Source organism: Opisthocomus hoazin, chromosome 18, assembly GCF_030867145.1.
Source record: "Opisthocomus hoazin isolate bOpiHoa1 chromosome 18, bOpiHoa1.hap1, whole genome shotgun sequence".
NCBI lineage: Eukaryota > Metazoa > Chordata > Aves > Opisthocomiformes > Opisthocomidae > Opisthocomus > Opisthocomus hoazin.
In genome coordinates, this window is record NC_134431.1 from 6,900,295 (window position 1) to 6,972,383 (window position 72,089).

The following is a 72,089-nucleotide window of genomic DNA, read 5'->3' on the forward strand; positions in this document are numbered from 1 at the left end:
TACACAAGACTGCAAAATCTTTCTGTTATGTCTGGTGTGAAGTACCCATCATAAACTGGAGTGTATTCTCACTTTCAGAGGTGGCACGAGGATCTGTCTCCTTGCTGTGAGAATTTTGTGGCTCAGTCCTCCTTCATGTTGTGTTACTCTATTTTATAAATACGGAAATTTCTGTCTCCCTTGTACCTGGATATCTTCATCATATACTTGTCTGTGTAAAGCTTGGAAGGTCAGATTTCATTGATCATTAAACATATTCACGATGGCTTAAAGTAAAAACAAATTGTGCTGTCTTTTTGGCTGAAGTTTCCAAAGTTCCCACGAAGCTTTAGATTAGATCCACCTATTACAACAGGGTACCAAAACTGTCGGTTTGGAATCTCTGCTCTTAGGTTAATCCTGTGTTTCATACTTCAGTGATATTTGTGTAATACTAATCTAGATTACTAGTAATTGCTGACAGAGCTTTCTTAGATGGTAAGAGTGAGAGAGAGATCTGGCTTTTTCCTTTTCTGCTCTTGATTTTACTTATTCCTGCCTTTATTTTTTTCGTGCGTGCTTGCAATTTGCCTTGAACAGAATTCCGAGTAGGTTTTCTACAGGTGTACGTGGTCATTTACATCTGTGATTGTGGAAGTCCACATATGGGCTTTTGTGCAGGAATGATTTTCTTTGAGGAAACGGAGGAAGGAGAACGCTCGGTTGTTAATTGGTACTTGGCTACTTGCTTTTCTCATTCTCAGAGACGCGCAGTATTGTGCACCTGAAGTGCAGAAAGTCCTCTCCAGAACAAGGAACTGATCTTGGAGAGGGGAGATGGAGGGAACTGGGAAAAAGAAGTAGAAAGTTTTAGGAGAAAAACTGAACTTTTTTCAAATACTCTGGAGGACTCCAGAAATCGTGTTAGCTATGTAGACTAACATGCTTCTCCTGGAAAAGGTTTACCCTGAGGAAGATAGCCTGAGAAAGACTGAACTGGAGAACCTGCACATCTGGATGTACAGAGAAGAAATGCTTCACTTCACATGTGGAAATGTAGTAGTTATTGCCGTTTTTTTTTCCTTTCAAAGACACATCTTTGGATGTGGCAAATAAATATTTGTAAACAGTACATGTATTTATCCTAATTTGGCTTTAGTTCAGGATGTTTTCAAGATGGAGTAAACAGCAAACGATTTCTCCCTCAAAGGAAAGGCAAATCTGTAAAATGGGATGTTGGGACCCTGGAACAAGTGCTCCAGCTGGCTGGATTTGCTTAAAAAATATCCCGGGAGGATAAGGATGTGCCTTTATAGCAAGAACACACACTGGTTTGAGTGCTCATGGTTTCAGGAGTCGGAAAAGGAACAAAGTTTTCTCTAGGGCAGGTGACAATTGAATCTCTTCCATATGGTGCACACCAGGACCTGTAGGTCTCAGGAGAGCTGTCGCACACAGCTGTCAGAAATCTGGGCTGCAACCCTGAAAAGGATTTTCAACCTGTGGTCTTGTGAGATTTTTTTTCACTCTGACAGAAGATAAGAGAGTGCAGCAAATAGATGGACTAAAAGGATGCCCTGAGAACTTCTCATCATGAAGCCCAAATTAGTAGGACTTTAGAACTAATGAATTGCAGCTCTGTTGCATGGGCTTCAGGTGGCTGTATGTTAATGAATTAACAGGTGATCCCTGTGACATCCATTGAAATGTTTGAGCTAGTGGAAAGCTTCAGAAGCTAATATTTGAATCCCCTGAATAATATAGACCAAAGAGAATGGATCCTCTTGGCCATACTACTTCTTGTTAGACTCAGCAGTTCATATTCTTACATTTATAAACACTTGCTCTCTGTGTCTCAGTTCTCTGAGCTTATAACCACAAGTACGCAGGGAGCAGCAACAGGACAGTGAAGAGCAATTAGCCACAAAGCAGAATCACAGGGCAGCCATTCAGAAACATCAGATGCTACAGTGGCATTAGAGATGTAGTTTTGAAAACCACTGTTGGAGCATCAAATGTTACTTGTTTTTGTAATAATTTTAATGAGGTGTTAGGTTGCTATTTTTAGGTATGTAGAACTCCTCCTTGTAAATGCTAGCTTAGTTTTTTCATAATCTGAAAGAAGAAATAGATGACGACAGAGAAAAAGGGGATTGAGTGTAAACTTAGGGTCACTAATAACAATTTTCTTGTTGTAGAACTACTTTTGGAAACCCGTTTAAAGGTTGCCTTGAAAACTTCCATTTTCTTCTAAGAATTTAATTAAGATGGTTTTAATTTTGTCCATAATTAAGGCTGATGACAAAATAGGCTTCACCAGATCTGTCTGTACATGTTTTGTTATCTCCCTCTGATGTGTTACAAAAGATCTTGCAAATGATTTGTTGAAAAATGCATACTTTGATCTTGCCTTGCAGTGTGCTCTGATGAGGCTTGCTCTTCATGTGCCGTCTTTATAGAAAGCTGTCCCTCGGTGGCTCTAAGTTGGTAACAGCAGTAACCATCGTTTGGTGCTGGGTTGCTGCTTGCTGACTTTCCTTAGTGCTAGTCACTTTGGTTCGCATATTCCATGCAGGCAGATGGGAAACTGGAAATACCTGTTCGTCAGAGGGCTGTTTGTTGATAGTAAGTGGATTTTGAATGGCTTACAAATATTGTTATCATTCTTGTGCTTCTCTTATGTTTAGCCACTAGAATGCTGCAGTCTTTTCCTCCTCTCTATTCCCAAGCAGGTGTGAAAGATCAGCAGTCAGTTGGTTTTGTTAGTGCGTAAGTGGAAGTTTAAAAACCAAAAAAAGGGGGTGGGTGGGGAATCCTGGATTTACAACTTTAGCAGTTGGAAATTCTATTAGTGTTGTAAACACTGAAGTCATTTGGTGGTGATGATGGAGGCTCTACTGCGTTTAGCTGAACGCAAAACAGTTTCATATTGGAAAAACGTTTTACCACAGGGGAACAAAAACCCCGCAACAACAATTTTTTTTTTAGAGGCTAATGGTGTTACTAGTACAGTCTGACTCAGTCCATTACTCCTTAAGGCTGCCACCTGTAACCACTGATTGCAAGAAAAAGAGGCTTTGTCTACTCTGATCTTCTCTGTAAGATGTTTTCTGATTGCAGCTCCCAGGTTGGTAGCTTGGGAAGAGCGGATACCTGTGGTGGTGTCATTGTGAGGACTGTACAGATTGACTTTTATATGGATCTTTTATCAGATGGTACAGATTTTTCTTAGCTTTAATACTTTTACTTGAGAGCTAAGATTGCTGCAGAGATAGATGTTTGCTTGCTTGTTTAGCTGGCCCTGTAAATGGTGGGGGTACAGAAAACACAGGTGCAGCCTGGAGCTGCAATGGGGCAGACAGTAAACAAGTGGCCCTTTTTAATGGTAGCATCATTGGTGCTCAGCGCGGCTTCCAGCTTCTGATATCCCGTGGTGCATGGATTAAGTCCCTTAATTTCCTAACTTTAAACTTCATCAAAGATTGATTCCAGGTTTGGTTTCAGCTGTGGGTGAAAGTTCAGGTTTGCTGTTTTCATCCAAAAATATGTTATGGTCTATGTTTCAGACTAAAAATTTCCTGTTAAATCTGAACTCCAATTCAGCTCTTGACCTGAAGGAAATCCTTTGGGATCCACCACTTCTTCCTTGCTGTTGTTCTCCACTTGTAAAGCTCTTCCTCACTTTTTGCATAGATTTCAGTCTGGGAGGGTAGGAACAGGCTGTGCTCTTTCTGAACAGCACATGCTTCGAATGCCAAGAAGGTGTGTGAGTTGTTCTCTTGTAGCAGCATGCTTACCTGAAACATTTCTCCACATTTCTCCTGTTGTTGATCTAGAATCTTTCCATGCTCAATGTCTCTAGCAGTTTGCATCTGTGAATTTTACAAACTTACGGGCATAACAGCACTAGCCTGTGCATTCAAATATGGAATTATTCATATGTGATTTGGTATTGCAGCAAGTATTGTTTTATAGATATTCAAGGCTTTTATAGACATCTAAGAGGGAATCTAAGCCTTGAAACTTACCTTGTCTCTGCGTCATAATTCCGTCAGTGATGAGGTGTAATTCTGGAGTACCTGTTGAACTGAGCGGCGGGTCCGTGTAGCATTCAGAATTGCTTTACTGCACTGCTGTTTGGACACAACTTCATGTTCTACTAGATGAAAATGTTGTGGCAAGGCGGTTAAGACATACCTTTATTGATCTGTTTTTGCAAGTTTAAAGCTTGATCTGGACTTTGGTTAAAGGCTATGTCCAGCTGCCCCCAGTTATGGTGGCTTAGAAATGCCGTCCATACCACTCTTTATTTGGGCTGCAGAAGCTGCTGTGGCATTCGGGGCTGATCCCCCCCTTGATGTTGCTTGCCAATATGCAGTACTTGGCGGTCTTGCAGGAAGACATCTTGCACCAACTTTTACAAGAGTAGTAGGATGAAATCCAGTTATCTGGCAAAGTTCTGACTAGGGTACGTGTTCTATTTAAACTCTCTATAAAATATCACATGAAGATTCTTATTTTAAAAAAAAATTATCCCTATCCCTAAGTGTTTGCCTTCCAAATGGTTGCCTTGTTTTATCCTGATAATCATCATGTTTTACTGTTGTTTGAAGTTCTCCCTTTGTCATATTTATTTATCAGTTTTTCAGCTACCTCTAGGATAAGGTACCTTATGAATAAGATCATTTGCATTCTTATTTATATTATATGTAAATGCATGGCTTGTGTATTTTGACGGGTTGGTGGGATACTAAAAATGTCAAGGTTGTTGATTTTGCACCAATCTGCTCGTGTACCAACCACATTCTTAGCACCCAGATTGCCTTATGACAAGCCTTTAGCAGGCAGTGACTGCAGCCATACTCGCCTGCCTTCGTACCCAATGCGTGTATGGTTTGACCCAAAATGTTCTCCAGGTCCCGGTGATGCACAGGGGCATTAGCTACTGCTTTACAAGTTTTGTGTCTTTTACTAGGACATGAAGCTGAATTCCTAGCCTCTTAGCTGGCAAATAAAAGCACAAACAAAATAATCCCTTCCCACACTTTTACGATGAATGAAAGTCTGCTGTGGATATGCCTTTAAGAGGAGCTATGAAAACAGGCTCCTGATCCGAGTGTTAAAAAGGGCTTTATGCCTGAAGTGGCAAATGCCACTCTGACAAAGGTTTAGTCAATCTTTGAAGGTCGAAGTGGGGTTCGGGGAGAACTGTCTGAAGCTTCTTTTTCCATCTGAAAAAGGGACCTTCAAAGGCAAATTTCAATACTTGACATGCAGCTTTTCCCCCCTCTGTTCCAGCCTTGCAAGCAGTGACACAACCAATGACGACAGAGTGAAGGAAGGCAAGAAAAGCATGTAAACCAGCTTACAATCGCTGCCATTCAGTGCTGAGCTGCTCCTCAGGGGTGGGGGCTTTCTGCTGTTTTATTATTATTTTATTTCTTTTGCATATTTTTTGCTTTCTGCCAGTTAAATACTCTAGTTTTCTACAGAGAGCAGCTTGAAAGTAGGATATCTGATACAGGAGCCCCTGCAAACCTGTATATGTTAACAACTGAGAGCCAGGTTTTCAGAAGTGCTCTGTATTCAACAGGCTGAATTTTCTCCTCTACCCGTGCAGCTGCCGCACAAAAATAGCTGAACCAGTCTGGTGTAGTTTCTCTTTGCGTAAGAGGAACATGAGAAGGAACCAGTAACAGGCGGAGTGAAATTGCCAAATTATTTAGAAATCTTTTCTGGCTCTGATCTCTTTGCAGGTTGAAGATTTCTAGACACGCGGCCAATGCTGCTACGCTGCTGGCCAAGAACATGTCAGATTTCACTAGCTAAGCAATGCGGGGTATGGTCAGTACTTGGTTGGGAGACCTCCAAGGCAAACTCAGGTGCTGTAGGATGTGGTAATTACTAATTCAGTAAATAGACTTCTCAGAGTCAGTGCAGCATCTGTGTCCGATCTAGGAGGATGTTGGAGCACTGCTAGCAAAAAGCACTGGGTAAAGGTTGGCAGGATACGTTATGACTCCATAAAACATTTTGAATTATAAAGAAATATGTATTGTGTATCATAATGGCATCAAGACCTTTTTAAAGCTTGTTACCCACTCTCAACCCCTCAAAAAAATTCCTCTGTAATCTGAGGTTGCATAGGCTACGGTACTTTCCTTGCCTTTGAGAGATCCAAGTTCAAATCCCCCCCCTGGCATAATTCCATGTCCAGATACATGTTCTGCCTGCCAAAGTGCATGCCACTGTGGCATGGGTCTATTTCTCTCTCACTCTGACCAGGGATTTTTATCTGGAGACAAGAATTAGCATATAGGAATGGAAAAACCTTTTCAGGCATAGCTGGAGCTGCAGGGCGTAAGTTCATTTCAGATGAAGAGAAAATGAGGTTGGTGTTCAGAACCCAGTATGACTTGATTCTGGGACCTTATTTTGGTTTCAATTTTTGAACTTCCTTGGCTTTCAGTATGAAAAACCTTAACTTCTGATAAAGTAATACTTTCTGCCCAGCTTTTACTGCAGTGTTTCTCTGCGTAGTATCTGACTTTTGTCTGGCTCGGGCCTTCCCAGCTCCTACAAATAGCTGTACAGATAGCTGGTGAAGTAGATTAGACTTCCCGAGGATGAAAGTTCTGTCTGGTGAAATAAGAAGTAGTATTTTTCTATGCACTGGTAAAAATTATTTATCTCCTTACCTGAGGGAAATTGTTACTGATGTGTCTGAACACCCGCTTAAACAGCTGTGTAATGGGGAGGACATTAATAAGTGATATATGAAACATCTTTTAAACTTTGGAATAATCAACTTTACACAGGTATTATGATGTAAAATCTAACGGTTTCAACATGAGAGGGTTTTATTTGAATTAAACTGCAGGGAGACCAAGACTTAATGTTCACCTTGTGTAGCTAAACCAGGATAAAACTTTTTTTTATAAAGACTTTTTTTTCCCTGAGCCATCTTATACATTTGAAAAATGTATCTTTTTTTCCAATGAAGATAGAAAGTGATGATATGTCATGAAAAACACTGAGAGGTTAACATTTCTGCATCAATTTAATCCATTTGTGGCGCTTTCTTACACTACTGGTACTGCAGCTTGGTGAGAAAAACAAGCCCCAAACCAACAAAACACAGTTTCCCAATAGATAATCTTTGCTTGATGTGCGGTTTGAAATCGCTCCCTGGATCGAAGTGATAGGCTGAAGTAGCCCCCTCTTCTGACGAGCCTTTAACAGGTTTTCAGCTGCTTTATGTCTGAAATCAGCAGAGCTTTCCTCATCATGAATGGGCAAAATGTGTTAATTGATTATAGAAGTTGAAGTCCTGACCTGGTCTGCGCAGGGAGAAGGGGAAATACTAAAGAAAAATGTAAATTCTCCTGCTGATTTCCAAAATCACATAGTATCTCTACAATCCAATTGAGGCTAAGTAGATATGAATTACCTTTCTTGTTACTATCTTTTTTTTGCATCGAAGATGCTCAGGAAGTTACGCAAATCGGAAATGGACTCCTGGGATATGCTGAAGTGAATTTTTGGCCATGACCATTTACATGTTTCAGCCTTGAACTGTGTGCATCCAAGGTTGGTTGTTTTTATTTTAAACTAAAAATGTGTAAAGAACACAGTTTCTGTGGGTACGAAAGTTCATATTGAGAATGAAGAAAAAGCAAGTTCTTCCTTGCTGAAATTTATTTATTGCCAAGTAGGCTGAGAGAACATCTGCGTTTCTGCTGTGTAAGATGGTCTTATGTAGATTCTTGTTCTATCCACAACAGTAGTTGCCTCATACAGCTGCATCAGAATGAAACTCTATCTCTAAAGCTCTTAAACATGGAATTTCTTCAGTGTTCCTCCAGACAGTTATCTTCTGGAGCTGCGTAACTTTGGACTTGCTTAACTTCTTGTCTGCTGCTCTTGCCTCTCTTCTGGAGTAAGAAACCCTCCCGTGCACACATACCTGTACAGACTGCACTGGTTCGGAGGTGTACATCGTGGTGCTTATTCTGTGCTGTCTTGCTTTTTTGCACTTACATTCTTACTACCAGGGCTAGTTCTTAAAGAAGAAAATAAATCGGAAAAGCGATGCTTGTGGAGTTGAAAATCCGTATTTATGATTTCAGAGTTCCCTCTACTAAACTTCTCCCTCAGAGAACAGCAAAATGCTATGTGTGTAATTTCTAAAATGGGCCTTTCTAAAGAGCTTTCAGTCTGATACAAAACCTATAAATGGAAGATGGAAAGAGGCTTAAGCATCTGGGAAGAAACCTTCCAGGCTGAACTGCTGCACTCTGGCTGGAGCAGCGTGTTCTGTCCAGGGTATGTGGAAGAGCATGGAAGGGCTCAATCCATGTTCCCTTTGCAACCCAGCACTGCTCTTTCAGATAGCTTTTGGGAAAAGTCTTTGCTAATTGTCTCCCCATCTGTGTATTTAGGCAAAGTCCCCATCCCCTACCTTTGTGTAACATCTATCTGAGGAAGACTGACAGAGGGAGATGGGTGGGAGTAAGGTGAGGAACAGAGATGAGGCTCAAGAAGCAAGGGGGAGTACAAGTGTTGGAGGCTTATTGAGAATCTGAGTAATTTGGGGGGACTGTGTGCCTGCATGAATTGCTTGACGAGGGATGAGTGAATGAGAGGAAGAGGTTTTTTTCAGGCTACTACAAGTAGTGCCTGGGTCCAACCCAAAGCTGGGGTGAGCAACTATAGGGAGTGACTGATCTGATGCCGCTCATGTCTGTTTTCATGTTCATAAACACTGCTGATTTTAATGAAAATTCTTTGTTTAGAGTTTTTTTGACTTTCTGCTTTTCCACCCAGTGTCTCCTCCCCCCCCCAAATTCCATTCTGCTGTTTGGCTTTTCATTATATGTGGTATAGCAGTGGCTGCATAAGTTGCACGTTATTGTTTTTGCTCTGCAATAAGGTGTTTGAAATGTGTATTTTCCTTCCTGTCTTGAGCTTCCCCTTCTCTTTTATATAAATATATGTTAGTTTGGCTTCTGGGGACATTCTGTAGGTGTTGGAGGCTCTGTGCTTTGCATGGCTGACACAAAGAAGCGTAAGTATTATGAATGCTAGTGGAATATTTTTGGTAAGTAGCTGCAATGAAGTTATGTTTGTAGATAAAAGCCACTTTTTTTTCTTCCAAGGCCTGTTCTCGGAGATCCCTAGCACTAAGGTGTAAGGATTTTAGTAGTGGAACTGATTTGCACAAGGAAGTTTAGAACTGATTTATATATTTTGTGTATTCTACCGGTGAAATGGGCAAAGAGCCTCAGTCCCTAAAGCCCTCCGTGGTATTCCAGCATGCTGTGCCTCCAAGATGTGTTTCTGCAGTCTTCCCCTAGCCCCCTGTATCCTATGTGCATGAATAAAATAAATCCCTGATGGTATGGGTTGCCTTCTTGGCTCAGTTCTTTAGGTGCTTTGAGGGCGCTTTCAGCCCCTGTAGTCTCTTTATTGAAACACAGCAGGACCCTTCTGGGATGGCCTCCAAGATGATCCTTTGAAAGATGAAATGTAGCCACTAATAAGCCATTCCATTTCTTTCTCCCCCCTCTCCGCCTCCCAGCTTGGGCAGGAAGCTATTTGGATTCATATTTGCGCTCCTGTAAAAAGTTGGAGATGTACTGTCTCTTTTATTAGAAATAATAAAAAAACCCAGGTAGTGGAAGGGACTTGACCTGTGAGGATCCTTCCTTCCTTCCCTTTTCCCTTGTCTGTGCTGGGACATGGTCATATAACTTCAGGCTCTAAAAATGGTTACCAAAAAGGGGGCGGAAAAGAAGTTTTGTGGTGGTGTTTCCACCCCCCCCCCCCCCCCCCCCCCCCCCCCCCGCCTGACACCTGGACCTCCCCAGAGGGACTTCCCGTCAGCTGCAGCCTTTGAGGTTGACCTTGGTTGGTTGGTTGGTTGGTTTGTTTTATTTTGTTTTGCTTTGAATCAGAGCTGCACCATTTGGACATGTATTTTGCATGTCCCAGGAGCTCTTTACCTACACCCCTCCCTCTCCCCAGTGTCCTGATGTCTATTAAAACAAATTTCCATGCAGCTGAGTTTGGGAGACGTTTGAGGTGGGGAGCCGTAAGTCATCTTGCGTGAAGGGGTGGGAATGCCAGGCATTCCTGTCTGGGCTTCCATGTGAGCTCCAGGATGGCCCTGAGCGAAGCCCAGAGAGACTCCGTGCAGACATCTCCGTCTCTAGTTCGGTCTTGCCCTTGCGTCGCTCCCATCTCTGCGCTCCCATCACTGAGTGCGTCTGCTGCCTCTGCTGGGAGTGCAACAACAAAGCTCTCAAGAATACCCAGCCAGCCAAAAATAACAGCAATAAAAATAAAGACATTATTAAAGCCAGATACGACTGATCTGAAGTCACAGCGAGTGTAACATGACTCAGTCAAATCCCCAGGACAGTTGGAGACAGAAAGGGAAGGAGAGAGGAAAATCTCTATCTGTTTAAAGTTTTGGGCCCCAAACTCCTTACAAGTCGGCTTTGATAATTCATCAGACGACCACAAAAAAGAATGCCTCCCCCGCTCCAGATGCAACCGTGTCTTGTCCCAGCCTCTTTTTCCATAGCCTGTGAATCTCACCACATCAAGGGGGAGAGAAAATACATTTAAAAATTCTCCTTGTTTAGGTTGGGTAGGTTTGAAATATTCTCTGAAGGCAAACGTGTGTGTGTGTGACTGAAGGCATGCATGCGTGAGTATACACACATGTAGAATTGTACTTGGGAAAAGGGGAAAAATAGTGGAAAAAGCAGCATTTGCAGTTGACACCCAATGCAACTGGAGAACAAGGCGGCTGTAAACCTCTGTGTTGTAGCATGGTTACGCTAATCAGAGAAAAAAAACCCAAAAGCCTACACCAAAGGATAGAGAGCGGCCCAATGCCTGCCTGTCGTATGGGATGGGTAACTGCATCCTCACCCCGTTGGCTGTATCGGCTGCAATAGGGGAATAACTCAGAGTATGGGCAGTGCTTCACAAAAAAGCAAACTCTCCTCGATGCATTCGTTTGGCTGTTGGTGGGACGCTTGCTGGAAAAGCAGATTGATGTACCAGGATGCAATAGGAGTGGAAGAGAAACGTAGGATCGAGCCCTGCTTGCTGTTCTCTGCTATCAAGATGAGAGACTGATTTTTCAGGCCTGTTGATGTATGCAGGGTCTCAAGGGGGTGTCAGGAAAGAGGTGCTCCCCCACCTCATTTGGGAGAGCGGCTTTGGCTAACGGGCTCGAAGCGAATGGTAGAAGAGGAGCCAACCGACAACACTTGGATCCGTTTTCAGTATCACACAGTGTGTGTGTTTTGTTCTCAGATTTTAGCTGAGGCCAACTCTGATACAAACAGATGGACTTCAAAGTAGTTGGTCTGAATAAAAGCTTACATGATATTTTAATGATTTAAGTCTTTGGGGAATGTAAAACTAGATTGAAAATCTCAGAAGGTATTTATTTTTGCTTTTTGGGCCAGGCAGAGAGACAAGAAATAGATCTAGTTCAATTTTTTTGGTTGATGCTTTGTTTATTTTTCAGCATCCTGTGACTCTGAGATGCTTTTGTGCTTCTTATAAGGGAAAATAATCTGCTTTTGAAACTGGAATTGTTACCTAAAGTTTTTTCAAAATTTGTAAGTTTTCAGTCTTCCAGGGCTTGATACCCCTTTCTCTTCTCTCTCTCTGTCATTTGATGCAAAGGAATCGTGTCTTGCTGCTGAGTTTTATTCTTGACAGGTTTTGTTACCATCTTTTTTGACTTCATTTTATGAGTTTGGAAAATATTGGTCTTTAGAAAGGTCAAGTGGCAAAAATGAAATGTAAAGAAAAGAATCTGTAAATTCAGAGGAAAATTTCAGTGTCTGCAGTGTTTCAGGTGGGGAAGGTTTCTCTCCCTTTCCCCCTGCTAGCTCTTTGTTTCTATGAAGTGTCTCCTTTTGCAGTTTTTAAGGAAAGGTTAATGAGAATTACTGTAGGCCAGTTATGAGTGCAAGATGGTAACTTGTGGTAACCCTGCAGCTCTGCTCCTGCCTGGAATCGGGCAGTGCCAAATGTGAATAAGGCATGGAGATTTCGTTGCTCTTTTTCAAGCCTGAAAAGCCTTGAATAATCTTTTGAGGGATGAGTGGATCTGGTACTGAATATTTAGACCTCAATTTTGGGTATTTCATGTCATCTTAGTCCTCTGGCTTTGCAGAAAACCCGTTCCTAATGTGCAAATCCGAAGGGATTTCAGTGCCAGCACAGACCGACCAGTTGAACATTGTCCTGGGTTTTCAAGAGCCACAGAGCCAGTATTTACAATCCTTGTTCTGATAAACAACAAATTGTGTGATTTGCCCAAGCTCTGTCCTCAAGACAGAAGTTGGGCCACAGTCTGAAGGATTTCCTCTGTTTGCGAATGTAACCCAGCAGGACTTGACCGCAAGATGCGATAGGGTTTGAGTGCTTTATTTGCTCGTGCTTGTTACACAAGTTCCAGACAGGCAGTATGTTACTTGACTAATACCACAGACAGTATAACCACAGTCTTTCAAAACGCATTTGATGTCCCAGGCAGAGCCTTATAAGCTCTGTACTGTATGCTCAGGCTATATACAGAAGTTTTAATTTAGAAAGGCTACTGCTTGCAGTTGTGTCAATATTACTTTAAAAAGTGTCTGGGTGGAGGCAGGGGGAGATGGGAGAGCAATTTTGGACCAGATTCCTAGGAACCAGTATGTCAATATATAAAGGCAGATCTTATATCAAGGATTATGTACAAAATGGAAAGTGAACGGTCTGAGGAATTTTTCGTGAAACGTTAGCTAGCACAGACAAACCCCACATCTAGTTTTTTGATGCCGTCATTGCTGTCAAATGTGAACACTTTCTGATAACTGACAGGACTTACATCTGTCACACATTTCATTTTCTGTTTCCCCAGTGGAGCAATATGTTTTACTTATTTTTATATGTATACATTGCTGGTGCCTATGCTAGAAAAAGTTAGGCTGTGTTAGCCTGCTCTTGGTGTGGAAAGCAGTAAGGCTGCCATGGTCCCTAGCTGTTGCATTTATTTCCTGGATGCTGGGAAAGCTGAGCCCAGCACGAAACAAGATGTGTCCTCTGACTTCAGAGGGGAATAGTCTCCAGCAACTATCCCTATTTTCTAGGCAATCTGGATTCAGATGGCTGTCTGTAGAAGATGAATGCTCTTAAATGCTTTCAGAATACACGTTTAAATAAGGCTTTTTTTTTTTTTTTACGTTAGAGCTAGGATTTTCATAGGGAGTGAAAGAAGTTACGTGCCCAGTTTTTGTTACATAGATGTACATCGATGTGCAACTGCCTTAGGTTACTGTGACGGTTCCTACCTATCTGTTAATCATTACTGAAAAAAATGTGTTGATTAAAACACTTAAAGCATTTCCAAAACGTGCTAACTTGTTCCAGTGCAGCTAAGCCCAGTGAGCTATTGAAATATTGTGGACTTCGAATTTGCAGAGGGTCAGGTAGGCACATGTGCATGCCTTGTCCTTGCTTGTGTCTTCAGTTGGGATAAACTGATATGCAGTCTCAGATGAGCCTGGAACTTGGGATTCATTTGTACGAGATGTCTCACTTTGTATAAACAGTTTCTAGCTCTAGATTTAACATTGAACTGTACTGTCTCATTTCTAAAATATGTTAATGAATCTGGTAATAATGAATGTCTAGTCCATGTGCTCTGAAATTTAAATACCTATTTGGAACTGTATCCAAACACAGAGCCATACTTCTGACCTTGGAGCTACTTTTTGTGCCAAGATCATTCTTTCCCAAAGGTCATTATCAGCTGTGATCTGTTAGGTACAACCAGCTGCGGTGCCTACACACGAGAGTTCACAGAATGAGTGACTCACAGGATGTGTTTCAGTGGCTTTCCTAGACACCTGAATTACTCCGAGAGATGTTTGACATTCTGTATTTTTCATAAGCAAAATTCTGGCTGTGTCCTCCCCATCCCTTGAATGGCAATAGAGACTAGAGGTGAATTTTGATTTGGTCCCGGTGCACCCAGGGTGTTTTCAGGGCACCAAGTTTGAGTGTGAGCCTTTAACCAAACAAGAGACAGGTATGAGGGCAAAGAGGTGGTGTTTGACTGAACTTACCAAAGTTTAACATCTGAATTGAAAGGATATTGTTGGATTGTTGCAACATATTGCTTTTCCATATTTCCATATGTGATCCTAGCTTGGGGTCATTTGAGAGCAGTCCAAGTGATGACTTCAGCAAGTATCTTAAATAAATTAAGATCAGGCAGTGATGGAAGATTTCTGGTTGTGGTTGGTCTGTCCTTTGGAAACTAGAGCATATTAGCAGAAACCAACAACAAATTTAGTCTCATGAATCTACTGGGAAAGGAGAAAAACCTCCACGTTGCAGCATCTCCTACCTCAAAGTCAAGGATGTGAAATATCTCAGTTGGCCACCACATCATGAATGACGATTTACTGCATCTGTTTAAAAGCAGTTCTGTATTCTCTGGGGACTCTGTCCTTCACTAGCAGAGTTTCGGACTCAATGATCTAATAGGTCATTTTCCATCTCTAACTTTTGTGGCTTGCCATATGTAGAGATAAACATCTTTCTTTCCGATCAGCATTGACGGACAGACTTTCAGGCATGGAAACGTTATTGTGTGTGTGGCATAGGGGGAGGGGAGGTAAGGCCGTTTGCTGAGTGTTACTGTCTCCAGGGCACAGGATTATTGGAAAATGATAAATAGCTGGGCAGGCAAAGGAAATATGAAAACCCTGTCGCGGAACAGAGCTGCCCAAGATTTCTGTTCATATTGCAGTGACCAAAAGAAATTTACATTGGAAAAACCCTCTTGCCTTCAGGGCTGAATGTTATGAACCTTCAAAGTGATTCTTGAGAAGAAAAGGGGTTGGGAATGAAAGGAGTGGGAGGGGTTGCCATGCTGTTTCTACGGAGCAGGGGTCACTGCGGAATAACATTCATCATCTTGTTGGTGCCATTCTGAGAATGGGAACAAGGTGGGAGAGATAAAAGCAATGTTGAGCTGCAATCTGGCATTTGCTGCTTGTTCTCCAGTCCCATGGGAGCTGCGAATGGACTAAGTCCAAACTTTTTTCTTCTGGATTTCATTTAAGGATTGTTCAGCTGGCCTGCGGACTGGGTGTCTTTACTGTAATAACTTGTTTTTCCCTCAGCTTGCTTGGACTTCAGCGTTCCATTCAAATGTGTTAGTCACAGACGTATGTATAATGGAGAAGTCTTCTGCCTGTGTAAGTCAGCATGGATCTATGAGTTTATAGCACTTGAAGTTTGGGTCTAAGAACTAAAATAGTGGCCATAATTTCTGCCTCAAGAAATTAAAGACAGAGATCAGTCCATCATTGACATGTAATTGTTTCCATTTGGGGTTGTATCCCATTCTAAAAATGTCACCAGATTTGTTCTTATTTCAATTCCTGCCCCCATCTCACGCCGCCCCCCTCCCCCCCCCAGCCCCCCTGAAAAACAAAGCAACACCTATGACTAGGTAGGCTGAAATGTGTATGAGGGCAAATTGAAACAGTCTCTGCTTCTCTTGAAACCAAGGAAGTAGACAAACTGGCCGTGGTGGATGATGACGAACATCAGAGGAACTTCAGTATGGTATTTTTCAATAACATTTGATGTAAAATCAAAAATAACTTTTTTGATTGACAGGCTTACTTTGCAGTTGGACAACAGGAAGCTGCATCTTTGATTCAGTTATTGGACAAAGTAATTGAATTCAAACGGGGGGCCTAATTTTCAGAGTAACTGAGCACCCTCTCGTTCCATGTTATGTTTCCACATGGGGAAAAAAAGGCATTACATTTCATCCTCCCCTCTTACCGCCACTGTATTTAAAGCTGCCGTGAATTACGCTGCATTTTGCACAGGGGGTGATGGAAGCAGTGCATTGGGCCCAGCAGCACAGATTCAGCTGCTGTATTTGGGTGCTGTGTTTGCGTTTGAATGTATATTTAGACACGCTAGCCATCTGAGGCATTGATTCAGCATTCCTGTGGCTCTCTGTCTGGGCTGGCAGGCCATCACTGCTTTGCAGCACTCGCCAGCTTTTTGTTCCTGGCAAAGCTCTCATTTAAATTATCTTATTTGACAGAACTGTCAAGGAGAGATGAACACTCTCTTGTTATGTCTTCTAATCCCTGTTTAGCTGTTTGATGTTGCTTTCCACCCGAGTGATGTGATACTTTGGTATTACAGGCTGAATGACAGCTGTAATGAGGTTGAGATTGTCACATGAGAAGCGTTCAGCACTTTGCTTCTAGGCTTGTTTGCCAGTTCCCATTGGAATGGTGGAGGAGAGGGATTATCACTTGAGAGGCTGAGGCTCGGTGGCTGTACTTGGTTGTGCTGGGTGATCTCAGGTTTGAACTTCAGTGTGCTCCTAAGGCCCTGCATGTTGCATTCCCATTTTCTTTCTAGAGATTCAGCCTGGCTTCTGACTGTCTTTAAATCGCATTCAGTGCTCGTACTGTCTTAGGAAAGTCCCTGACCACGTTACCCACCCGGTGATGGTTTTGCAACAGTGCCTCAAAGGCTGAGGAGAGACATTTTGCTGCACCAGGCACATACCTCCATGGCTGTCCCACGGGGAGGGGCTGGTGTGCATCTGAGTGTGCCGAAAGCACATGCAAAGTTTGGCTGTTGGACGAGCTGTGTAGGTTGTCCCAGAACTGGCACACGGGTAATCTACCGAGCCACGGTGTGTAGCTGGGCAGTGAACTGGATTTGAAGCCTGGCCCTGAGGCAGGTCAGGCACAACAGTGTTGACCCATCCGCTACATCAACAAAACCTTGTTCCAGAAGATGCTGAAGCATTTTATAAGCTGTGGACAGGGCATTGATGTCTCTAAAGTAAATATTAGATACAATTCAAAATGGGAAAAAGAAGCAAGCCTGACAGCCGTTGCTGTGTGTACTTGAAAGCCAGACTATTATCCTAAAAACGCAGTGGCATGCCGCATGATTTTCTGCAGTTGATTTTTCATTCCCAACATATGGCTTGCACTTGAATAGGGAAATGCCTTCCTCCAGGTCATATCTCCGCTGGGCGCTCATCAGAGCCATAGAAATTAGTGTTACCAGACCAGGCCGTGGGTTCGTTCAGCCCAGTGTCTCGTTCCAGCCAGTGGCCAGAACCAGCTGCTGCTTCAGCAGGAAGCTTACATGTTCTTGGAAAGGACAGCTATCAGATAACTTGGTGTTAAGGGAGAGTTCTTTCTTTCCAATGCAAACTGGCTTATGCCTTGCAGCTCTACAGCCTAATGCTGGGATTTGGATGTAATACAAAGCAGTTTTTCTAGGATCTGTAGGGAATCTGGTTTAAACCTGCTCAGATAGAGCCTTAAAGGAGATTGGGGACCTGTGGATTTTGTATTGTGGCACAGAGGACTCTTCTCTGGGGACTACTTTCTTTCTTCAGTGCTTCTCAACCAATGTTTTCTATGTGACAACTGATCTTTGTGCTGGTCGCATATTTAAACCAAATAAACAAACAAAACCCACAGTTTCTTCTTTCCCTATAATTTCTGACCTGAGATGACACGGAGTTTGACTGGATCAGGTTACACTGCGTACTGCGGCGCATAACGCCATGGTTTTCCCGAAGACGCTGTCTGACTGCCAGCAGGCTGAGCGCCTGTCGTCGTGCTTGCTGCGGGCTTGGCAGCCTGGCAGCCCGCGGGATGCATCGCCCGGCCGGCGGCAGCGGGTACCTCTGCAGCGCTGAGCGCGGCGAGCGTCCTGCTGCTCCCGCCCTAGCAGGACAGCCTCCCTTTGCTTTTTGCCTGGTGCACCCTGCTTATTCTTTCATGATAGCCCTCCCAGTAATTCCTATCTCCAGACAATGTGCTTGAACTTGAAAAGTGTGTTTCTGATCTCGTGCTAGCGAAAACTCACAAAAGGTCTGCTGAAAACAGTAGGGCTTGTGGAAACGATAGAGCTGGACCAGTCAGGTCACAGTCTAACTGGTGCCAGCTCATCTGCTTCTGATGTTGCAAAAAGACATGCTTCATTTTGCATATGTCTAGAATAATTTACAGTGTTTTGCTTACCTTTGTTTTTCCCTCTTGTCTGTAATCCTTTAATACGTTTACCCCCAGTTGAACTGTCTCTTGGACCCTGAGTCCTGGTTGTCCCAGGTCATGGAGGCACGCAAGCATTTTCATATCAGATTAAAAACTCACTGACTGCAAAAACTTGGAAACTTTACACCCTGGTTCTCTCTTCTTTTTTAGACTATGCAGAAACTTTATCAGTGTTTAAATTTATTAATAGATTGTTTTGCTTTTCTCAATATTTAAGGCCTTGCATGACCCTACGAATAATTTACAAGAATTTTTGTATGTCTGTGTTTTAATTCCACTGGCTTCTGTGTCAGCTGATGAGCTTTGATTGGTGAGGTTTACCTAATACATAACCAAACAGAGACAGTAACTGCATGTGGTTTACTCAGATATGTAGTTTCTTTCTAGGCATATGATTCATCGTCTGTGAGAGAGACTGCAGCTGGACAGCAGAAGCATTGCAGGAATGGAGATGAAGCTCTCTCTCTTTTCTTGTAGTCTCCTTGATACCTCTGCCTGTCTACCAGCCTTTTCAAAAATCTTCACAAAATTAATAATAGCAAGCTTGACAGGATCACAAAAGAAAAACTGTAAAAACTCTAGGACCTTCAGAAAAAGAAAAAAAATTCATGTTGATCGTAAGCTGGCTGAAGACTCATTTCTCAATACGTCTTACAGCCCGTGTGTAAACTTGTATACAAGCATACATTTAATGACTATAATCACTGGCCATGCTTTTAATAGTTATAGTGTAAAATATGCAGCAATAACTGATGAAATACGCGTGTGTATTTAATTCTGTGCCTTTAAATGTAAGAGAAAATATTCACCTTTTGCAACTCCTAATTTTCTAAGGGAAATCCATGTGTTGGCTGTCAGTTTGCTTTTGTTTAGATTTCCCCAGCCTGACTTTGGGTACTGAACTGGAATCTTTTGCCATGTGACTAGACAGCAGTCCAGCAGCATTTCTGAACTAAAATCCAAGTTCTTAGATGCAGCGATGATACAACATTGCACGTGGAAAAAGAGTCCTTCTTTAGAAATTAAAGTGGGATTATTTTAAACAAATATGTATATGGGTGTGCACACACAAAAACACATGCATATAGACACACATTGTAGAAAAAATATTATGAGGCCTCCAGCAAATTTTTTTAAACTGGAAATGAGACGTGACTTAAATAGTAGGGATAATTAACCATAGGAGCAGTTTACCAAGGGAAGTGATAAATCCATCATCACTTGGATTCTGACTTGAGATTGGGTCTTTTTAGAAAAAGGCTGTAGGTCAGCCTCAAGGTACTGTGCAAAATCATATTTAGTTATGTAGAAAGGAAGCACAACCTTCCTCCAGTGGAGGTGGGATTCTGTAACCTATTTTATGTGGGTGGTTGTGTAGATGTTCATAGTGCTGTCTTGGTCTTGCAACTGATTTTTCCTTCACTGGCAATTTTAAAGAGCTTGCTTTGTTAGCAAAATGCAAAAAAAGAAGGAAATATTCTGTCTGTGAAGACTGATTTATGTGTACGTACTGTGCTGGGCACCTTCATGTTTTTGCCTTTGGACTCACCACTCCAGTCAGTTTTGCACACCAATATTAGCATTGACAAATACCTGATGTTTTAGAGGAAAGTGAAAGCCTGCTGCAGAGGGAATTACTTCAAGTTGATTACCCATAACAGTAAATGTGGAAGGAGAGGGTCCTTCCAGTGATTACTCCATGTATGGTGAAATCCAGTCACCGTTAGCTTCTATAGATATACGCCTTATTACTGGTCACAGCACTGGCTAGCTTTTCTGGCAGTCCAGCTATAGTATTGAACTCTAAATTTGTATATCTGTGGATGTAAGAGCTTGGCTACGCATGGGGTGAAGATAGTTTTTCCTCGTGTTTTATTTTCTTACAGTGACTTTTTAGTCTGGGCCATTGTGTGCTATTTCTGACACCATCTTATAAGTTTTAGTCAATATTCTGCATGATCTTCTCTGTCCCAGTTGACATAAACATGGACTTTGATGTTTCCTGTCAAATTTCAACCATTGTTGCAAAAATCCTTTGCTACTGCTGACCTTCCATATTGGGCTGCAAAACTAAATACCTATTAAGTCTATTTGGTACCAGTGGAGTGATGGTGAGGGACCATCTTAAAGACATGTTTGAGATTCCTTAGGCCACGTTGGGAGCTGAAATCAATTCCATGTTTGTGGTTTTGGCAAAAATGCTTAAGCCAGGTGGCATCCGAGTACCTCCCTCTGTGAGGCTGAGTTTGGTGGTCTTTGAAATGGACCTTGGGTGGGTTGTTTGTGCTGAGGACAGCCCGGGATGTGGCCCTCCCTTGGCTTGGAGGGGGTGGAAAGGTGCTTCGCTTCCCTCCCCAACCTCCCTTTGCTTTAACCGTACCCTACCGCAGGCTCAGGCTCTTATTTGGTGGTTTCAAAGGATGGGTCAGGAATATGAGTGTCATGTAGAAGGTAGGATTGTATTGTTTTCTTTCTGGATTTCTCAGAAAGTGCTCTCTCACCCTTCTGAACAATCTAAAGACAGTCTTTTTCATCATTTTGCTGAAGATTCCCCCCTCCCCGCCTCCTTGTTTTGGTAAGAATAGAGCTTAGCTTTGTTTCTTACACCCCTTTTAAGGTAAAATAACGTTAATAACTAATTGTGCCAAGTAAAGCCTTCTGGAGTGTTTTTGCTGACAAGTGCTATTGTATCGCAACTGAATCATTTTTGAGAAATCTGTTTCTGTAAATCTCTAATTTTGTGAGATGATTTTACAACAAAGCATTTGTCTCTAGACGTATAAGACATATGACTTGCTGCAGTCAAACCCGGCCTGAAAGATGAACAACTTTTATCTTTTTTCAGTGAGGGACATACATAGAGAAGGAAGAAGAGAAGTTTTCCCACCTGGGAAGCGGTAGCCAGCTTTTACTGTGTCTCCACTCTTTAGGTCAATTGATTATAATTGCATATGTCTGGTCTGTGGAAAAAGTGTGCATTTGTTTCAAAGCAAAGTTCTGTGCTTTTTGTAAAGATAATAATTTTAGAACTGGATTTTTCAGCCCTTGAAGATGTGCAAAAAAAATACATTTTGCATATATCATCACATGTATGTTCACTTTCATATTCACTGATCATTTGTGAGTAATGTAATAGTTTTGCATAAGAAGAGATGAGCTCTGAGAAAAGAATGATTACGCAGAATAGTTAAAGTGAGCACATATTTTAGAACATTAACAAGGCTAATAACGTACATGTCCCAACTGTGTCTTCCCAGTAGTCTGGAAGAGTTCTTGAAAAAGTACAAGAGATAATAGTAAATAGAAATAGAATCTTCCTATAGACACAAAAGTAAAGAGTGTTTTGGAAAAATCAGATGTTCTGTATTTAAAAATTAACATTGCTTCCCAACATGGGCTACTCCTTTCCTTGAGCCTGGCTGGGCCCTAAGAGCAATTTCAGGAGTCCTGAGAACTTCAGTTTGAGCTAGAGTTTTTAGAGTTTTTTTGTATTTGCTGTTCTGTTTCTGTTGGGATGCACTCAACAGCCATATTTCATGAAAACATTCAGGTTTTTCAAAATAAGAAAAGAAACCGACAAAACCCAAACCAAAACCTCTCACACTTGATCAGGAGATTCCTTTCTAGCTCTCCCCGTGTGTGTAGCACATTGCTGGCCTGTTTTGCCTTCAGTCCTGTGAGCTAACTTTTTCTGTCCAGTTCCTTGTTTTGGGGAGAGATGAGTTTTCTACAAATATTTTTCTTCTAACTGGTCCTCTTTAGGAGACAATAGAGGAAAATTACCAGTCGTATCAGTGCACACGTTATGCATGCTGACATAACGTAGAAGTTAAGAGCTTTCTTCAGCATGGAAGAGTAGCGATATGGCTTACTTGTCTGGCCTGAGCCCTTCAGAAAACATTCAGAAAAGTTGCATGCTTAAGCACCTTGGTCTTCAGGTGTTTGTATTAGTGCTTTGAAGTAATCTGAGCAGAAGCATGTGATTTCTGAGACTAGAGTTCCTTCAAGATGTCTCAAGTCAGGCTCCCCAAATGACTTAGTCTTGAGAAAGAGAGCCCTGTTTGTTTGATGGTGACATGTCTCTGTATCCAGTTTTACTTAAGGGAAAAGCATTTACTTTGTGAGGAAGACAGAGAAAGCTGTTGGCATGGGAAGGAGCAAGCAAGTGCAATACTTGTGCTGGCTGTTAAGTATTTCTTATTTATATTGAGGAACTTGGTCTTTTTTGTTGTTTTCTTTTGCTGTGCTTTCATCTTTGCAAGTATATAAGGGAAGGCCAGTTTTTTGGCTCCCGAGGAGGATGATTTCATAGAATCTTGGAATGTGGGAAGGCATTGCCCCTCTTAGAAGGCAACAGCAGAAATGTTGGTGTGTTGGAGTCAACCTCTTTCCTGGGTTCAGTGTCCCCTCCAGTACCGTGACCCTTCTGCTTAGTACAGTTCGGCTTCTGCGCTTGGATTGCTCCTCCGTTCGGGCTGAGAGCATGCTTTAAGCCTGATCATTTACTACAAGTCTGTAATTAAGGTCTTGTATATGTTCAAATAGATCACAGACAGCAGGGGCAAGAGATGTCATCGGTCATAATTTCCATAACCTAAAGATATTTATTTTTTTGGTTATACCATATATTCTTATTATTTTGTGACTTGGCAGAAATATCCTTTTAAAAGTAGGCCACCACGTCCTTTCCTGCGCTCATTAGAAGTGGGCTGCTAGGAAAGTCCCAGACTGCCAAGGCCTCTATTTTTGGTTTCCTTTTGCAATGTGAGGACAAAGTTTCCTTCAGATACAGCTCTAGCCAGGGAACCCATCTGATGGACTACAGCATATAATTTTAGTTAAAAACGGAGGAAAAAAAGATCAACTGTAATCTGTAGTGCCTCTTCACTATATGTATCTCTGAAGGTCCGGGTAATAGAGCAGGCGCCAGGAGCAACCGCTCTGCAGTTAAGGTTGCAACACATCTTCCATTATGACACTGTTTTCAGTGCTTAGGGCCTTTGGAAAAAATTACCTATTAGGCTGAAATTTTTGTTTCTTGGTGACTGTCAAAAATTACGGTTGCTCCAAAATATTGAGCAGTCAATCCAGTGATTTCTTTTGCATTATGTGAGAGTAAAAAAACCTCCGAAACCCCAAGCTGTAGGATGAAAAACACACAGACACACAATCCAATCTTTCCAAGTGGCAAGAATAAACTTCTCGAACAACTACAAAGTGTTTCAAACCGGCACTCTGGAATTCTGCACAACTGAGCGCTGCAACTTTGGCATGTGAAAAAAAGGCTGAGTATTTTTTCCTAATTTCTTTTAAGAAATGAATATATTGATGGTACTTGAGCTGGGATCTGTATTGAAGTTATGCCCCATTTATGCCCTTAATGATATCTCATTGTACAGTTTGTGCCACTTAGGGGATTGCTTCTTCCAAGCTGATGCTGGAAGATATTTCAAAAGGAGTCGCTTATCGCAGACCTGCATTTCCCCTGTTAACTTTGCTACATTTTGCATTATGTTCTAAGTATGAAGCTTTACTTTTGAGTGGGAAAAAGTATTTCTTTTGTGAAGATAGTTATCAAAATAGAAGCAGATGTGCTTTTGCACTGTCAATCCAGTTTTGCAAGATGCTGTCTTCAAGCTCACAACTGCATCAGCAAAGTGTGAATTTTATGGCCTGTGACAATGGAAAGGCTGTAAGAGTAAGTGCAGAAGTCTTCCAGAGCTGCTTCTGCTCCATAAGGACTCAATAAACCTTAGAAGTTCTTTCGTGGTGCACATTCTGAAGAAGCTGCTAGTAGCAAGTAGGAATAAACAGGTGAATGGCAAAAATAAACCGTGCATTTTGTAAGTGCAAATGCCCAGACCCTGGATTGCTGCTGTAGAGTTTCATGAACTTCACCCTAGTGCATCAGTACGTGCAGCTTGGGCGAAGCATTGCAACATCTGGAGTCAGGCTGCTTTCCCTGTCTTTCTGGAGCAAGTGGCATTGCTGAACTGTATGGCAGAAGTAGCTACTTTGCATGCAGTTTTTTTATATGGTATTAAAAATAGGTTTATTTCTGAAGTCAGGTTGGAAGAAAGGTAGCTAACTAAATATTGTCTAATATAATATATATTATTTTAATATATGTTTTAGTGTCATTTTGGAAGCCCTGCTGTAGCGTAACATTCATATGAGTATGGCAGGCATGACCCAGCTTAGAGGAGACCAAGCACCTTTTAGAGGGGAGCTCTATGGCATATAAAATTCACACTGGAAATTCAGAGAGAACAATACCTGAACATCAGGGACCTCAAACTTTTCTCAGTTGCAGGGACCCCAGAAGATTGTTCATCCCCAGCTTTTTATTCAGGTTTGACAAGCCTAAAATAGAAACACCTCTTTGTGCTGGCAAAGGGGTTAAATTTGTGAGCAAGATTCTGGAAACATGCTTACCAAAGACAAAAGTCCCATAAAATTCTGCGAAGAGCAGATTGAAAATACCTGTCTTAGCTCTGATGCCTGTTGATGCTTCGGGAATCCCTGAGATGTTCTCTGAGCTGCTTCAGCAGATGGGCGGTTTGAGAGCCGTGCCTCAGACAAGCAGATGCCCAGCGTGTACCCAGATATGATCTCCTCTCATGCTAATTAGACTCATGGCTCCAGTGGGTGCTAATCAGTCTTCAAAACAACATGGTGGCTTTCCTTTTTTCCCCCCCTCTTTTGCTAATTATTTTTTTTGTGGAACTTAGGTCTAAGCAGAACTGCTAATGTACCAGTTGGTTGCAGCCCTGGCTAGGTGTGCCTGGGGCGGCAATGCACCTGGACTTCACACCCTGACTCCTTGCGTTAGGCTCACTGTGTTTGCTGGAAGGTCGCTGAATGACTGTCTTTGCCTTCTTCCCAGGCAGTATGGCTGACGTTGAGGCTTTTTCATGGCTTTGTTACAATGCAAACGTTTTTATACAAGCAAAAGGTATTATTATATAGCATCTTTGATACCATCCAAAATAGTGGTAATAGCTGGGTTTCCATAAAGACCACACGTGATGCAGTAATCTGGAAGCCTGATTTGGCTCTTGAAGGACATAGGTTTCCTCACTTTGTCAGTATAGTAACTGGAGCCCCAGATGCAGGAGATTCTGCTGCCTACACTGTAGTGAAGAGTTCTCTCCTGATTGTAAGAAATGAATCGCTTCCTACTTCCAAATATTTTTACCAGTTTGATTCTTGTTAGTGTCCTGACTGGTACATGATGAAGCAGCAAAGCTCATTATGATATTGATTTGTTCATTTTTTTTCTGTAACTGTAGGTGATTCAGCGGCATCTTGTTGAGCTGCCATCATTTGTTTTTGGTTGCACAATTTAATGTATTTATCTAGTTAACAACAGGACACTTGAAATTATACGTTAGACTTACATTTGGTGATTCCACTATGAAATTTGAATGCTGTGTATAATTGCCTGTGTTCTTCTGAATTCACCAAGAAGACTACTGATGTGCTTTATTTTTTTAACATGCTGTTCAGTCACTTAAAATGTTGGTCCCACACCAAGAAGAGAACAGGAATGCTTCTGAACAAGTGAAATGTCCAGTTGAAATTGCATGTCTCAATTTTGGGCCCTTGGTCCCACTAATGTTACATTAACAGAGCCAATTAAGTAATTTACTGTTTGCTAGTCCATCCTTACTCTGGCATCTGTTGTTGCCTAATGTTTAATGACTCTCTTGCATTCGCACTGAACTGTTGATGTTTTTAGATATGGATTTACACTGACTGTAAGGAAGGCAGAACAATACAAAGGGAATGCAGAAAGAAGCAGCAGTTTGGACAGCAAATAAGAAAACTGAACTGATTTTGGGTAAACCCAGCTGAATGCTTTTAGAGAGAAGCAGTCTGAACCTCGCAGGTGCACGTTAGTAGGAGTAAGCAGGAAAAAATCAAAGCAGAAAGTTAGCAGTGCTAAAGAAAAATGAACCTGTGTTCTGAAAAAAATGGTGCTTTGTAATGTGTAGCCTCAAAGGCATCAGTGGGTGTGATGTTGTGATTCCAATGAGCAGAGTGGGAAGGGAAGTGGCTGGTCACCTGTTTGGTGATTTTAAAGCAAGTGGCTTGATCATTTTACGTCTTTGCACAGGCTGGGAAGTGCTCAATGACTTTCAGCTTGTCTGGATAATCAGTCTTGTGTAGCACCCTAGGATGTTGTACATACATGATAGTCTTGTAATTCACACAAGTCAAGCGCCCACACCTGGTACCAAGTCTATGACGTGTGTAAATTTGCTTACAATTACCTGCTAAAATAGTAATTTCTTTTGCGCTCATTTGAGAGAGAGAAGGCTCTCGGGCGCAGAGCTCAGTCGCTGAAGGCAATCCACCAGGCAGTCACTGCGCTCTGTCACGTAATTCGAACAGTGGTGGCCGCAGTGTGCCACGTGATAAAGATTATCTTTCTCTACCATAATGAATAAACAGTGTTGGGGGCTAATTAGAATCACACTGCGTTCATTCTGAGCGAGGATGTGTGTTTGAGAAATGACTTTTAACCAGTTTACAACTGAAGACTGTGTGTGGGGAGCAGAGAGCGATCCTTTGCACGTTTCTCCCCCCGTGTCTCACTGCTGGCTCAGGACGCACGGAGGAGCTGGCCATGACAGCGGGCTCCCTCCGCACGTCGGGGACATTCCGTGGTGGTGAGCCTGGATGCCTCTGGGGTTACTCAGCCGGGGTTGTCCCAGGCAGGACGGCCGCACCGCTTTCTGCTGGAGAACGGGCAGCGAGGAGGGAGAGAGGTGTCCTGAGTAGCTGAAAGGAGATCATTGACAAGTGGCCGACCAGCAATTTTCTCAAAATGATCTGCCTCTTAAACGCTTGGCAAACAGCAGGGCAGGGAGTTGTATGGGTTCTGGCACTGCTGGTGGCTGTATAAATTAATACAGGTTATAAGCGGGGCCAAGTTGTTTGTAGAGGAGCAGGAGCCAACCCACAGAAGAGCTGCTTTTGGATTTTGGACACTGAACAAAGTTTTAATTTCCAGTAGGGCCCGTATTTTTTCTTTTCCCAGCCCTGCTCTAAACACCTTCCTTTATTTATTTATTTTTTTTTTCTTTTCATTTGCTTCTGTCTCCCTTTGCATTCTTAGATCTCTAATAGCTCAAACATGACTGGGCTTCGGTCCAGGCTCCTGGCACGCGATGCCAGCCTTCGCTGGCCTTGATCTGACTGCAGCAGGCCACGGCTGTTTTTCTGAGCCACCAGTAGCAAGGAGAATCAAGTCTTTTTCCAAATCAGAGGGCGATGTGTCCCGATACAGAAGCTGCACAGAAGAGGCCAGTTTGGGTTTAAAAAAATGACAAAAAAAGAGAAAGTGCTTTTTTCACTACGTAGTCATCTGAAAAGTTACTCAGTATCAATAAGTATGTGAATAAAACAACATTTAGTAACAAATAATAATAACAAATGGAGAAATTGAGTTGTGATTGATACTGATTTCTAAGCATGTGTGCTGAAAAAAGCATAATCAAAAATATTTGCATTTCAGGGATGTTTTGTCTGAAGGTGTGTTGTCTGTGACCTACAGTGTGGCGGTCCTAGAGAGCTGACAGTCCAATCCGTAAGGAAATAAGAGAAAAAGGAGATTTTGGAGAGGGAGATGCAGGGATGGGGAAAGAAAACCTATTGCCATTATGCTGCTTAAAAATGTGGTGGGTAAATTAATTAATTAACTGATCTGGTATCATCCAGGAGGTCTATAGCAAATTTAAAAGAGAAGACAAACATTCTGATTCCCAGTGAAGTCCTTCAGCCGTTAAACCATCCTTCTTTTCTGTCCTGTTCCTCATATATCCCTCATTAGTGTACTGCCAGGCGTCTCACTGTAGTGCCTTCAGAGATATGACTAATGTGTCATGGGTTTGTTAATCTTACCATTTGTTCGGATGGGCCTTGCATCTGGCTGCATTCTCTACTGCTCGGGAAGCCTGTTTGGAGGCTTTTTGGTTTTGTTTGCTTGATTTTCAATGTTTGTGCCAATCTGTGATGATATTTGAGAAGGAAGGTGGAGTAGTGCTACAAATGCGGTACTGAAGGTGGTAGGGATTGTGGTGGTTCTCAATTCCTGGTGGTAATTGTTATCCATTGCAGCCTTCATTTCAAATATTTAGATTTTTTTCAGAGTCCGGGCATAGAGCATGTATAAGATGAGGACAGAGATGTAGATTGATTAGATCTTTTACTGAAAGTCACTGAAGATACAGGGGACACATTTCACATGCTTGCAACAGTCTGTGTTACTGATGAGGGACCCTGTAAAATTCTGCTGTGGATTTGAGGAAAGAGACTTTACTACAAAAATCCTGCCAGTATCGGTGTTGTAGCTCAGGTTTGGAAACTCACTTTCTAATCTACTACACTGCTGATTTAACAAAGCTTTGAGGTTCAAAGATCTGCTCTTTTTTTTTGTTTGTTTGTTTTTGCCGGTGCTGATCCTGCCTGAGCTTCGTGTGATATGGTTGTGCACCCACAAAAAGTTTATTTCCATTTTTGCCTTTGTGGTCTGTTTTCAGAAATAACAGTATAAGGCTTGTGACTATGAGGAGTGGGTATATAGGGTAAGACAAGGAGTTTCGTGTCTTAGTGAGGAAACTGAAGATGTGAAATAGCATCCACAAAAATGTTGGCTACGTATGAAAATAAGGTTGAATGGTTCAGTGGGTATGTGTCACCTTAAAGCTGGTGTGCATTTGTCTGTTAAAAAAGGAACACTGTGACGGCCCTCTCGTCTGTTTTAATTCACCCTCATTAATGATGATAAAAGTTCATCTTTGCTTCAGTTGCCTCAGGTGATGCCTGGGGGTCCTTTCTGTTTATTAAACAAACAGCACAAGCACCTTAGTACCTCTGTGAATCGGATCCAAGGCCTCTCTCTCCCTTCTTCAAAGACATGGCTTTAGGTCATGCTAAACGTTAAGCATGAGCTCAGTTCCTGGTGACTTCAGGGTACCATTCGTAGCAGCAAATGGATTAGACTCAGAAGGGACCTGGATGCTTAAACGTAGAGGTGAGATACCCAGACCTGTTGTTACTGTGGCTGCACAGTGTTGTAAGATGGCTGTGAAACGTAAAGCCAGTCTATAGTCAGTGAGTGTCTAGGGTGGTGTCTTTTCCGAGGGTGCTGGAGCATGGCTGTTGGGTGCCTCCTTGTTGCAGGCTCCTGCAATCTGATGTAGCCTGGGGCAGGTGCTGCTCTGGGTGTTACCAGTGTGCTCATACGCTGCTTTGCCCTGTACAGGCACTGTGGTGGTAAGGGCCACCCTAAATTTCACATCAGCCTTAGTTCTGAATGCTTCTGCCCTAACGACAACGCCTTCTGGCACCACCGGCTCCGTGACTTGCTGCTTCACATGTCGTCTGCTGCGTTTACTCTCCCATCTTCCCATCTTCTCTCCTCCCCAGCAGCTGTGCAGGAAGATGCGAGGCTTCAGGGAGAAGGCATGGGGGGGTTGTGCGTGTGTGTTACCTATTGAAATGCAGGAGGGAGCCTGGCGTGGTTTGATGTCGGGAGGGGAGCCAGCTGGCCTCTTTAAAATACTGGGTTAGATGCAACAGGGAGATGATAGGCTGTTCAACAAACTTCCACTGCACAGTGAAACTTTATGAGGCTTGTGAAGGCAGCATGAATTCACGAGTAAGTGCTGGATGGGGAGCAAGGAACTCCGTAGTTGTAATCTTGCTCCTGTCAAAAAAAATTTAGCAGAGGGCTTTGAATACAAAGATTTATCCTCTGTGTTGCTCTCCTCATGAACAAAATGGAGACATTGCATTTTCTTTAGCTCAAGTTTGTAGCTAATTAAATTTTATAGAATGTTTGTTCTGTGCTCCAAAGGTGTGTTTTATAAACCAAACATTACTTTTTTGGTTTAAAAAAACCACCCCTTAGTTATAAAAAAATAGCATGGATTTGTGTTAATAAGAAATTAATAATTATAATAATAATTATTATTTTGTAATAGCAAGTAACATTTGTTGGCAATTAAATACTTTTAAAAAAATCAGTATGTTCAAATCAGGAGTTCCTAAGTCCCTTTTCATAAATAGCTCCTTCTTTAGACACTCAGCACAGAGAGCTGATTTGAAACAGATCAATGGTGGAGCTGTAGTCCATCCGTGGAGACTTTTAAGTCCATATGGCGAGACTGCCTAAGGAGTCAAATACTTTCTGGAAGGATCATGCAATTAATCAAAAAAAGTAGTAGTGTTTTCAGCTGATTTAAATCTATTTAGTATTGTTTTAGGTGAAAAAAAAGTGTCTCCACTTCAAAGCACAGGAAAAAATCTTCATGATTTCCTGTTTACTCATTTTTTGGTGGCTGTCACAATCCATATATTCTTAACTATTTAGTTCAATAAAATATGTTCCTTCTTAGTGACAAAGAAAATTGCATGACTTAAAAATAATGTGCTGTATCTTTAATATGGTTTTCCTTTATCAGATATACAGCATCCAATAAAGAGACACTGAGCAATTCAACTTTCATTATCCGTACTAAATGGAGAGAAGTTAATTTATTTTTACTGTAAGACTTTTTAAAATTATTGTTCTGGGTGGCTGGATTAAAATCTGTAGTTCTGTAGACGTCCTGGTGTTAGTGTGCTTTGAATTTATTAAATGTTATATATTATCCAGTCTACATTTGAGGCTTATTTGAAATGTGAAAGTTTTGTTGGCATAATTGGTTAAGAAGGTGGAAGAAGTGGGAGTTGGATTTCAAGTCAACACACGCTACTAGAAGTGTTCCTGTAGATGCAATTACAGAGTCGGAGTCCTTTTGGGCAGAATTTGGGGGAAGGGAGAAGAAATGACAATTACGAACCATCCTGGCTTAACCCTTTGGTGCGAGCCGCGGCGCTGGCTGCTACGAAGCCTTGCTGTGTGAGGCAGGGCTGTGCCCCTGCGGCAACGACAGCACAGGGGATGTCAGGAGGGCCTCTGAAAAACGCAGTCTAATTAGTAAAAAGCAAGCAAAAACTGTTACAAAATCTTCCCCTGGAAGGAGGAGGGTTGCTGTGCAATGGGAGTGAAGATCTGGGAGCTGTTTCTCTGCCGTGCTGCTGAGGATGCCTGTGGCATGACCCAGAGGGCCGGCAGAGAATGCTCGTTGACTTGCCACCCGTGTAATGCTGAAGTGTGTTCCAGTAAATAACCAGAGAAGTATTTTGGCTTGCTTTTTCGTGGGTTTTCCAGTAGAAAAATTGTTTGCTTAGCTTTCAAACTTTTTCTTTTTTTGATGTTTCTATGCATTGGAAAAATGTATTTATGTTTGCAAAACACTGGGCGTATCGACCTTTTACTAAACTTCCTCTTCCTTAAATGAAAAATAGATTTGAGAATGATGATGATGATCACTTTTTTCTGTTACTGTAGTGTTTAGAAATCCAAATGAAATAAAAATACTTGATGTCAAGAAACTGCAACTCGGAGATATGAGGCCACTTCCTAGCTCTTCTCTCCTGACCTTGCTTAATTAAATTGCTCACTCTGTCCCAGGCTGGGTTCCCTGCCTTTACTGAAGGCAGGCTTCCTTTTCCATGCCTGCAAGATTATCGGGGAGAAAGTGTCTTGTTGTGTTTATATAGATCTCTTGAAGCCTTTAGCTGCTATTGTGATATGAATACAAAGAGCTGACGCTGGAAGTGCTGTAGGGCGGCTGAGATTAGATTTTGGATCACTGCCTGTGATCCTGTTAAGGCTAAGTAGGCGTTAGTGCTGTCCCTGCAAGTGAGCAGGCAGGGTTAACACACCAGGCAGGCAGACTGTCTACCGAGAGAGCTTTGTGGGCTTTCTGTAACATGGCACCCTCCGCTGTAGCCAGTTCACCTTTTGTACGACATCTTACACAATCAGGACTTAGGCAGGGCAATTAAATGGGATTTCTTAAGTGGCAGCAAAAGAATGTTAATTGATGTGTGAAATATAATTATCCTCCTGGGCTCCTTGGCTTTCTTTTCTTCGTGACTGGTTTTGATTAAACAGCTCTACTTTCTGGGCCTATTGTATCCATTCACCCACTCTTTTCTTCCTAGAAGCAGGCAATGTCTAAAAAAGGCTGTCAACTTGTGCATCCCAATATTTCCCAAGGCAGGAAAAAAAGGGGAGGGGAAGTGCAGGCAAAAATCAGTCATCCTGCCTGGTATGTGGGTCCTTTGCTGAATGCTGTTTTTGGGTTGGAGCCCTGCATCTGGACTCCAGCTCATGCCAGCTGAAAAGGAAACTTCTATTTTGTTTGCTTAAAAGGCAACAAGTCAATGTTTTAAAAGGCAACCTGAGGGGATTTTTCAGGGACTTGACCTGATTGATCTGGAAAATAAGTTAAATGAGGTGTGGCCAAGAACTTCTTAAAGCAATCAAGCAAATACTTTTTGACCAAGATGGTCAGGAAGCAAGAGGGTGGGATACTGTGTGTTCTGCTAAGCATTGCCTCTAAATCATTTTCCTTATTTTTGTCCTGGTGGGCTATCATAATGCCCTCCATATGGGTGATTATAGCCATCGGGATATGCAAGAAGTTGGATATTTGTAGAGAATGTTTGTTCTGTATGAACAAATGGCATTGGTTGAGAGTGGGAAGAAACCAGAACTAAACTTGTGTGATGGTTTTCTCCATCCTGGGTCTTTGGATTATTGGGTTTTTGGTTTTTTTTTTAAACCCTTTACATGGTGTTAGGGTAACAGAGGAATACATTTCCTGTTTATTTCAAGGCACCAACAAAACTGGGTTCATGTCAGAGTCAGGGTAGGCATCTTAAAGTTTTATACTATTTTTTGATTCCTGAAATGGTGAATTTCTGGTGTCTATAAACTTCTATTAAAAGTCTGCTATAGTAGTGGAGTTAATAGTTTGGCTTTCTAGATACCATGTCATACGTGTCCAGCAAACACAGAGCTCCAGAAGGTCTTTGTGCTGAGCAAAGGAAGGCCCTGGTGTTCTGAGATGAAGGGGGAAGCGCAGGAGGTGACAGACTGAAACCTCCGATGCTCAGCTGAAACTCAGGTGTCCTGCAGTTGGCTTGCTGTCCCCTGCCCATCTGAGGGTGCCTGGCTGCATTTAGGTGGGCAGACAGGTCGTGGGTGGTATGTTGGGTTACTTTGGCCGTGCAGTTACTCCAAGCTTTGCTGCAAAAGCATGTGACCTGTCTTGGATAGGTGCTCCCATTCCTGCAACGAGACCATGATTGCGTGTCCTGATGTATCCCAGGCTCCCAGCAAATACTTGTAATTGTCCACGTGGGCCAACCTGTCCTCATGAAACTAATTCCTTTTTATTTTTTTTAAAGTGCTAATTTTTTTTGGACCTCAGAACATCGCTTAGCAACAATTGCCAGTTTAAATCCGTTTAGGATGAAAAGATCCTTTCCTCTGTAGCTTGAAGACTTCTGTCCCTTTCACTGGGTAATCCCTGGCTCTTGCTTGATTAGAACCAGTGAATAGCCATTGCCTAACAACTGTCCTCATATGGTTGATCATCCTGTAGTTGTTACTGATCTTTGTTTTTGCAGACCTCTATTGTAAATCCCTCCTTCGTCATCCCTCTTTTTGAGAAATCTGTTTAGTCTGTCTCGTCCTTCCTGTAGATCTCTGTCTAACCCTGTTGCTTTTTCTGTTGCACTTTTTGTAATTCTGCTGTTACATTTCTCTGAGGCAACTAGAACTCCATGTGATATTGGAGATCTCGGAGTCAATGGTGGTAAAATGATTTTTACTTTTTGGCTTTCTCAATGGTGAACTTCCAATTTGCTTTTCATCTGTAGCTAAGCATTGGTTAGATTTTTATAAAAACACAACAAATTCTCCAAGATGTGGTAGCTGATACTAAGCTGATCATCCTGTAGGTCTAGTTCAGATTGTGTTTTCTTATTGTGTGTGGTTTCGTCAGTGCAGATGTCTGTTCCCTAATGCAGACAACAGTGCGATTGTTAAAGTGACGTTTTCATAATATTGGTCCGAATTCAGCAGCTGTTGGACAGATTAGAGTCCCATAATGGAGTGCTCTGAAAACCAAAGGTTGAAGCTGCATCTCTAGTTTCCAGAAGGAACTCGAATCCACATTCAGTACATGAAAAATGTACAGACTGCTGGTTTACTCTAACATTCCATCTCATTGCTTTTTTTCTGTTAAAACGTTTTGATTTTCTGCTCCAATGTGACAAGAAAACATGTTTTGAAACGTTATGAATGTCTGGCCAATGATTTGGTTTTGGGTTTTTGCCCACCTGTATTCCTGCATGGCCTGTGCACTTGTGCAAAACTTGCTCTTGATCTTTTACGGCATGAAAATAATACAGCAGTGGCCTGAACTGTGGCTGTTAGTTAAAGGTAATACAAAATGAAAATTAACTGTTTTAAAATACTGAAAGGTCAAGAGGCAAATGAAGGATAGTGAGAGAGAGATAGGGTGAAAGCTGGTTCCAGGAGGGGCTGAGAATGCCGGAGGGCAGCAGCAGCTCCGAGTGCTACACTCCCACCCATGGCTTGAAGGTATGCTTGCACAGATACCGGCTTTTCCAAAGAATGCTGCCATGTGCCCTGTCCATCCCCAAATGCCAGTGATTTGGCAGGGAGTTGCAGATGGTCTGCCTCTCTGCAAAGCAGAGGCTAACAAAGTAAGAAGGCAGTCACAGAACTGCATTTTAGTGACAGCTGAGATAAACGACACCTTTCCCAGAGCCTGGAATGCAGAATATAGAGCCAGAAACTTGGGGTGTGCCTAAATCACTTGCGGGGGTGAATGTTTGACTCCTTTCCTGGCACAATCCTAAGCAAGGAAGAGGGAAATGGAGAAATCCTCACTTAGTGGAGCTGCGTGTCGGAGACAGTCACTAGATCCCCTGATACTGCAGCTCTTGTTCTAGCTCATTTAGCACCACAACCCTCCATAAACCAAAGGGAGTACAACATGCCTAATGTAGCGTGAGGAGCGAGGCGGGGTGCGCCCGACGCTGGAGATTTACTGCTACCTGATGGGCCTCGGTGAACAGCCGCCTGCTCCCCCTCGAGACCCATCACCGCCTTCTCTCCCGCTCACACACACACGTTGACATGCACACACATACACGCGCACGCAGGAGCTCTTGAGGATGCACTTTGAGTCTTTTGTTTTCCCTCATTAAAAGTGCCAAGATGCATGTCAAATGCCTGGAGCAGTCTCTTGTTTTATAGTTTTATTATAGTACTATTATGACTTATCTAATTTATTTTTTCCTCTTTGTATGTGTGTCTTACTACTTACACTGCAAGTGGTTATGTCAAGCGGAGATAATCTCTTTGTGTGTGTTTCTGTCTACATACGTATCTTTATTTTTGGAGGGGCTCTTAAAGGGGCATGAATATTTGTCTTTCCCCTCTTTTTCAGGTATGCAAAAGAATTAGTAAAAGCGCAGAAGCAGACCCATTCTGAATACCATGCTGCTATCTTAATGATTACAGTTCTGTAGGATCGCAGCAGCAGCTCTGTTTGCTCTCAAATTTACACAGCTGTGTACTGCGGGTATAAATTAGTTTAATATATACTGAGGTGTGTATAATGTCAGTGAAGCTGGCACCATTCTTTAGAAAGGAATATTTATTGACTTACGTCTTTAAGGTAGTAGAGATGATCAATTTTTTTAATCATGTCCATTAATTTTTTTCTTACATAATTGGACTAGAATTAAAAATCCTCTATACCAGTGTGTATATAGACTAGATTGAAGTTGGTGGAGTATTGAATCAGCTTGAAGTATTTTAGGAAATTCTGCTGTATGATGTCAGCAAAGATCCACTGGACATGAACTCAGCCAGTTTGAATGCCGTATTCATGTCACCTACGTTTCAGGCTGGAACACCAAATGTGAGCACAGACATGGGAGCAAACAGGCTAATTTTACTCTGAGCCCGCCTCGTCCTTCACTGTGTGTGAGACCAAGCCGTTGTGAAACTTCAGCCTTCCTTGGAAACCCCACCTGCGTGTCCCTCCGCTGACAGCTCATGCTGGCTCCCACTGTGCACCCGGTCAGATCCGATCGCTGTCAGTGTGAGCCATCTCCTCGGCAGCTTGGCCAGGCAGCATCCCCTTAGCTTCCTGCATTGTAAATTTTTCCGATCGATCTCTGCACATGCAGAGATTACTTATGTCCCATAAGAATCCTTACCTCTGGTAACTCTTCTCTCACCACGCTAACATTTTGTATTTCACTCTGAACGTCAGCTTGGACTACTGTTTGCAAGAGAATTGCTCTGCATAGTAAGCTATAATGCATTGCGCTGTGTTTCCTCCTGTACAGCAAAGCCAGACTGGTCTCGTAGCTTGCATTTCCTTTCAGGGAGCCCTCGCTGCTTTGGCACCGATTGTCAGTGCCAGACTGAAAACTGTAGCAAGGAAGTCTAGAGTGAACTTTGCTGTGGGGCCAGGACCTTGGTTTCGTGACTCATCCATTTGGAGAAACACCCGCCTAAAAAGTGTAATTCTGAGATGGCCCCGTGTAAATGACACGATAGAGACTCTCAGCCAAAGTACAAATCCTGTTTCCACTTGTTGTAGGAACAGGGGAAGTGGATCTGCCCCCAAACAGACTGTGAAACTGGGGCAGGACGTTGCAGTATCCTTTTTCCTCTACGTTTGCCTTTGCTCCTACGCTTGCCCTTCCTTTAGGACCCTTCTAACCTTTCAAATGGGAAAGCCAAGTGGCTTCCTGTCCTGCCTGTTTATGGAGTGAACTGGTGCAGGCTGGGTTTGAGGGAGGCTATAGATTTCCTGGCACTTGTTCAGCCCTCGGCGTCCCGGCCTTCTGTGCAGACAGTTCTCCCGGCCCCACCTCTCCGGGCGCTTGCTGTTGCTGTGTCTTACAAGAGGCACTCGGGAAGTCTTTTACAACCCGCTGAATGGTGTCCATTTGCCATATGAGGAGTTCATATATTTTCTTCAAAACTTAGAGAACTGAATTCCTCTCTATCTTTTTAACAGGTGATGTCTTAGATGCCGAAACATAAAGTAAGCTATGCCTGACCAGAGGGTATTTGCTGTCACAAAGGGTAAATTGGGACCCTCTTACCATCTCGGCTGCTGTGATGGTAAGTTAATGGCCTAATTTTGCTTGCTCCAGAGAAGTCTGAATACTTTACAGTGGAAATGGGGGGACTGAGACATGCCTTTCTAACACCGTTATTAACCTGACAATCTGTTGGTTCGTTATGGGTTTGAAATCTCGTGGGAACAACTCTCTGTCTCACAGCAGAACTGACACACAATCCGCTGCAGCTGATTTGCCATGGACAGCCTTCAAATGTTGAAATCTCGGACTTTCTAAGCACGGGGCTGCTATGCATGGGCACACCTCCTGCTAATCTTGAGGCATAAACACTCAGCGGCTCCAGACGCTTGAAGAAATAAACACACTGACTCGGTATTAATATTTCATCACAACACACTAAAGTTAAACCTCACTGATCCAGAGTGACCTGCAACCACTCAAGAAAATGTTTCTTTTCTCTCTTTTTTTTTTTTTTTAATAATTTAACTTTTTATGGGAGGAAAACAAGAGGAAATGGGTCTCCTGCATGGCGGGCTTAACATGGCTAAGCAATGGGTCTCCTGCATGGCGGGCTTAATGTGACTAAGCAGAGCCATTTCAGCTGGAGCAAAGCTGCTCATGTACGGAGATGTTGCTTTGGAGAGGTTTGTAAGTTCAAGGAGGACAGTTTAACAGCTTTTCTTGTCTCTGCCAGGTAAGGTGAACCAGACATGGCTAATGCTATGGAGTAACAGAGTACGCAACCAGTGCATGCTTAAAACAGCAGCTCCTTTAAATATGTAGAGTTGCAGCTGGAATACAACGTAGCCTTGAGAAGGCACATGCTTCACATCACTGCCATCAGAAAACCCTGCAGTCTAGTCCATGGCAGATGACCTGATCGCTGAAACCTGCGCTGAGCTAAGGGGTTACAACCATGAGCAGGTTTTCAACAACTGATGCCCAGGGAGGTTCCAAGCAGCAATATTTGAACTGGATGTTAGTGATCTGATCTTAAACACGCTGCACTCGATGTGTATCTTGATCACAGATGGCAATCAAGTCAGAACTTAGCACAAGGCCGGGAGGAGATCTCTCCTGTGGTGGTTCGGCAGAAGTGGGTGGCTCACAGCCCGTGTGGGTGGCTGGGTGATGGAAGTACAGTGAGCTGGGTCTGTAGGCAGCTGGGCAGGGTTGGGAGGTTGGTTGTTGATCTCAGACGCTCACTTCAGAGCTTCTAGGCAGTTGTTAACATGGTTCCTAAAGTTTAGAGGTAAAAATTGTCATCTTTTCCATGAATTAAGTGGCCATATGTGACCTGAAACTCAATGTGAGTCAGTGTATTGCCTTATATGCCACATAGCTAGCAAGGTCTTCACCCCCAATTTTTTTTGTTACTCTGTTAGGGTAAAACCCTGCCCACAACACCCACCCCCCGTGGTGGTGTTCCGAGTTAAGCGTGTTTAAATCAAGTCTTAAAGAGTTATTTAATTTGCCTTGCTTTGCAATGTATGTTCCTGTGTCTCATTTGATTTTAATGACTGCTGAGCACTTTGGGATATACACATGAAGGGTGTTACACGTGTCCATCTCTGATCCGCTGAAACAGGGAAAGAACGAGATAGAGGATTCCTTCCGAGCCGAGTTAGAGGCAGACAACTCCAGTCACCACACGGGGCAGCGGAGAGCATCAGAAAAAATGGTGACGGGAAACAGCAATACTTCGTAGCTCTAGCTGCTCCAGCATTTTATCAGATTTACAAGAGCTCCAGTAAAACATACTAGGGGAAAATGTGAAAACTCAAGTGCAATTTAAACAGTAGCATTCTGATAAACTCAGGATCAGCTGGTTTTGATCGCAGTGCAGTTTGATGCAGGAGCACCACTTATGTGTTATGAGTGAGGATCGGAGGAAGCTTAAAGCAGCTGTGCTTCTATATTTGCTCCCTCTCTGTATTCAGGCCTTGGCTTGAGAGCTCAGAGGAAATGAGATGTGTTTTGCACAACCCAGTTGCAATCAGTGGAAGCACCTACTAGTCTGCTGGTACCGCTTCTGACCTTTTCAGAATCTGATTCCTTATCAGAAAATGAAAACATTTTTAAAAGAGGAATGGACTTGTTTATTGTGAGGTTTTGTGAAAAATCAAAAGGCAATAGTGAAAAGGCACACTTACACAACGATTCGTATGGGAGTTTTATTCTCCTGGCTAGAAGAACCTGGAAGTATCTTTTTACAAAGTGATCTCTGAGATTATTTTGTGGATTTCTTCACTTTCACTGTTTTTGGGAATGCCTGTAACAGTGCATATCCTGATGGCATTAAAAATAAAAGGCATTTGGTTATATCGGTAGTGATAGATTTGTTAAAGTATGGTTCTTCCTCTAAGAGTTGAAATGCAAAGTGAGGCCAACATTCCTGAAAAACAGAGGACTGGGAAGACCCTGAAATGTGAGGCTTTAGTGTCCAGAATTTGGAAGAAATCGTTCACGGAAATCATTACTAAATCCCAGACTACGCTGCCTCTTCTGATCCAAACGTTTGTTTGGTAAGGCTGCAGTACCAGAAATAAACCCTGAATTAGAGTGACTTAGTCTGTGTCCCCCCACCTCCCTCCTAGTTTCAGCATCCATCTGGGAATCAGATCTTGATTTTCTCTCTTATTTTCTGCCTTCTTATTTCAGGGCTTAAATAATCAGGCAGATCTGCAGAAACCAAAGAATTCAGTATATGCAGATTAATAATTGGATGTGAAAAATGGATATCAAATGTTGAGCAGAGGATCTGCAGGGGATTTGGAAGCCTGTTCTGTGTTAGCGAAGCAGGTGCGGAATGCTTCCCACGTTACTCTGGAAGAGCCTGGTCCTTTCAACACGGTCGGAGAGCACAGACGCGTTTCGGCTTCTTTCATCTACCGGAATGGGGAGCATTGCTCTCTGCTGTTTGGCTGAATGCATGCACAAAAGCAATGAAATTAGTCCAGTTAATTACCTATCAAGACTACTGTGCAGGTCTGGGTTCTAGCTGTAGTTTCCAGCAAAAAAAATGTTCTAAGTATTTGCAAGAGTTGCAAAGATGCTGGTCCATACAGGATTGTGAAGGTGACCCCGCAGGGGCATGGTGGCCAGCTTTTATGTGGAGGGGACGCTTAAAGTTCAAGTGGTAGTGAGGAGAGCCTTTCTCTCCTCATTTGGAGCCACTTTCACCCTCCTTCAGTCAGGACTAAATAGCAGGTTTGCTCACATATGCTCCCCTCTCCTTTGTAAACACAAAATCCCTTAAACAAATAGTGGACAGATCTTTTTTTCACTCTTCTGTTTATTAGAAGGACTTAGCTAATCCTTGTGTTTACAAATGGTAGGGTGTGTCAACCTACAAGCCAAGGCAGTTAATGAAATTCATCTGTTCTCTATTTTCCAACAGAATTGAAGGGGGGGGAAGGCTCAACCAGCCTTCAGTGTAACACAGAAAGATGACTAACGGTGGTGTTTGCAGGCAGAGGCTCAAAAGGGAGTAGAGGGTGGGAGGAGGTGAGGCAGCTGAATGCGAGAAAGGAAGGGAAATATTCCCCCTTCAATTAAGGTAATTAAAAAGTAGTAAAAATAAACCACCCGAAGGAGAGTCTGGCCAAAACAAAGTCTTAAAGTACACTTATGGTTTAAAGAGTCTGCCGGAGGCCACCACCGTGTGCTGCCACAACCCTCGTGTCTCTGCCTCTGCCACGGAGAAGCACCAGGCGGGAGTGGGCATGGGCAGTGCTCGGAGCTGACTCCAGCTGCCAGCATGCCGAGCGGCCAGGGCACCGTGTTTGGTGGAGCGGGACGGCCAAATGCTGCTCACTGTGGCTTTCATGGGCGCAGCCCTCAGCACGCAGCTGAAGTTCAGCACATCAAGTATTAGGAGAAGCTGCTGTAATGTTGAGTTGATCCATGGAGGGAATTAAAACCCCTCTGAGAAAGTGGTAAAGTCCTGTGGGCTTCTCTGTGAAGGCTGCTGCCACTGTCCGTTTTTACTGCCGCATGGCTTGTTTTCTCCGGTCTCGTTATCTGTACTGTTCTTGTTTGGGTTTTTCCAAATTAGTTTTTTCTGTTTACTTTCATGGTCTTTAATTCCCTGGAAGAATTGGCAGGGTGAAATGACTTTCATTGGTGATTTCTCCTTAGTAATTTGTTTGTCAGTATAGATGTATTTTGCCACATGAGCTGCAGTGAAGCTGGTAGGAGCCAGCTGCGTTGAGCTCCTGATTGTGGTACATTTCCTAGAAGCCTCAGTCCTGACTCCAAATGCATCTTCATTAAATCTGGACAAGTACTTCTGTCAAACTGCGTTGTTTTTTTATGACGTGGAAAGAGAAAGTGGCTGAAGAATGAGTTAGATTCTTCAAATCTGTAACTGGAGATGTAAAATTATGTGGAAAAATATGCTCATTTGAGCTTCTGGGAGATGCACCAATCATTGTCCGCAGTCCAGAGACCCTGTGACTAACAGGCTCAGTGACAGGAGTTTTTGGCATTCCCACTGCTAGTGTCAGTAGATGATAGGTCTTGGTTGTAATCCCCAAAACACTGCACATAATAATAAGCATGTCCTTTTTAAGGCTGCTGTACAAAAGAGGACAAAACTGTGACATTTGAGCTTTGCAATTCTAAGGTACTGAGATCTGTAATTCTAGAGACATTAAATTTTTTTTGCAGTATAAACCATTATAAACTCCAATGAGACAAATTGTCCAAATCTTCAGGGCACCGAGCACTTGGGGCAGTGGTTGATTTCAGTGTGTGGAGGGGTGTAGTGCTGATTTTGCATCTAATAAGATCTCTTTACTTTGATTTGTGGTGTTTATCTCTAAATTTTTAGTAATCTGTAATAGGAAAACTTGGATGTTGGGGGAAGAACTGTCTTGAGGATTACACAGTTTGCAGTAGGTCTGTTACCTGCAGTGAATGTTGGACAGGTGTTTAGAGTTTGGTTTCAGTGTGTCTGAGAGGTAGAGTTGTTCTGCACATGCAGGGAAGATAACTCCAAGAAAGCCTAGTTTGGAATTGATTACTAATAGGAAAAAAAAAATCAGCTTAAGGGTTAAATAAACTCCCAAGTATTGTCAGATTACTATATCCTTGGTTTTTCTTCTTTTTTTTTTTTTCACCTGTTGTCTGTCCATCGTCCTGCTTAGTCTGTGAATTCATGGGGCAGGAGCTGCTTGTATGTAACCCACTGTACACAATGAATTTTTAATGTGGCCGCATCTGCAACCACACAGATTCATGACAGCTGCAGTTTGATAGCTAAACCAAAATACAACTGAGTAATGAGAAATAAATTTATTGTACGCAGGCCATGTTTGAGAATCGCTGCTTTAGACGTGTGTGTTTTACAAATAATTAAAAAGATAGAGCATGCACACGCTCCCCTCCAGGCCAAGTACTCTTTCCTATCAAGTGTCTGTAGTGAGGGGGCAGGAACGTGCCAGGAAACAAAACATCTACATATGCAACTGTTTTCAGAAAGGTCATCAAATGTGGACCTTGAGTCTGTCTTCTCCTGGCTGGGGTTAGATAACAAGTGTGAAAAGTCCGAATCTTCACCAAGCTTCTGTATCAGCCCTTCCTGAGCTGCGCCGGTGGGGAGCTGCAGTGTCAGGTTTTGTTTGTGTCAGGCTGTGAAGATGGAAACCTAAAAATCAGCCCCAGTTTCTGTTCCTGTTGCTGGATGAACTCGTGTTGTCTTTTGCTGTAACCAGAGCTTGAAAGAAGCAGCTTTGATTTCCATGATGTGTGTAAACACAAATAGAAGAAATTTTTGTAGGACTTTACAGAAGCACCCGAGTATTCTGCAATACAACTAATCCGTCTGGTTCTTGTTGCTTTAGCTGATAGCCGTTTCAGCAGGAAAGGCCAGCACTGTATCAGGCAGAGCTAGGTGCTTGCATAGCCATTGGGAGTGGGCTGAAGCCCTTTTGTTTATATCCTGAGAAAAGAGGTCACATTTAGCATGGTGGGATGGACTGAGAAGGCAATGCCATGGCAGAGTCCATGATGTTGTGTGCTGAGTTCCTTGCAAAAGATAAAATACGAGAATGAGAGCCATCTTAATTCTGAAAAATGCAGATTGAGGCTCTCTAGGAAAAGTTTTCTGAAGCTTGTCAGTTTAATACAGCAGCAGTGTTACCTTAATTGCTGGTCACTAAAGTAGTAATACAGGTTACTGCAAGATACATTATTAGTGTGGTGACTGTCGGTAAACTGATGAAATCCACAAAATAAATAAACTTTTGTTAGTTTTTGCTCTTTATACAGAGATGACATCTTGCAGCACTCATGAGGTGGTGTTCAGCTTTAGTTTTTGAGCCAGCTTTCAAGCCTGTGAGTAGTCTGGTAGGTTCCCTGGCATAGAACAGAGGCAAGGATTAGTTACTGGGAGGGAAGAATGGTACTAGTGCAGATGATAAGGAATCTAAATTAAACTAGAAGAGAAGAGGAAGACGCTGTAATATTTAAAAATGGCAAACTAAATAATATATAATTTACAGAAAATGACAGGGTAATGCTGGGACTATTTTTAAATCAACAGTAAATTAGAATTCAGACCTCTGATAGGTTTAACAGATGGTCTGGATCCTAGAATCCAAAACCCACACAATTTATTTCCCAGTATGTTAAGAACAAAATAATACTCTGCAGTCTTTGCGGAATGTTTCTTGCTATTAAGCTATGTTGAAGATAACTTTTGACCAAGGAGGACTGAATTGAGAGTGGAAAAATAGAATAAGCTGGTTTGGTAAGAAAAAACCACAACTCTGTACAGGGCGACTGTGGAAATGTTACAGGTTCTAGGGAAAGGAGACAAGAATTTGGGACGTTGAAGGAATAGAATTTCTGACTGGCCCCATGTAGTCTAATTCACTGTTGAGTAGAGAAAACAAGTGGATAGATTTCCCTCGACCTTTACAGATTTTAGACAATGCTCTATCACATCGACAGTAAAGGGAAGTGTATGGACGCGAATGCATTCATCCTGGAAACGTTCATGAAGACATCCTCAGAACTTTTTGTAGAGATGGGGAGAAGAAAGGTTGGGAACATGTCTAATTAAGAAACAGTAAGCCCATGTACACTCACTTGAAAAACCGGTATTTTTTATCTTGTGTTAGTACAACTACACCATTGCTTCAGCTCATGGAGCTGGTGCACCTTGTGTCTTGGCTACCAAAAAAATCTTGTGTGCTAAGAAATGATTGGGATGTAGGCAAAAATAATGTATTTTTTTCTGGCTTTGTTTTTGCATTCAAAACAATACTGTTTTGATAAGACAAAATACTTGCGTAATTCTTGGGAGAGATTTGTGGTGAGAGAGGCTTTCTGAACAGTAGATGCATGAGACCCATGTTTGAGTTCTTCCTCTGCTTCAGGGAAAGTGATGTTACCTCCTGGGAGAGTACTTTAACCATGGCTTGGTGGAAAGCACTGTGCCTCTCCCCTACTGGCACTGGCTTTTTGTTTTTAGGGGTACAAAACTCATTCTCTAACATAAGTTTAGGATGTTCATCTAGCACGTGGAACACCTGGGCTGCAATTCTTGGTACGCAGCATATTTGTTAAGGCAAGGAGGCAAAATCCTACAAGAAAGACTGAGAAATTACCATACTAACCACCCAGTAACACAGGAGATGGGGTACCATCTTGGGTGGCGAGAGCTGACAGTTCATGTTCCTTTTAGGTAGACAAGCCACATGTCTCCCATGTTCCTGATGAGCACCTTAATCTAGCAGCGGCTTCTCGAATAGAAATTAGTGTCACCATCTACTGTTCTTCCTCTGCATTTAGGAATGTAGCCCTAAAAATTACTCCAGGCCAATTTGTCATAAATTTATAAGTAGATTTGGATCTTTTTTATTTCACTGGATGTGCTTAATTTTTAAAAAACTTGACTTGTAGGCTTGACTGTAATATAACTAGGAGCCTCTCTGAAAAAGAAGAACTTTCCTATTACGCACTTACTAGCAGTAGAAGTGGCACTAATGGGAAGAGCTGGTGTGTGTGCACTTCGACACTGTCTCTTCAGCTGGGATATTCTGTGCCACAAAAAGACATGCCTCAGAACTGCTGATAAAAATGAGAGAGTGCTGTTTACACCAAGATTTACGTTATTGTCTGCGACTAGATGATAGCAGCATTGCTGAGCAAAATCTAGCGTTAAGGATTGCCCTCAGTGGCTGAACACACAATATTAATGTTTAGAGCAAAAGTTACCGTGAACTATTTTCATCCAGACCGAGGTCGTTTATTTGAACCATTCAGTGAAGAACATCTTGTAATGAGACTCTGCGATTGCTTAAGGAAGGCTCAACAATTGAGCTGGTATCTAGTCAAAGTTGATCAACGAGATGATTCTGATACACTAAGTTGCTTTTACCCTGCGCTGTGAGGTGCCTCCAAAACTAGAAAAATAAAAAGGGCTCGTGTCATTTCATAAATACACATCTCGGTATGAGTTCTCAGACAACTTTTTGGTGGTGCTTTCACTGGCTCGGTTAGTTTTGCTGTTGTTGTTGATCATGTCCTATAGCCCATAGTAATTTGAAGAGAACGCCGGTGACGATGAGCAAGCTTTTAAGCTGAATGAAAGTTGTTGCACTGAATGGCTAGGATGTTCTGGTGTGTCTAGATTTGATGCGGAAAGAAGAGCAAAACATGTAGTGGTGTTTCAGCGCTTTTGTCCTGTTTAAAGCTAGTTGCAGTCTGCTTGAAGGAAAGCCTTGGTTTTGAAATAGAAGTCTTTATTGAGTTTCAAATGTTTTCCAAGGGCTTGACAGTTCTGATGACATTTTTCTCAAAAAAGATATGATGGGAAAGGTGACATATTTTAACTAAAGTGAGAGCCTGGTTGATCAGATATTGAATTGGGTAGAACGAAGAAGTTTCTGTATCTGTGGAAGATGTTCTGACCACCAGGTTGTGCACTGTTCTTGTCTGTAATTCCTGAGGAAAAAATGCAGAATGTCTTTTTCTGCACTGCACAACTAGCTTGATATATATATGTTTTTTTTCTTTGAATCTCGATTCTATGCAGGACAGGGAAATTTCACAGCCCATCTTTAGTTTTTCCTTCTTTTGGAAGCTTGAAACCATTTTTCTGGAAATGAAATTGAGAACCAGATATGTATTTTTTGCTATGGAGGAAAAGCGGGGGGTGGGTATGTGTATTTTTGTAGGCTTTATGCGCTAGCTAGTTGAACAAGTGCAAATTCTTACTTAACTTTAGTATACACAAAAGGTGCCAAGAGCCAAATATCTTGTGTTTGTCTGTGTGCTGGACACAGTTTGAGCAGCAGCAGAGCACATGCATTCCTCAGCTTCCTCCATTACATGACTTTTTTTTTTTTTTTAAATCAGAAAAGAATGTTTTATTTTCAGGTATCTAATCCTTATTCACTGACGTCTTTGCTCAGAATGCTCTTAGTACCTATTCCAGTGACTCCCTGACACCACACTACTTCACCCTTTGCCCTCTGAATCGCTAAGTAAGAAATTATGAATTGCCTCGGCAAATGGGATCCATAAGCCCTCTCGTCCAATATCCTGCCTCCGTCTGTAGCCAGCCAAGACACTTCAGAAGAAAACCTGCATGATACCCTACAACTGTGGAATTGCATTTTGCACGTGAGGTATTTTTATCTCAGGCAGTTAATACTTGACACGTGCCCAACTATATATTTATCTTTTTGTTGTAACTTATTGTCTTGATTATCAGTGCCAAAGACTAATCCTTTTTGGAGCTTTATGAATACTTAAATCAGTATTATTTTATATAAGGCAGTTGGCTCCATAACTTGGTTGTGGGCTGCATGGAAAACAGAATTTTTTTTTATTGGTTTTGAATTTGTTTTCATTCATCTTTACCTGATGTTCCTTTGTTTCTGTGTTTTAAGGGTAAATAAGAACACATGCGCTATGCTCTCTGCTACTCACTCTTCCTGATCTGCTCACTAGATCAAGCTCACTAAATCAAGCCTTTTCACCAGTATCATACAGAAGCCTTTCCCTGAATCTAAAACTTTTCCTTGTCCATGCCTGGGCTGCTTATTTCTGCTACATCTGCTTTTGAAATGGAGCGAGGAGTGAACATAGCCATCCAAGGAAGGGCGTGCCATCAATTTACTAAATGTTATTAATAGTGTTATTTGCAGATTGTTCCAAAAATTGACTTATTTTCAAAATTCTGCTGAAGTGGGTGTGTGGGGAGCAGAATGTCAATTTCAAATATTATGGTATTAATTAGAGATATTTTTGTAGCATTATATTAATAACCTCTGTTTTGATTGGCACCTTAGCTTGATATCACCAGAGAAATCATCTATTTTTCCCCAGGGGTGTACTGGATGCAAAGAGGTATAATGGCAGAAATTAGAAATAATTGTAGAGACAAAATAATTCCGTTTCTGCCTATTAAGATGCAAAAAAACGTGGACTGGATCCTTAGCTGGTATGTCATGACTGGCGTGATGCCACTTCACGCCAGTGGGGGAACTGGCTCCCTACCTCAATAATCCTCGTTCAGAAGATGGCCAGTCGCACAAGCGTTGGTGGCTTCGGTTAGTGACAGAAACCTGGCTGCTCTTTCAGCTGGAGGAAATGTGGGATTCGTGAAACTTGAGGAGGGTTGTGGCAAGAGTTGCCCTGAGATCGCTGATTCCATTCCTGCTTTTTGTTTTGTTTTAGTTGGCTTGCTCGGATTGTTTTCACTCTTTGCCAGGTGCAGAGTTGAATGGCAGGCCACACTCAAAAGCTCTTCTTTCACAAATCCACCCACGCTACAGATTTCTGTGTTCGTCACGTTCTGTGACATGTAGCTCTTGGAAATATGCAACTTGGAAATAATATCTTTGAATCTGAGTGTGCTTGGACTAGTAAAAGATGGATTTTTAACTGCCCAGAGAGGGCAGGAAGAGAAAACTACAGGAAAATAAATGGGAACCTTAGATTCCCTTAGAGTAGGACTGAACTGGAGCATTTGATCCAAACCCTATGAATTGTGAAGTTTCAGACCCAAATCAGCGAGACCATGCTCATGTTTAAAATAAAGATGAGCTATGGTGCCAAATAAAGGTATCTTCTGGGATTTCAATCAGTTTTTGAATTCCCCACAACTATGTGTCTTGGTCCTAGCATCCAGTTGTGTGTGCTTGCTCTTGTCTAGCTGCCTGACCCTCCAACCGTAAAGATTTGTTATATATCTGCTTCCAGTGATGCCTTTTTGTCTGCAGCCAGAAATCAAACCCAGTCCATTATATCCAGTGTAGGCTGAAGTTCCCATCCGAGGTCATCAAAAATGTACACGGTGAGCTGAAGCATGAACAGTCGATTTTCTACCAAGAAATACTTTGGGGATAGAGGAAACAAAAGAAGAGCTGAATGTGTTCTATTTGGATTAATACAAATCTTGAAAAAGACTTGACTATCCCAATGTGGAATAGTTCTCTGGTCGCCTGCAGGACCTGATCTTCTCTTTTGTACTTACTTTACACCAGGTTGAGTTCATTAGCTTTGCCCTAATGTGCCTAGAGTTTGCATTGAAAGTATGTTAGAGAAGAAAAGGAGCAATAATTTTGAAGCTAATGTGAAGAAAATAAGAATTTAAAGACAAAATCCACTAAATTATGGAGGTAAAAGGAAGATTGATAGTTTGGGGGATTTCATAACGTTTGGAACAAGATTCAGGACTGCAATGATCGTAAATTGCTACCACTTAGTTGCTACTACCATTACGGCTCAAGGGGAGGAAAATCAGCAGACACGTATTGGAAACTGGATCAAGTCCAGTAGGTCCTTATCAAAAAAATAACATGAAATGCAGAAACCACAATTTAAGTGAGGCTTGATCCTCCATAGGTTGATATTTTGGCACAGATACTGATGCTGCTTTTACTTCTGTTTTATCTTCATGGTGACTGTCTCCAAATAACAGAAGAAGGGAGACAGACTAGGGAGGCTATACTTTATTCAGCAGCATTTATTTATAGCATTAACTATATATCTTGCACTGTTTGAGATTGTCCAGTTTCAGCCTATTTTCTTATAATTTACTAAAAAATAGTCTAGTGGGAGTCTTTTAATATTACCCTTTTGCCTGTAGCACTCTGATTTTGATTATACATTGCATCATGGGTGAAATTTGGGTTAAAGATAATTGTAAATATGGTATTGATATTAAATGATGTTTTCCCAACATTGCAATAATGCTTGTTTTGTTTGCTGGAGAGTTTATTACTTTTTGATCAATAACATGTGAGATTTGTGAGGGAAATTAGCATAGTGAATAACAATTAGGAGAAAAATCAATGGCATTCAGACAAATAAGTGACTTGAAAAAGTCCCACAGGCACACATACACTCACACAGATTCTTTAAAGTGTAATACATCTCATTTTGAATTCTAGAAGAGGAGAGAGCTATTTGGACCAGAACTGAAACTGATGGCAGTATAATTGAACTACTGTGGGGCTACTCGTCGCTATTTAGTGTTTCTAATAGCTTGAATGTATGACTGCTTCATTCACTCTGTCTACAAACTTCCTTTGACTTCTGTCATGTTTTTTTCTGTAGTCCATACCAGTCTACTTTCCTGAGGTCACCCACACCATGTATTTTTTGTGTCACTTAATATACTTGTCTTTCCCCTCCACATACTAAGTTCCAGCTGCCTTTCAAGAACCAGGAGGGCTTCAAATGACATAAGCCATTGTAAATGTTCAAAATAAACAGATACAATTTGTTCTTCAAAAAAGATTTAAGCTATGCAGCTCTTTGCCACAGCATGTCACAGATCTTAAGACGTTCACATGGGCTCAAAAAGGTCCTAGATTATTTCATGGAAAAAAAATCCAGATAGGACTATTAAACACATAAAATCTTCCTGACTCAGGAGCCTATGTTCTGGACGTGGTCAGGAGCTTAGAGAGTACTTTGGTTCTCTAGAACCAGCATCACAGCATGCCTTCTCCTGCTTGTGGTGCTCTTCCCCAAACCCATTCCTGATAAGCCCATAGCCTAATGAATGGTTTTACATCTTTATTTTGGACCTACAGCTAGACTCCTTCCTATTCTGTACTAGGGGTGATAACAGCAAGGTGGATGCGACAAGGGAAATGTGTTCTGTTTGGTGCTGTGAGTTAGCATCTCTCACTCTTCTGATGACTTTTACCTTAGAGCAACTGTACCATTCGTTGCAGGAAGGTTTTACGGCGTGAATGTTCTCTTTGGAAGAATTGAATGTGTAGCTGTGTGAGAGATACCTGAGTATCTCTCCTGTAAGAAGGCAGGCCTTTCTTGGTTCTCAGGGCCTTAGGACCTTTCAGAGCATAATTTGTATGCTGAATCTTAATGAGGCTTTGCTAGAGAAGCCAATGGTGATCACAGCCCAGTCTGAGTGCACTTGTGGAGACCTGGGGAATGGATGGCAGCTTCTTAGAGGTGAAGCGCAGCTCTGAGAAGCAGAGGTTGTTGCTTTTCTGTCTATAATGGGAAAGATGCTTTTGCCCAGGAAGAGGCAGGATGGCAGGAGACTCAAGGCAGTGTCTTTGGCAAGCAGTAGAAGTGCTTGTATTTGCTGTTGTGGTCTTTCCATACTTGGTGAGGTCTTGGGGTTGAGGACTCCAAGAAAGTGGCTGTGGGTTTCCTCACACTGATGTCAAGCAGGTGAAGTAGTGATGCTGAAAAATTGAGTGAAAGATCAGAAGCAGTTGTCTTCTGGCTCTGAATAGAAGCTAGAAGACTGGCATTTTATCTTTGGATCTTGAATACTACAGAAGAATTTGCACTTCCTGACTTGGAGAGCCAACACTGCTACTTTACAGTGAAATAGAGAATTCACTCCACAGTCATCTGTGCTATGGTGATGTGTGGCATGTAATCCTGCAGAAAGCAGCTGAGGAATAAAGCTGAAGGCAGTAGGAGGGATCTAACAAGAGTTTTTGGATCACAAAAAAAGCTGGAGGATAGGGTGCAAAAGAAGAGAGTGCAGGTCTGTGAATAGTAAGCTTGGTGTTTAATTGCGTATTCTCAGAGGTTGAATGTCTTTGTGTTTGGATGATCACGTGCTGAATAGGACTAACTGATGTTCTCAGAGAGATGCAGCTGTGCCAGCTGTATCCATTACTAGAAGTGTCAGCCGTGAGAAAATAGGTGAATGTCGCCAGTCTGGTTAGCCTAAACTCCCAAGTGGCTACTGCCCGGGTGAATTTCAGTCTCTGCCACCTTGAACCAAATTCGTAATTGTGGCAACTTCAGCACATCTTTCATATAGTCCCTTTTTATCACCCGAATGTCAGTTGTTTTCTAATGGGAAACTGTCTCTGTGTACACAGCTGGGACTGGGAGCCTCCCCTTTTTTTGGATTGAGATTTGTTTGCATGCACGCTACATACATCTGAGCACGCTTCTCTCCTGCAGTCCTGTTCAGGAATCAATGTTTAGAATAATGGCTCTGCTTTCCTCTGAATTGAGCTGGTTAATAACTATTGCTGGGGAAATCAATCAGCTCTATGATATCTTATTACTTACGCTAATTTAATCACAAGGAATGGGTCATTGCTTCAGTTCAGAGGGCAGAATTGAGTGTGTGTGGATATGAGAGTGTATAGAGAAAGAAGCAGAGGCAGGGAGACTTTGTAAACTGTCACACAAGGGGTAGAAATGGCATGGACTCTCCCAAGGATGTAGGATGGATGATAGAGAGAAAACTCTCATCCACTCTCTATGGTTCCTGGTAGTCTATAGGTTATTTAATGTTGTTTTCATGTTCCAAAGAATCTGATAGGTGGAGGTAAATGAAAGCTTTTCCTTTCTTCCCCTCTCTGTTTTGTCTGTGTCTACATAAGCTAAAAGAGCCGGATCATAGAGACAAACAAACGGAAAACATGTGTGACTTCCATCAAGGACCTCTGAGCCCATTTCAAGTTTTTACACACCCAAGAAAAAGGTAAATGCAAAGGAACTGTTCATGTGTTGAGTGTGTAATAATTAGAAAGAAACTGCATGTAAATAGGGTGTCTGAAGAAATAAGCTTGACTTGTAAAATGTGCAATTTCAGCCTGGCAAAGATTGTCATAACATTTTCAAGCTCTTGTTTAAATTCTGTTTCTTTTCCTGTATACATGATTATGTTATGTAAAACCTTTCCTAGATCTTCTTGTTCCTAGTGGAGAGTACTGCTTTTGTCCATCACTACAGAAAGTAGATTAAAATCAATTTCTATACACTGAACTGTATCGCTACTGTAAAAATTTTTCTCAAAAGAAGTCTTTCATTCAGAAAAAGAAGTGGAAGTATCTGTTTTCAGGTATAACCAAGTTCCAGAAGCTAAAGAAAAGCCTGGTATATGAAGTGTAGCTGTGTAGAAAGTCATACATCTTCTTGATTTTTGTATAGTGCTTCTTTCAGGTAACCCAAGTTCTTGCGACAGTAGATTTTACTCAGATCCTGTTGGCTTTGTATGGTTTCCCCTCCAGTGTGAGCACGTAGAGAAGACTGTTTGCAAACTGTCAGAAAGATAAGGCCTGTTCTGGAGCAAAACCTTGCTGATGTTCCAGTATATTGTACAAAGCGTTCCAGGTTGGAGGAAGGGCAGTGAACAGCATTTAGCAAAGTCTTGACTAGAATATTATTTTGTGTAGACAAAAACAGATGAATAAGGAATTACTTTCTCTGAAACAGTGAAATTGCTTTTAGAGTTCGTCCGTTTCTAGGGGGAAGAAAAGAATCAAGATGTGACGTAACACATTATAAACACGTCGGCCTGTTACTGAATCTCTCGATGCAAACAGCACCACTTCCCTGATGAATAGAGCTTGGACACTATAAGAAAAATAGAAAGCACTAGTGCTAACTGCTGCACTAACGTTATCTAATTCACTTTATTAACTAGGTAATGGACTAAAGCCATCATGGTCTAGTTGAAATAAATAAATATGTTATAACTGTGAATTAAAGTAACTGCATTTTGATGGTTTGGGGTTATTCATATGGCTAAAAAATGTTATTTTTAGTCTAAACGCTGCTGGACACATCTACTTGTGCCCCAGGGGCAGTACAAAGTATGTTATTGGCATCTTATTTTTGTATCCCATTTACTTCACATTCACACTGCTTCCAGATGATATTTTCCTAGCAAGATCCAATAACGTAAAAAGAAAAAACAATAAAAGAATGGGGAAATGTCAAATAGCATTAAAATGAGTACCAAAATGTGGGTTTCTAGTGTTAGGTATCTCTAGAAATCCTTTGATGAATGTCAAAACACTTTCAGAAATGCTCACCTTCAGCCAAACTCGGCCTCTAAGGACTTTGATGGGGATTCTACTAAAGACTTAGGAACAGTTTGGCTGATGCAGAGCTATTTTGGTATGTCTGCCTTAAGCTTATTTTTCATCAACTGCCACACCTGATGGAATAATACAAAGTGTATTTAGTGAAGGTTTACTCTGATCATGCAAGACTTCTCAATATTATACAAGTCACTCTTGTGCATCTGCTGCATCCTCTTGCATCCTGTTGCTTGGGGATTGCACGTTAACTCTGGGTTTGTTCTGGTCGTTGCATTGTTAGACAGCTGAAAAGTATATTAACTTTGATCTTCCAGGGGGTCGATTTCTACAGTTGCTAGAGACGCTTTTTCATCAGCAAGAGCGAGGTTATATGTGGTAGGAGAAAGCTTTCAAGACACTCTTTGTGAACCTATATTCTGAACTGTGACTTGGAACTTTGTCTCTGAGGTTTCTTTTTCTCTCCTGATGAGATTACGTGGCTTTACTTCATCCCCTGCTTACTCAGTTAGTGATCCGCTGGGCAGGTAGTAGTAATAACCGCTCTTCTTTTACACTCTTTTTCATCCATATGTGGCATTCTACTTACAGCAAGATGTGCAAGCACTCAAGTCTGGACTTGTTTTCATTGACAAAGATAGAAAGCTAGAGAAACTTTAGCTATTCTAGGTTTATGCCCAAAGGATGTAACTTATCCCTTCACATAGTTAAGTCCACAAAGGTAAGTGGCTGTTTTCTGGCTTTAGCTCATGGCTATTGTCTATATTGGCCTCCTGCATTTGTGGAAGGAGTGGTTTCAGGGTGCAGATCAAGATTTCTTCAGCTCCAAAGATGCTTGACCTGTAAGGTGAGGGAGTAAACCTTCACACTATGCAATCTGATTAGTCCTGAGTTTAATTTCTCTTTTTCTCTTTTGGCTGATAAAGTGGGCAGCCCTGTGTTTATCAGTGTACAGATATCACTAAACGAACATAACTGAGTGCTTAAAAAAAAACACCAAAAACCAAAAAAACCACAAACAAAAAGACAAAGGCCCTGGAATAGATACATTACTTTTGTGTGAAGCAAGAATATGAAATTACATCCAAATAACACACACCTTAGTCTGTAACCTACTATTGAAATACTCCAATGCCTCTATTTTTGTTAACAAGGGCTGTGAGATCTTATGAGGAATGCTGGCACTGCCACTCTGCTCTGTTGCTTTACAGTTTTGGGGGAAAGGTCAATAATGGAGATGATCAATTGTAGGGCAAGGGTCCATGGAAGTTTTCGGGCAGAGAAAGAGAGGTTTCTTTTTATTTTTTTTTTTTTAATTCTAATTAATTCTTTATCACCTGTTATGTAACAGACTCTTGATATCAGCAGTGTGAGAAATCAGGGCCTGATCCTACTTCCCTCTGAAATCGATGGGAATTTTGTCATTGATGGAGCAGCTGAGCAAGTAACTTGCAAGAATTCATTTATTCAACAAATCTGGTTGCTGCTTCTGCTTATCTATATTGATTGTACTTGTGTCCAATCAGGTTTGCAGCATTAGCTGCATTACCTTACAATAACAGGGTAATTCACTTGGGCCATGTTTCTACCAAGTCCTAGAATCCCCACAAAGATAAACAGAAGTTTGTCCCATGCAAAGATGCCTTCAGGTTCTTTCAGGAGCAGCTGCCTCTTTGGTTAGTCATGTATCTCAAGGAACTGTATTCCCTTTTCGGAGTTGCCAGACTTAAAACAGAAAGGTGAAGTGACTTGAGGACCTTTAGGTAGTGTAATGGAAAGATGGTGCAGCAACAAGCATAAACTCTGGGCTTGGGAAACCTAGTTCCAGATTGCAGTACTGTCACAGGCTTCTCTGCCACCTGCAGAATTTGAGTCTGTTATCTGTCTCATGGGCCTTGGGTAGCCTTTCCTTAGAGGATATGTTGTGGGAGCATGGATTCACTCTAGGCCTCAATGACGTCTTGGTCCCATGGAGAAGTCTTGGGCAGGCAGCCTGGGCAGTGGCGTGCCCTCCTGCATTGCTATGCCGCTCTCACTCCACCTTTGACTGCGATAGCTGGGTGTCGGCAGCCAAGGGGAGGACCAGGAATGGGACCGAGGTTCCTGTGGGCAGCCTGCTCCCTGTGTCTGACAGCCTAGTAGTATGCATGCTTGGAAAAGGGGTAAAGAATCATAGAATGGTTTGGGTTGGAAGGGACCTTAAAGATCATCTGGTTCTACCCCCCTGCCATGAGCAGGGACATCTTCCACCAGCCCAGGGTGCTCAGAGCTCCATCCAACCTGGCCTTGAACCCTGCCAGGGAGGGAGCAGCCACAGCTTCTCTGGGCAGCCTGTGCCAGGGCCTCACCCCCCTCATGGTGAAGAATTTCTTCCTAGTATCTAATCTGAATCTGCCCTCTTTTAGTTTAGAGGCATTCCCCCTTGTCCTATCCCTTCGCACCCTTGTGAAAAGAATGTTATTTTCCATTTTGTGAGTGTGCGTCATAAAACACAAAGACTTTCAAAAGCAAATTTTTAAATGTCTTCAATAAAACCTTTTCAGAAACACAGAGTTCTGACCTGGCCCTGTATGTAGCTGGGTGTACTCAGAGGAGAGGCAAGCACTTCTGCCTCCTTGTCGGACTGGGGTTGGTGCCCCCCTCGCTCATGCCCAGCAGGAGCAGAAGAGCAGGTTTTGAACAGGTAGAACATCTATGACTATAGTTCTGGTTTGTAAATAAACCATCAAAGGGAACCTTTTGCAGGAGTGATTCTGCCAAGCTTAGCACAACACATCCTTTTGCTACAGACTCTTGTCTGGGCTGAGGGCCTGAAATCCTTGATTACTATTGCTTGGTTTTCTTTTTTCCCTTTTTATTTTGCTGACACCCTGAAGCTTTTGTTTTCTGAATTCCTTCTTCTCTCTCTGTGACTTATGATCACAGAAGATAGAGCAACTTGGTGATTAACCACTTGTTTTCCTTGCACTGTAAATGCAATGTAAGTATTTATCTCCTGGTCACTTCCTTTTTCATAATGTCATTCAGATTTTCTTCCATTTGGGGTTTATTATATACCCAGGCATATTATATGCTAGATTGTAGGGGTCATCTCTCTGGACTTCAGCAGAAGGGTGATGATGATTGGGCAGGCTGCTGGCGTGCCTGAAGAAACCCAGAGTTCCCTCCAGGTGATGGAGTTTAGTTCTGTAGCAGTAACTGATCTGGAGAACTAGAGGAGCCACCCGAGGGTACATCACATGTAGGGGTCTTGTGATAGAGGTCTCTACGAAGTGGTAAGAAACAAAGTGGTACAGACATGCGGTACATCTCGTGACAGCGTCAGGTAGATAATTAGATCGTGGTTGTCTTAGTTGCTGGATTTCCCACTGGACAGTCAGCAGTTAGGACCTAAGTCTGGGTCTGGTCCACTTCAGCGTGGGGCTTCTTGTTGGGAGGGAGGGAGAGAGGGAAGAGTAGCTGGTCACTGTTACTGAGGTAGCTAGACCCCTCTTGTTCTCTCTGACAGTTTCCCTTCAAGGGCAGATCTTTCCTGGATACCAAAACACTCCTCCCTGTAACTCTGTGTTGATAAAAACCTGTTCAGTTGAACAGCAAAGCACAAGGAACAAATTCTGTATTGTTATTTTCCTGTATGGTCATGAAGAGGGGATGCTGAAATGATCAAACCTTGTACTTTTAATCCAAAGCTTACTTTTGCTAATATTGTTATAATTCCTTCTCTTTCAACTGCATCCCCTGCTTTTTTAATTATTATTTGAAGAAAAGCAGAGCTAAGGCACAATCTAGGACCAGTCAAACTTCCGTGGCTTCCTTTTACATAAGTAAGGCGAGTGCAAGATTCTGTGCAAACAGGTTTCTATTTATGTATGTAAACTGCTTGATGGAGACCTCGATCATGCAAAGAGCTCTGTGTCTAATGCAGTAAAGCACAGGATTTCTGCGGAGGGCAGAGCTTATAAATACAGCTTACAGCCTTGCCTGAGTTAGAAAACCATACTGCTTTAAACATACTGTTATAATTTTAAGACCCGAATCCTCTACAGGTATGGCTATATAAGCTTTCTAAAGATGTATTCAATTCTGTATTCATAGTGACATAATTACACTGGAGAAACTGATCTTTATACAAGTGTAACTGAGTCGTCTTTAAAATTGTTGTCAGTATAACTTCACTGGTTTAAAAAAAAAAAAAAAAGAAAAACCGCAGTCCTGAATACAGCATCCTTAGTCAGTGCTTTTATCAGCAAAATCTAAATACACATAGATGAGACTGAATACCAACAGCGCATTTCACAGTTAATTCCAGAGTGCGTTATGTTTCAGGATAGTAAAAGCAGTTGTTGAACCGATTTTTAGGAACAGAAGTTGATTAATTTTCACTTCTGTAATGTTTGTTCTATAGTTTAATCAAACATTGTTTTGCTTTAAGAAGTATTCTAACAGCTCCAGGTACTTTTTGGTTTATGTAGTCCCCCAAATAGACGTGGTAGGGCACAGTCTTTGCTGTTGTTAAGCACAGTGGTTATACCAACACTTTGCCTGCCTAACTTAGCATCCCCCAGATTGCATGTTCTTCTAGTAACAGTGCTGTTCGGGAGATTACCCAGGTGATTGTTGCCCCTCTGCGTTTTTGCACACAGAATAATTAGTAGGCTTGTGAAATGCTTCCTTGGGATAAAGTCTGCTTTCATACAACATTTGCTCATAGGAAATCCCACTACTGAAAAATCTGGCCAACTGAATTCAAGTTTCAAAAGACTTTGGACTCCTAATGAAGCCAAGAAATGAACATTAAAATGGAATTTGGAAAGAGAGGTTAAGCTACATTTGTTTGCCTGTCAGCTGGTTCCTTGAGTCACCTCTGTGTTATCAGCAGAGTAACGTATGAAAGACGTCCTGTAAATGAGAGCTGCTCATTTCTGCTGGGGATTGTGGCGTTGCACTGCTATGTCAAGCTTGCAGATGCTACTGACTGCACAAAGCAGCACAGATGGGAGTGAATGACAGCTCCCTGTCTGCCCTGGGCTTGTGCAGAAGTTTGTTAGATGAGCAATAGGGCACTCGAACACATTGGTAAGCAGGGAATAATCGTTAATTGTAGGTTAATGTCACTCACAAATAGCAGACAGTCGCTGGTGGGATGAGTGGCGCTTCATTCCTCAAGTTGTCGCTTAGTATATTTTTTGCATATTTTGCATGAATTGGGGCAGAAATGTGTTTTCAGAATTGATCTGCTAACGTAGTGTGTGGACAGAAAGATGAATATGTCTGAAGAGATTTCGAGACAAAGGGCCTTGGGTCAGGCTAACGGAGAAGGGGTGGGATCAGCTGTAGCACACAGAGCTGAAATTGTGCAAGGTAGCCTGAAGGAAGTTCTGAACTTCTTTTGACTTTTAGTAGAAACTGAATCCCCGGCAAATTTAGGCTACTCTTCGAAATGCTCACTGAAATTAGTAATAAGAATATACACTAGGGGGAAGATACACTTTCTCCTTCTTTGTTTCACATATATTTTAAAAAATAGTCTCTCTTCATTCATGCCCCACCCCCCCCCCAGTTTCATTTCATAAATTTTCTTTGAGGCAACTGGACTGAGAAGATGAAAGTTGTTGGGGTGGGAGTGCTGGTATTACCCTTAAATTTTATGCACCAATTACAAGCGCATCTACAATATGAAAAGAGGAGAGAGAGCTAGTAGACTGGAAGACCAGAACTGCTTTTGGATCAATAGATGAGCTGACATTGAGGCTAGAGGACTGAGAGAAGTAGTGGAAAGTATAGACATATTTGGCAGATTTCTGAAGACATTCAATAGTGACACTGAGATGGAGCTGATAAATCAATAGCTCTTTGGGCAGATTAAATTGATATTTTAAATGTATATGGAACTGTCCTAGCCAGGAAGACTGAACAACCACTGAGGGAACAGATGAGCATAGAAACATTAATTCATATTTCTGTTTCATTTTAGTGTGGTTTTAAAAGCAACTGTGTGGAATATGGAGCCAGTCTCTTTTTTGCAGTTGGAGGCGTTGGATCAGATGTAAGCTTGAATTGCACTATTACTCTGGAATTCCTCAGGCTAGTGTGGGTTAAGTTAGCAATGATGAATAAACTATTGTTGTAGTGAAAAAGGGTTTAACACAGAGGTTGTCACTTAGCAATAGGATGGGACTGGGACAACTGTGCAATACTACTTAGGGGTGGAGTGGAAGCTGGCCTGGTCCCACCATGTAGATTATCTGTGTGTGGGTGTTTTCAAGAGCAGAAGAATGTAAAGGAAGGCATTATGGCAAACTTTCAAACCATGCCATCAACAAGACTTAGAATCGAAATTATGTCGTACTGGAGACAAGGGGTTTTTTGTCAATGACTACAATGGAAGTAAAACTGGCCCTTTGTACACAAGGCTTTGTGCTACTTTTGACCAAACAGGCTGTTGCCTCATGCTACCAGTTATATCAGCTGTCATAAATCAGAGACAAGAAGTTATAAAGCGGTTTTAATAATCCTGACATTCCTGGGGTGATTTGCAGTTTTTTGCTGTGTGCTGATCAGTGTTTGGCTCTCCCACGATGTCCTTCCCTCTGCCCTGAAAACCTACTAGAAGTTCAACTTGAAAGGCTTTTTGCGAGTGATACTGTTGTTGTGTTCACCAGATGTTGTGAAGCTAAATTAAAGGAGAGCTTGTACTAATGGAATTTCCTAGAAGTTTACAAGTGAATTATTATGGTTGGAAAACTTAGGCGATTTAATATATATTTCCATAGAGGCATGAGGAGAAGACTGTGCTAAATAAAGTAAATGTATAATGATGAGAGGGGAAAGAAGTCCTTCGTTTGCCTGGCCTTATTTTGAACTTGATGGAAACTGGATCAGCCTAAAGATAGAGCAGTCCCTCATCTGTCCAGATTATGTTAGCCAAAATGGTTTGTCTTGTACCATTTCCCTTTCCAAGACTCACTGGCCTAGCCTGTTCAACAAGGGTCTGTTATATGCTAAAATATTTTTAGAGTATTTCTATTTAAAGAAAAAAAAAGTTGGTAAGAATTCCATGGCAGCTACGTTAGAGTGATCTTGTCTTTAACTGCAAATACCACTTTATTATATTTGCATGTCAGTAGATACCGATAGCTGTGTCAGATGAAGAGAACATTTCAGAATCATTTGCTTTCTGGAAAATAGAATAGATCAGCGGCACTCGGAAGGATCCTAACTTGAGATGAGTAACGTTCAGTGTTGAGAAAATTGTTTTTTGCAAGTTTATAACCCTTCAAAGTTACCCTGAAAGGTGGCTGCCTGTATGTAAGGTCTCTTGCTGATTACTATTAAATTGCAGTGTGGAGTAATTAAAAGGGATGGGGAATTGAGGCCTGGTGACAGCGTAGGGCTGCAAAAAATGCTTTTAGGGTGGACAGAATAGATTTCAAATGAATGTGTTAGTAAAGAAACTGGGATATCACTTTCGCCAGTAAATACTTGTGTTTGGACACTTGATCTTCCTCCTCTTGACACAAATACTTGTCTCTACTTATGTATACTGTTATTGCTCAAATCATGATCATCTACTACTATGAGGCAGGGCTTAGGAGCAATTTATTATGTGCGTAAGTTATTCTCCAGGCTGTGCTGGCTCTGTTTCTGTTGGGTTATAGACCCTCCCTCTACAGTTGGTAGAGGGTCTGGTCTTGTGCTCATGGAGGTCTGGAGGGAGGCTCAAGCAGGTCTTACCTGTGAACTGGGTGACTTTCAGTGCTCTGGAGTGTGTGTGCCTTGTGCTTCCGGTGGCTGGAGCCGTGGAGCAATCACTGCGATAGCTCCCACCCAGACCGAAATGCTCTGATAGGAAGTGTTGGATTAGACCAGAATGTTTCCAGGCCAGAATACTGGAATGTGCAAGACAGCTGTTTTCCTGGTGATCCCGTCATTCTCAAGTGTGAAATACAAACCAACAACCAACTGACTTCAGTATTTGTGAAAACTGCAAAGAGAATCTAAAAGTTAGTGGCAAATGTGAACCTAGTACAAAGAAGTTGGAACAAAACCCACTCAAATTAGCAATATTTTTTTTTTTATAGGAGTGTGGTATCACTAAACATAAATAGGCTGGGCCCAAAATACTAAAATGCCTTCACCAAAGCAATTTGCATCACACCAGGGCAGAGATGGTCAGGAGGATACTTTAAATGTATGCTGAATCATCATATGCCTTGATTTCTTTTTAGCCTAATCTAGTCTTTGAGTTTTCTTAAGATTGATTTTGAAATTATTTCAATATGCCAATAATTACCCAATTTTAGTCCAAATTTCATTTAAATTTAATTTTTGTCTAGAAATACATGTGTATGTACCTGTAGTGTATGTGCTTTCATGCTTGTGCACTTGTGTGCGGAAGACTGTGTGGATTTGTGACCTCAAGTTTGGAAGACCTGGCTGGTGTTCTTGATTGTCCACACTGTATGGCTTTGCAATTGTTCTTGCCATCTGCATCCCCTCTGCAGTTCTCTATTGCTGATGGAGGCCATAGCTTTTGGGGGGAAGTTTGCCTTGCTTTGTGCTTTTCCTGTGTAGTTTTACAGTGTGTACTAGGGCACCATGTTGATGGAGATGGTGGCTTTTGGCACCACCAAAATCCAGAGGAGAGCAGAAACTGTAGGGAGTGTTCAGCTGCAGGCTGATGTTAATGATTAGCAAACATAATGCTATTTGTAAGCACTAGAGTTTAAAATAACATCTGTATGGTTTAAACTGATGTTTAAGCCCAGGCAGACTAAATACACGCTTTGTGTAATGTTCCTTGGGCCTTGTGTTAAACATCTCTTCTGCAATTGAACTGCCAAAAGCCAAGCTTCAGTTGCTGAAGATGAACAGTGACACATGCTGTTCACCACAGCTCGCTGGCCATCGCACCCTCGTGCGTCCCCTTCTCCCCACCTCAGCCCTGCAGGGCAACCCAGCAGACGTGGCTGCCCATCAGCCGGCCTAACAGTGGCAGGCAGCTGCCTCCCCACCTCGCCTCTGTTGATGGCTGGGACAATAGATGGACACGTTTGTCAAAGCTCCCTGCAGATCTCTGTGAACTGGGAAGCGTGCTTCCTGCCCTCGAGTCCGCGTGGCTATCGGTGTCGGCTCACCTAGCTGCTGTTCCCCAGGGAGACGATAGCCAGGAGGAGACCGCTCGGCTTCCAAAGAGCCCGACAGCTGCCCCCTGTCAGCCTGCTGAAAAGCAATATCTCCCTTAGCAATGGACTAACCGTCAGCGCTACTGTGTAGACAGCACAGGCTGGCCCTCACTGAGCAGTATGTTTGTGTATCTCCCGGCTGCCACGTACAGGACCTTACCCATCCATCAATATCATCACTTTGAAGGGCGGGGGGGGGGAGCCGGGAAGCAGCAGAGATGTTCCAAATGGTTTCACACTAAAGGGAAGCAGCAGACTTTGTGTTTGACACGGCGTGCTGGAGGTTCCCATGCTGGGCAGCACCTCTCCCCACGGATGGGCAGGGTGAGTTGCCTTTGGGCCGTAATGCCTTTGATTAAAATTGGCAATTCTGAATCTCCTGCTGGCCCCAAGGCAGCTTGGTGCACTGGAGCTGTGACAGCACGAGCGCAGAAGCCTGTCACTCTGTTTCCAGTCTGTTTCAGTGTTGATGCAAGCCTTGCCAAAAGTAGTTCTCCCAGTAACACTTGCAGTAAAATACCCTCTTGTCCTGAAACCTTTGCATTAATTAAATGAAAATAGATAAGCAAAATCAAAGGTTTTCTTTCGTTGATTAAACCATGATTTGCGTGGCAAATATCCTCTGTCTGTTTACAGAAAATGTTGACTTCTGACTAATACCACACTGACCAAATGCAACCGTGGGCTGTGCTGGAGCCCTTGGAACCAGCCCAGGTTCTCCCCGGGACGGCATTGCCCCACATCGCCGCATCCCCTCCCTTACCTGCCTTCCTCTAGGCAGAGTTGAGGCAGGTTTAGCTGTGAAGATGGGTCTTAATGGAAATGTAAAATGAATATCTAATAACAGGGCAATTTAACAGAGCAGTTCCAAATGGCTGAAAGCAGGTTTGTATCAGCACATTGGTTAGTTGCTGGAGACTGGCAGAATCTTGTATTTCTGATGGGACCTGGCCAGATGAGCTCGATTTGATTATATTAATCCTGCTGAATTTTACACCAATTTCTGTTTATTACTCCCATTTCCTCTGCAAGAAAATCTACAGGTATCAGGAGTTTGAGGCCTGTGGCCCTGGCCCATCGGAAATCTCTAGCATTTGAGACATATTATCTAGGAAATTCAGACTTAAGGAGGGCAAAGAAGATAGATGCACAAACAAAGGTGAGAGAGGGAAATGGCACTTACCTGTTTTGATTTTGCTTGTAGAGCCCAGGCTTCATGAAGTAAAAGATAAATCTAAAAGTAGAGGGTAATGAGAGATGACAGCAAAATGAAAGATGCAAATATCAATTCAGACTCTCTAGAGCCCTCAGGTGTATTTCTCTGCATGTGGAAGAACTGGGGTGGAAACAGCAGGCACAGCTAATAGTTCACTGTAAGATGATATTTGCAAAGATCAGAACGTATTGTTGGAAAAGAGAGGGTTTCAGAAGTCGGAAGAAGAGTAGAATCTGCAGTGGAAGCAGGGAAAGATCATTGGAACTTAGGCTAGTTCTAGTCAAGAGCGAGGACTGAAAGAGTAGAAGAAAATGCAGGTCAGCCCTCAGATACAGAAAGAGACTTGGGCTCCCCAGTGGATGGAGCGCTTGTTTCCAGCCTGCATTGATCTCCGAAGATTGCTTCTTTATTTGAATTGTTCAGGCTGTGGATCTGGCTGAAGCTTTATAAAGCTGCTCTTGTGCAAACTAGTTGAATCCAGGCTCAGACTAAATTGGAGTTCTTGCAAGGATTTTAATCCCACAGGAGCTAATGGATCATCTGATATGAAATAGGGAAATAAAGAAGTTTTCCGACTTGATCAACACTTAGATGAGCACCTAAGCCCACTCTGCAACACAAACACCCTGCCCATTTTGAGGACATATGTCACATGGTGCTAGAACACAGCCAGAGATGATGTGTAGAAATCTTGAGGTATTGGGTAAAGCAAGTAGTGGGAATGCAAAACTACAAGTTCTGTCGGATAGCGGATAGCCTTTGCTAATGTACTCATGTTTGCATGTTGAAGTGTGAGGGCCAAACCTTTGCTTTTCCTTGCAGTTAAAGCTGAAGACCATGTTTATCAAGCTCTTCAGGCTGCTCTCAAGGCTTGGTGTGGGTGCAGACACCTGAACTTCCTGCAAGCGGAGACACACAAGGCTGTGAGCTGGGCTCCATCACACGGCAGGAAGGGCTGGCTTGTTCACTCAGCTTTCTGATAGGTTTGGGCTTCAGTTCTGCATTGCAGCTGGGCAAGTACCTTCAAGCACTGTCCTTTGAGCATCGTCGCTCCTGCTGTGCAGTACCGTTGCGTTTCCCTCCCTGACTCAGCTGCTGAGCAGATCATAGTTCAGCTGCATCTGACACATGGGGTTATAGAGCAGGAAAAAGATTAAAATGTGGCTCTGTGAGTTCATGGGGTGGTGATACCTCTGTGGAGAGCGATGGTCTCCAGATGTCATAGCTTTGAATATCTCAACCTCTGCAATGCTACAATTCAGATCATAAAGTAATTTTCATTCCAGTCTCCCTCTCTGCCCCACTCTCCCCCTTATCCCTAGTGTTTAGTATGCCAAAATCTTGGAGGAAGCTGTACGGAGCAGATTGTCATTCTGTCTCTGGGATGCCTAATGTAATGAGATCTTTAGTCCCCAGTGGTGTCACTGGGGATAAGAAATAATTACGGTAAGTAACCTGTGCTTGCTAATATGATGGCTTTGATTTTGGATTGTAGTTAACTTGTTCTTTGTCTTTCTGATCAATACCCTTAACATTTCAGATGAATAATCTATCACTCAGCTGCTGGGTACAACTTGGATAAGAAAGAAAAAAGATCTGAAAGTTGGCATAAATTTTTTACTCTGAACTTTTTTGACCTTTGAAAAAGAGATTCATAACTTTTCTAAAAAATTTTTTCCATTTTTGTTCAGCTCACTTCCTGGTTATGCTTGGGAACAAGAAGCAGGAAGCACCATAAATCTTGTGAAAAAGCCTGTTCTGGCAAGTTTCCTAGCCCGGCTTTGCTGATCGTTGAGCTTTGGATCATTTGGATAAACTTCATGTAAGTAGCCAAGCTCATGTACCTCTCCAAGCCATTTGCAAACTCGAAATCCCATGAAGCCAAGTCATTGCTTAGTCTAAGCAGCCTGAACTCTGCCCTTTCCTGCCCAGCTTGCTTTCACATATGAAGCACAGTTTTAGGGCTGCTTTGTTTTTTTGGATGAACTTGGTGCTAATGTGACTTTCAGTTTTACAGCCAAGTATAACAGAAGTAGGCGTCATGCAACCTTCCTTCGCACTGCTTTGCTGATACATCCTAATCCTGTCTGGTGATACTTTGTACTGTTCAGAGACTGAATTAATCCTGAGTGGAGTTTACCAGTTACACTAAAACACCACAAAACCACTGTGTAGCTTTCTGAGGCTTAGCTTGAAGCTAACAAGTTGTTCCCCGTGCAACAGAGAAAAGCAGCTTCGAACCCCTAAGAGGGAAGCAGCTCATGAAAAATGACTTGGGAATAGATTTTCAAATTCCATCTCTTTCTCATCTAGTGGTGGCACATAGCTCGGTGATAAACACAGTAAGGTAAGTTAGCATGGCAGGAACCAGGGAACGCGTTGCTCCGGGCTGTGCGTACAGGTACATGTACAGTGGCTATCCCCAGATGTCTGCTCAGTAATGCTAATCGGGTGCTAGTGTTCTCTCAGGCATTAGGTCTGTTTTAGTCCGGGAGAAATATGGTATTTGACGAGGGCAGTACAGCACTCGCTGACAAAGGGCTCTGCTGCCTGTCACACCTTGACTTGTTGAGCGCTAACACAGCCCGGGGGATCACAAAGCTGTCATTACAAAGCATTAGCATGAGAAAAGGAGCACTCCTCATGTTTTGGCATGTCACACCCAAGTGACAGGGAGCACAAATACAGTCAGGCACACAGAACAGTGCAAGTCAATGTCGGCTTTGACAATGTTGGGCACCAAGGCTGTCACTCCTTTGACACAGCCCCTCCTTCCCCCTACCCACGCTGCCATTCGCAACAGCAGCTCGCCCACCGCTTTTATTTCTGCACAATGTGTCAATAATTACTTGTCAGGCCTCTGCTTATAGACCTGGGATGGTGAATAAATGCTTATTATGCCTGAAAAATGTTGCAAGCTTTACCATAAATCTTGTGTTACGAATGCGCACAATGGGGGCTATAGACACAGAGGCAAACACTCACATTAACATGTAAAGTCATGCTGCCGAGAATGGGGTTTGACAAACTAACTTGCGGCAGCGGAGTTGGTTGACCTTTTCTTTGCCTTCCTGGCAACTGGACTGGGCTTGTGTGTATTAAAAACCCAGAAGAATGGGAGATGAGAAGAGATACTAAACATCTTCCTGTCAGGGCTGCTGGGATGAGGATGCTCTACATCGGAGAGCACGTCAGAAATGCGATTATTGGTTATCATCCTTCAGATATACAGGAGCTGAGCAAGCCTTCGAAAGCCGAAGTTGGCTGTATTTGAATTGACCAACTTGTAGACTTCTGCCTGTGCCTCTTTACCCAGCAGAGGCCCTAACTGAAATGTTATTTTGGATGGGCAGCTATTCATGGCTCGCCCCTGCAAACTGCATCTCCTCAGCTGCTTTACCTCGGAGTTTCAGATTGCTTCCTGCAGCGGATGGGAGGTTTGATTTTGATGTACTGGAATAAATTGTACAGAAAGTATTTATGTCAAAGGTGAAGGTGTCAAACTGAAGCTCAGAATAAGAATGTTTAAAAGAAGCTTCACAGAAGTAATAATTAGGGCTTGAATTTAAATACCTAACTGAAGACTTAAAACTGACACTTTTTTTTTTTTAACCGCCCAGGGTTCTGCCCTCTCTGTGCCATTGAGAGGGGCAGATAAACTCCTCTAGAGCATGGTTCTACCTGTAGGCAATCTGAATTACTCCCTGTAAATTTTGTTGGTTTTCATTGGTTTGATCTTGTTTCTTTGGTTTCTGATGGTTTTCTTTCTGTATCAATTTCATCTTTGAAATGTTCTTGTTTAGTTTGTGTCTGTTTGTTCCTGCATCAAGTGACTGAACCCTTTCATATGTTCAATATTCTTCCCCCACAGCTGTGTTTTATCTTTTAATATCCCCCTCCTACTTACTTTTTTTATTTATTTTGTCAATGGAAGTTTAATTTCATTTTATTAGCCAATTTCTGATAAGCTTTCATTCCTAAATATCCTATCTGGATCTAGTGATCCAGAATATGTGTTTGCAAATGCTAGAAAAGAATAGTTTTAAAGAAATGCTGCTTAAACCACAGTGTTGCCTTTACAAAAGACAACTTCTTTTAAGGAAACAAGCTTTTGCTTTGCTTTTTATAAAACCTGAAGTGTGGAATGTATTTGACCTAAACTCTTCAAGCAAGCCAAAATCTCTTTGGCAAATGAAGTTTACATTGTATGTGTAAGCCAGTGATTCACGTGCGTGGTGTGGTGCATAGACGAATGTGTAAAGCCCTGTGTACCAACTGCAATCAAAATTGCACAAAAGTTTATATGCACATACATATCTAGCGAGCATTCAGTTTACTTTGTAAAGACAGTCTGATGTGGAGATAATCTCTGGAAGAAGTGCAAGGCCTAGTTTCATCCCACCTGATCTGAGCTCTGGGTCCACAACAGTTGAGACCAGTCGGAGTCTGCTGCTGTTGTCCCGCTCCCCCCCCGTGCACAAGCAGCCCTGGGCACCCTCCTCTCTTGCGTCAGGTCAAGTGCTCGGCGAGTTGTGTCAGGGAGCTAAGCTGGCAGCAAACTATTGGCTTTTTTTGTATGATTAATTTTCTTCTGGTTTAGCTCCCTGAATTGGTTCACTGCAAATTCCGACAAGCACGAGGGAATGGTCATAAACATGGCGGGGGAGGGAAGCAGGGGCTGAGGAGAGTTCTAGCTTTTGCAGAACCACGCCTTTAGGCACTAAATATTTCACCTGAATTAGAAGGCTAATTATCCTTGTCCTTACCCTTCCGCAGTCAGTAAAGGCAAAAAGCCACCATCAGAAGGCTTTTCAGGTCCTAGGTTTCCCTGAGGTCTCTCTACTGACAGTTCTTCCTTCGGGTGGTATTGGACATGAATTTCGTCAGTGTATCTTGCACAGATCATGTCGGCTTTGTTTTAAGTTATGCTGATCTACGTCTGGGGGAAATGGGTTGATTGCAAATGTTTTACCACTGTAAGTGAGATTCCTGGGTTGCCCTGTTGCTGCTTATCAGTGAACCAGAAAACTCAGCTCCACTTGCTTGTGAGGAGGAGGAATTTCTTGCTTTTGCCTCTCCTGCTTCCTCTGTCTTGTGAGAGCATCTAAAAGTCTCGATAACCTGTCCTGGGGCTGTGCTGAGCTGACCTAAGTTCTACCCAGCGTTCTGAACCTAATTTTTTCTAATGGCTAGGTTTCTCTTACAGCCTGGGGCTAAAGCGCGCAGAGGGAGGTGTAGCAAGACCAGTGTGTAGCCTTGATAAAATGACTGCTGTGAAATCTGTTTGGATAGGAAAGTACTTGAGGTGGAGCTCCTAGTATTTCCTCTGCCATACCTTTTTGGTACCCTCTTCCTCCTGGAAAAGGTATAAAAAAGCTGAATTCCAAAATAGGTAAATTGGGCTTTTTCTTTCGGAGCGCTGCAGAAACTTGGAAAGATGAGAGCCGTTGCAGTCACTCGTAGCACAGAGGAGTTGGCTGTGTCTGAGAGCCCCTTTGGCTTTAGAAGGAACAGACTATTATATTTTCTAGAAAGAAAGTTTTTCTAGAAGACTTATAAATAGTACTGTATGTGCTTAGTATTGTAATGTTTATGGCTTTTTTCCTTTAATCCAGGGCGCAGGAGTCACTTTAGTCTTCAAAGCAGTGAGTGAGGTATCAAAGCTAAGAGATCAGCTGGGCTACTTCATAACCATGTTTATAGAGCATTCTGCTAAACGAAGGCAGGTCTGTGTTCCTTTAATCCGCACAAGTGAGAGGCGTCTCACCCTTTTCTCTCCATTAGTAAAGGTTTCAAACTGCTTATCTGTATTGCACTAAACCTCTTTGTTCTTTTTGTCCCCACTGTGCCCAGTCTCAAACTTAATGGAAGACTGAGAAAATCTTAATAGCTGAATTCTTTATTCAGAGATACACAGATACTGCATCCTTTCTCTCCATTGTAGAAGGAGCCCTGGAGTGAAGCACTGAAGCGGTTTTACTGAGTTTTGTTTTCAACATCGAGGACAGGGAGGGAGCAGGGTCTCATTTAACTATAATTGCAGGAGGAACTTTGGGAATCAGAAGTTAATGAGGAGCACTGGTGCTTGGCCTGGAAGGTAAAACTAAGCCCATCTCTTAAATAAATAGTCACATGGGTTTTTATCAGATGCAGGTGGGCAGGAATTTAGTCTCACATGCAAAAGTTTCTGACTGAACGGCCTTCAATTCGTGGGCTCTGCAAATGTTATGTCCCTGCCAGAGATACCGAGATGTTGACAGTTTAAACTGGGAGGCTTTCATTCTCTGCCTGCTTTCCAGGTGGCTACTTCCAAAGCTAAGCTGGTACCATTAGGGAAATTAGAAGAAACAAAGAGCTAGTCACTTTGATTTTTGTTTTTACTTTTTTTTATCAGACGGTTTCTGACGTTTGAGTGGATTGCGGGTTTGTTTCAGGGCTGTGTTCTGTAACAACAAACCTATGCTTATAGTTCTGCAAACAGAGCCCGTGTTACAGTACGGACGTCTGCTAACAGGGACATGATGGTCAGAGATGGGCTGCTTTGCGATTTTTGGCCAATTCAGCTATTCCAACAAGAGTCACTAGTGTAAGAGTAGTTGTACTGACAAAACAGCCAGATTGTATCTTTTGTAACTGCTTCTGTGACATGACCTTTTTCACCCAAAATAAACATAGTACAAACAGCTACATGGTAGCCTAATAACCACTGTCTCCTGTGCAGGCTCCTGAGATTTTCATGCGCATCTGTGGGTGGAAAAGAGGCACGGGACTAGTGCTGGGAACTCTCTGAGTGTAGTGGCGTGCTTTGTTTATGACCCCATTAAAAGATTTTTGAAATTATTATACTTCTGAGTTGAATCTTGGCATTCTCTTTACATGCAAGTCTCCTGAGGTCCCCTGGTATGCAGTTTGTAAGGGTCTCTGGGGAAACCTAGGGGCTAATCCTCTGCTTTGCTTAACCTTAAAGATGAACAAAAGAGGGACAGCAAAAGGGAAACTGTCTCTGGAGATAGTATGATCTAAGGTCTGTGTGCATCTCCTCAGAAAAACACTCGGCTGGTACTGGCGTTCAAAATCTGCTTTTAAATTAAGACTTCAACATTTAGTCATTGCTTTTGGCCTCGTTTCAGCTTTTTAAATCTCTGAAAACGAAGGTTTTAAAAAGTGTATCGTTTTTATCTTAAAAATTACATCTACTGAAGTCAAAGTTTCCATATGCAAGCTGTTAAGAGATGCTTTTTTCCTAGGTCATCTCAGCGTAGCTAGAAAATGTTACCTTGTCATTAGACCTGACCTTCCAGTACTGAGGCTAATATTCCTCGACAGAAGATACTGAGATGGAGAAAAATAAAGTTTCTTGTTAAAATCCCAATAAGCAATTTTATCTGTGAAGAGACTGACACTTCGTTTTTGGTATACTGAAGTGAAATGCTTCCTCAGGATATTGGATGGTGTGAAAGCAGCTTTACTCTAAAACCTGTTATTAGCTGTTGAGGGCTCCTAGGCGTGAAAGACACAAGGAGGTGCTTTGGTTGAGGACAGTGATTTGGGGGTAGCTGGGTTATCTAATGGTTACCATGCGGTCTGGTTTCATTCGCTCCGGAATGTTGATTTGTAGTGATTTGTTCATCTCTTCTGCTACCTCAACCTCATGATGACAGGTTGCCCATTTTAAAATATCAGATCCATGTCCAGAGTGGAGTTTATATATACCACCAAGCTGAGGACTTTGGTTGGGTTGCATTGGAAGGTGCCCATAGACAAAGCTAATCTCATGCCACAGTGTGCAAGTATCTCCCTATAAATTCTGGGAAATGCTTCAGGACGTGAGGGTCAGGCATCTGTTGTATATGCCAATGGAGGCTGGACATAGCCTTATGGGCTCTTAGCGATGGATCAGAAGTTTCTGTATGAATTAAAGCAGATGATTAATAAAGTGCAAGATGTAGAGGAAAAAAACCCTCTGCTTATTTTTCATAAGCATTGCCATGAGTCAGCGGCACATGACTGTGCCCTTCAAGGTTACATCTGCAGGAGAGGACAACAAGTAGAACAGTCTGTTGGGCTGAAAGCGAGAGCACGCGTTCAGCAAATTCCCTGCCCTTATCTCGGGTTGTTTATGGCTCCTCTGGGAGGATTATGACCTTCTATCTCCTTTCCATGGAGGGTGGATTTTGTTTTGACAACATCCTTTTCTAGAGAAGTGTCATAGCCAGTTGGAGTAATT